The following is a 55,011-nucleotide window of genomic DNA, read 5'->3' as shown; positions in this document are numbered from 1 at the left end:
CAAATTCCATATCTTACGTAACGGAATTTTACATAAACTCAGTAGTTCAAAAAGATCGAATTAAAAAAAGCTAAAATATCACGATTTTTAGGTGTAAAGTGGTGTATAATAAGGTATAACTAGTCACTAGTCAGGTTTGCTTCATTTTACAACTAAAAATCATGATATTTCAACTATTTTTCATCCGATCTTTTTGAACTTTGTATCGTTTGATAGGGATTTCAAAATGCAAAATTAAAGTGTTTTTTTTTTTACATTATTTCATAAAATCAGCCATATTTTAGTCATTTAAGTTTAAAGATTTTAAATGGCCACCACTTTGTAAATTTAAAAGTAAATTTCATAATTATTTTTTGTAATTGCCTCTTGACTCAATAAATGTGTGTGCAAAGTTTGGTTTCCATAGCTTGAATAATTCTTGAGATATAAACTGTTTTGTGAAAAATACAAAATGGGGGCTAGCGGCTAAAAGATTTTTTTCTCGACCTATGTTTGTATAAAGTTAATTAGTACTATCAGCCCCTGAAGTTTGTGACACCCATTTATGAACACCCTGAGTACATAGCCTACATTGATAGACTGTATTATGATAATTAGTATAATTGATAATATTACTCTTTTCTTAAAGCTGTATTGTTTACAGAAAATATTATTTGGCGTTGGTGTTAATTTATTGATTCTATAAATTTGGTGCCTCGAGATTGATAAATGCATATAAAAATTTATTTGCATAATTTTTTTTTCCAAACACAACAACTAGACTTACACTTTGACAAACTGTACAAATAATTTTAAGTTACAACTGCCATATATTGATAGCGATATTTTATTGCCTATACGAGTCAACCTGAATATAATCCAGAAGCCCAAATCATCCAAACAACCAGACGTATCGGAGATATACACTCTCAATCTACGCTAACAACCTACGTGTGCTCTTCACACCCAAACAACCAACCAATCACAGATAAACCAGCAACTGAAACGACATGTAACGGTGAAAACCACTTCAATGATTGCTTGATGATCAGTCAGATATATCTAGCATCTACGCATCAACGCATATTGTAGCAGTTGTAAGATCTGGTCACCGATAACGCTAACGACTAACGAGTAGCTATCGTGATCAGCTGATCAACCACCTGTTCTGACCAATGGAAGATTTGGAGTGGATTTGATTGTGATTTGTGCTGATGTATATTATTTTGTGTTGTTGATAAGTTGTGGGATTTTCCATCTTGTGAGTAGGGTATTGTGATAAAGATGAGGATAATGGAAAATTTCGGCTAGAAGTACAGTGTTTAGAGTAAAGTGTTTTGGAAGTGGGTGGTAAATTTGGAATCCTACAAGGAAGAGTTTTTGGATCCTCAACATTACCGTTTGATGATTTACAAATAAACTATTTTAGTGGTTGTTTTTTTTTAACGAAAATTATTTTGCACTCAATTTGTACGGGTTAATTGTAAACAGTCCTATAATTGTAAAAAAGTACATACAAACTTGTCCAAAGTTGAGATTAACGAATTATGATCAAAAATATATTAACAGAGAGCATGTATTAAAAAAATTTCACAAACATTACCTGTGTATAAGTCAATAATAGTTTTCAGAATTGATTAAAGGATTAGCGTACTTTATAGTCCGAGGTTATATAGTACAGCTTTGTGTAATCATTACATATTTAGTCGAACATCGAATAGGAATTTACACACATTTTATGCATAGTAACTTATTGATATATTCAATTTACAATAATACAAACTAACCGGGTTACAGGATTTTATAAATTTCCAATAAACCAAAATAAACAAAAAACGTGGTAAAATCAGTTTTAACCACATCTTGATATATTTGAACTCATATCAGTTTTGCTATTGACGTTATTCGTTCTAAAACCGAATATTCCACTGCGTCACTTCACTGTCAATTCGTAAATTAACCGTTCAATCAGAAGTTGCGTAAGACAAACACCGATGCATAATTGTTGGAGACAGTTCGCCTTTGACACCGCCAGGGGCGCTGCTTCCCATCTTCTAAACAAACATGTCCTTCAGGATATCTCCGTTGATTAAACTTGAAAAGCCACTAATTGAGTCCTGCGAGCCTATCAGACTGAAGGGCCCTCACCGTCTTATGTTAATGTGTTTGTTCAATTAATACATCTCGAGTGGCGTATTGTTTCAGCGGATCTGCTACAGCTGACTTGTCAATCAGCTGTTCCCAGCCATTGTTGCCAACTGTTTACACAACACAACGACCCCTCGCGGATAATTTATCACAAACACTTGTCAATATTTTTGGCGGGATTGAGCGTGTTTATTTGGCATTCCGCTTTGCTCTGGACGATTTGTCATTAGGTATTTTCACAGTTGCGGATTTACACTTGTCCGAGGGGAATCATCTGTCAACGGTGACGCGGCTTAAATAACTCCCTTCTGGTCAGTGTGGCTTGAAGGGGTTCATTGTTGAACTGTTGTGTTTTGTTTTTGAGTTGTGTTTAGATTTTGGGAAATAAAAATAATTGATAAATAGATTTACTTATTTTTACTGAAGTTGGGTTTGCAAGTTGCCCGCCATGGCAGTAAAAATATTATTTCAAATTAAAACTATTGTGATGACTTTATGATAGAGATTGAGGAAAATAAAATACACAATATGGATTTTTTGGACCCCCAATAAACACGAAAAGATCGTTAATAAATTGATTCTCTCTGTTGAAAGTCATCCGTAGATTATTAACATTTGGTTTTAGGAAATAGTTACGATTTCTATCAACAACTTGCAGCTATGATTTTTTTCTAACGTATCCAAGTGAGGGTTTAACATTTTCTTACTGATATACCGTCATACAGTATAGAACTGTTGTGCTGATATTACAGTAATGTAAGAGAAAGGCTTTTTAAACATTTATTTTTAATGGCATACAATAACTCTGTTTGGTAATAAACATGCCATTATCTTCAAAAAGATTTTAAAGATGCAACTGATTACCAATTGTTCCATTAATAATAACAACAGTAAACATATCGCCATCTTAAACTTTATCTTTGAATTCACAGTTATAACACTAAATTATAATCGTTCAACTGAAAATTATTTTACGTTCAGTCAGATCTCCAAACGGTTAATATATTTCAGACAAACTACTAAGGAATATCAAATCGTGTTAATATTAATTCCATAGATTAAAATAAAAACTGCTCTCTGCTATTGCCGAATAAAAAGAGTAAAGAGATATAAACTCCGATTTTCTAAGCTACCAACACCAACGCCAATCCTTTTAGGTCACAACTTAGTTTTTAGGTTTATTTTTACTCTAAATGGAATTTAAATTGTTTTGGTTGCTTAAACTTATGCCATTACTCTGTTTATTTCATCGCGTAAACCTAGAACACACGGTCTTTTCACTCAAAGATCACTTAAAGATTAAAACGGTTGGCCGTTTTTATAAAATTTTTTTTGGCAAAATGCAATAGAATATAGCCATAGCCCAATATAGCAAGGACCAGCAATGACCATCGCCCCGGCAAATAGGCCAAGGTAAAGATCCAAGGCCTTCATGCGCCAAACTACAAGACTAGTCAACTCTGGTCACAAACAAACACGATGGAACGATTAGGAGGTTTTGTTTGTAGTTAGGGGTGTATATGCCTGTGACCATGTAGTAAAAATAGGTATCGTGTACGAGTACTTCCTGTTTTAGTGAATTAGGGTAGGCTAGTGTATTGCGGTGGTTGAAAGTGATGTTTACCTGGGAAAACTTTAAGGGAAATGCTCATAGTTTTTTTAGTATGTGAAAGAAGTGCAATCAAAAAATATTTTTTTTCTTTGAACCACATTAAAAATCCGATATTTTAACCCCTTAAGGTTTACAAAAAAATCGCCTTACTAAGGATATCAAGCTGTTCAAAGAGATATATCATTGACCAAACAATAAAAACTCTCTTACACTCAAAATGGTAATTATTTTGTGGTAAAAACACATTTAATCAAAAATGATTTAAATCTTAAAAAAATTAATTTTAAATTTCTTAAGTGTATCTTCAAAAGCTTTCTTAAACGAGCCAAGTAATAACAGCATATGGATAATTAGATGGATTTTTGTTTCATGTGCAGTTTTATATAATATATAATATCGAAGGTGTATAAAAATTATTTAAGTATTTTAAATAAATAAACGATGATTTGACAGTATGTTGTCACAACGTACTATCAGAACATATCACTGCAACGTAAAACGTGCAAGTTACGTTGTCTCGTAAGGTTCGTTTTCCACTACTGTATTAATCAGAAAAATCATGCAAATTTTAAAATAATTCACTGACAAACAATTCAAATTGTTTTTCGGTGTTTTAAAAAACTGTGTTTTTAAACGACGTTCAGTGTTTTGACGTCATCAGTATTAAAGATGATAACTTGATTTTCTGGACGTTTACCTCAACAATTAATTCTTCTTTGTTTATAGTTTGGTCCAAAACTGTGTTAACTATAGAATAATCAATAATTTGGTCAACAAAAATTAATAAAACCTTATTATTACTACATATAATAAGATATCAACAGATACAGATATCGAAAATTCTTTTAGTTTTTTTACATTTTTATTATTTCTTTGTAAATACAATTTAAGTTTTAAACTGTGTGGCGTATGTATCTCATAGAAAAATATTACGTTATCAGTACCGAAAGTGGCTTTTTCTGGCGCACCCAATAATTATTATGTGTGAGGTAAAGCCGAGGACGAGAATAAAATGCATCGAGTGCGAGAAAATCACTTGCGATACGACTTGAACAATGATTTCCATAAATTAGTTAATAATACAGATCTCAGTAATATTAAAACTATTAAATTTTTCAATTAACATTTTAAAATATCAAAATAAAATAAAATTGTTGTCCATAGCAATCCTACCTAACAAATTAGAAGTTCTAGGTTATATGTGCCGTTTTATGTTGGTGACATTCATTCTTTTTAAGTTGATTGTAAGTTTTTTATTATTATTATTTTTAAACAACCACATCTTCTTATCATTGAATATATACTTCACAACGTAGATGGTTTGCTGAATATAGATTTTTCATATATGTATATTTTATATTAATAAATTTTTGTCACTTTGTTTATTTGGCTCAACTTTTCTACTTTTTACCAATCTGGTGAAAGATTTTTAAAGCTTTTTTTAACAAAATCATCAGGAATTTTAGACTTTCAAACATTTCAAACACGCACTACGCTAAAAACACATCAAAACAAGCCAATAGCTGTTTCTGTATACATTTCGACTGTGCAACAATTAAAACAGCTGATTTAAAAACAATTACAAGTCACTAGCGTAGTGAATACACGAAGAACTAATCGAGAGCAAGGGAATGTAAATTTAGATCGAGGGAAAATCAGCTGATCGTTTATCCCTCGCTAAATTAGAGCTTGGTACACAACTACTTTCTTTTATATCAGCTGTTATCGAAAACAACTATTTTCGGTACCAAGTGAGAAAAAGGTTATTTCAAGTGAAAAAATACTGTATTTGTGCAGTGTTTGTGTATTGTTTGGTTTTATTACGCCAGATTTCTATCAAATATACAGTGTAAACACATCAACATATTACAACACAGTAACCTCTAGCACCCAGAATCGATTACGATGTCATCGTACGCTTTCTCTACTTGGCTACTTGACCTTTCTCAACCCCAAGCTTAAGTCTTATCACCTGTTTGACTTAAGCAGCTGTTGAAATAAAACTTGTGGAGAAAATTGATCATATTGTAAAATTACTATTGTACCACATTGCTACGAGATTTGGAAAAATAAATTAGTTTGAAATGTCGGTGAATGACTTAATGTGTAAAATTCTCACATAAAAAAGTAGTGTATTTTGAATGGTTGAGATTTGTTTAGTAAGACTGAATTTGCTACTGTAAAGGACAGTAGCATATATGTTTCACTTTTATGAGAAAAAAATAATCCAGGCTACTTGGGTTTTTGTATAGTTTTGTATGATATTAAAAAGGGTATTTTACATTGAAGGCACTTAGTTGGTGGAATTTGAAGTGAAGATGAAAAAACTGTAATCACATATATTGAAAAACATATTTTAGTAGTGTTATCGGATTATTTTTTTTAAATCCACAATTAGTTGCAATCACGGTTTTTATGATTTCCAATATTTTAATTTGACTGTAAATTTGGAATGCATAGTGTTGATTATTATTTTTAATAGATATTTGAAAGTTCGGTTAAAATCAATCTAATACTGTGGATTATCAGACGGGTTTTTTCCAAATTAATTTAATCAATTTGTAGACATTGATCTTTTGAACTGATGGACTTAGTTTTTATAATTTATTGGCACGTGTTTATAAGTGTGAATCATTTGGGTTAAAACCAATCTTTGCGACCTCTGATGTTTTTAGATTATTAATTCACTGCTTTATAAAAACAAGGTTGTCTGATTTGGGATAACTTAATAATATTTTTATATTTTGAGGTGGACCGACAACTAAAGATTTTTTACTGATATACAGAAAATTATAACCCTTCTGTAACATTTAAACACCGAATTGAATTGGAGAATTTAATTAAGGTTTGTAACATTGAACTGAAGTAAACCAATGGCGTGTATTTTTGTTTCTAGATTTTTAAATAAAGTACCTCCACGACACTTACACATTTTTTTTTACGTACTGTATTTACAAAAAAAAACTAAGTGCAGTATAATTTTAGAACCGAGAGCATAATAACTGGTGTATCTTTGTTACTGACTAAAGATAAGCTGTTTCTTATGCCTAATGGTTAAGCACTGTTTTATTTCGTTCAAATCGGTTGGGAATATCATTGACTACTCAACGGTAATATATAACACATGTATGGTGCTGTATATTTACCTAAGTACATAGTGTAACCTAATGTTAATTTGGAGAGTAGCTCTCTTATAATTCGTCAAACATGGAATCCTCAAAAACACTTTGAACAAATCATTTTCTGAATAACTCCGGATATATTATTTAGAAACGATTTTCAAACAACGACACATGGCTGATTCAAACTCTTACGATAACCACAATCTTCCCACAACCAAAATTACAATCTTTACTGCCCAAAGTGTCGTCAGGTCCAAAACAAAGACGGCGCCAGTTTTATTTATAGATTCAACATCTGCTGCAAACCGGGTCCAGCATTGTAGGCATTGGACAGTGTTGCTGTTGCACTTATGTATTCCAAGTTAGGCAGGGTACGTTGGTGCTGTTAGGTTGGTACCGCCGTGCCTTCAGTCAGCTGATATGAAAGCGAAAGTCCCGCCATTGTTGGTATAACCTCGCGCGTGAACAGCTGATGGTCGAAATATTACGCTTACGTTTGTTTTGTGTTGTGTCTAGTGCTGTGAGGGAGTGTTTTGTGAGTTAGGTAAGTGAATTGTTTTATTTGTTGTGTTTTTGTTTTTTGTGTGATTTGTTTTTTTGGGAATGGAGTGTTACTCTCAAGAAAGTGTTCCCAGATGGCAGAGTTGAAGTAATCTGTGCACAGTTGTGCGTGGTAAAGCGATATAAGTTATGATACAAGCATTATTAATAATTATTATTATGGCGTAATAGACAAAATTACATTAACAGTGTAATACAGAATTAATAAACAGTATCAGTAATCTGACACATTCTTTCTTCTACTGGCAACAACCCTTATCATGGGTAAGCGTTGGCAGTTACTAAAAATCACAAAAGCAATATATTTTGAACCGTAATTTTAACAGTAATGGGGCTGGTGCCATTTTGTTAAGGATTTAAAGAATTGTAACATACTAAATCGTAATCAAAATTGGTGAGCTGTCCCCAAAACTCCGATTTTCCGTTATTATGGGGGGTTTCATGGGAAAATTACATAACTTACAATAGATTTTGAACCGTAATTTTTACAGCGATAAGGATAACATACAAAAGTTGAATAAAAATCGTTCGGGACATTTTTAAGAAAACTTGGTTTTCTGTTATTTTAAAGGGTTTTATTAAAAAATTATGCATAAAAACATGAATTTTGAACAATTAAAAAAAACCTGGATGTATCTTGAAGTAGAACCCACATACCAAATTTTATCGAAATCGAACATGTGTAGTCTATAGATTATACAAGGGGATCATATTACTCTCTTACCCACAATCTATCAAGTAAGAACCTAAATAATGTACTCAGATATATTCAAGTGGTTTACTTCTGAAGATAATAATGTGGTTAGGTTTAATTGTACAAAACTCCAGCATAGAATCAATAAGGGAATGTTGATGAAATAAACACCATTTATTCTATGACTCCAGTTAACATTTTTGTCTCTAACTACAGAACTTCGTTTTGGTCAGATTCATTGTTTTCTAAACAATTCTCACCAATGTATTGTTTCTCAATACCTATATCATAGTATGCGGGTAAATGCAGAATATGCATAAAACCACCAGTAAATTATGCATCAACAGTAAAACGAAGTCAATGAACTCAGACTGAACGATTTTCCTTGCTATTGTTCCAGTGTAAAATCAGATGGAGGACTAATTAATTTGAATCTTTGAATGATTCTACAAACATTTCAATCAGTCTAGAAAAAGAACCCAAACTAAAACTTGGACATCGCCACTTCTTAGGATCAATATTGGTTTTGAAGCCAATTGTTTTTCTAGGTTTGTACCAAATCACATTCAGTATTTTTAGGAAACTCATATATCATCCATTAAAAAGAAATGTTAAAATTACATAATAAAAACTCGATAGACGATATTTATAGGTATATTCCAGATAAAAAGTAGTATTAAGTGGTACAATACTACGATAAATATAATTTTAAAACTTGTATTTTGGAGAAACATCCCGGCACGAATTATAACAATTATATTGAATATTTTTTAGTAATTTTCATTGAAACTTTGGTTTGCCAACGATTTTGAGAGGGTCAAGGTTGTTTTGAACACTTACAAGTAAGATCCAGGCCAAACTCCCCGCAGCTACAGGACATTTTCCCTCCTCTCATGTAGAAAACACATTACGCCATGTTATTTGCCGAATGGTCTAGTTTTTAAGCCAAAACAAAGGTAGTTCAGATTTAGTTGTTAAATGATGTTTTATGTGATCAATATATGATTTTTTATATTGATGATATTAAAAAATTGAAAAAATCTCCTCAAGAACTTTAGCCCAAACTATCTAATTTCAGAGCACGTGTTGGACAATATTTTCGAAGAAGGTAAAAAGTGGAAAATTTGGCGTCCCCTCAAATATTTCTAAAAATAGGTTATTTTGTTTTAAAATACTTGTCATTCATTCTATTAGGCTTTATGAGGATAGGATAGAATGAATGACAAGTATTTATTATGAGAATCTTAACTATAACCGTAATATTCTCAAGTCATCCTTAATCTGTAATCTCTTAAGCTAATCCTTTGTATTCCTCCTTCTGACGACCTCTGTTTGTCCGATACCAGGTGTTTACCTTGGCTCGCCCCGAGCCCGAGGGGCAGACGCCCGCCACTTTCTCCAGCAGCTACTGAGGCTGCTGAGGCTGCTGATACCATGGACTCCGGTCTGATCCGGCTGCTGATCGTCGCCGCGTTGTTTCTGCTGCTAGCAGGCGACTATGGGTATCTCCTGGATCAGCTGACAGGAGTGTTTGGTCCAGAAGAAGCCGATGGAGAGGTTGCCGCCAAGGTCGCTGAAGAGGATGCGACAGAATTGGCCTTCAAGGAGACCGGTGAGTGTTTTTGTTTCGATGAAAGTACTTCCTACTTGCTTGGGATGGATAACAACACAGAATGTTGTAACTGATACAAAATATGATCGGTTAGTATGACAAATAAGGCTTTAGGTATGTAGTTTAAAGTACAACCATAATTTGATGTTTTTACAAGTTAAACTCATCTTCAGGCTATCATCAAACTGGTTACAAACCTCTCATAGCTCGTTAGGATTTTAACATGATAAACAAGATACGATCACTAACACAAATATAACGAAACAATTAGTACCGTTACTGGTCGACCTAGTACAAAATAACGAAGTTAGGGGTAGAAACTAAGTCGGTTTTGACAAAATTGTTTTTATTTCCTACTCATTCTACTCGTTTGAAACGGCGAATAAAAATAATTTTCACAAAAATACAACCTATGTTTTACAAAAGCACAATATTAATATAACAGTAGAATAAAGTAAAAATGGAAGAGTTAATATGAATTTATTTTCATTCTTCTATTTATTCGCGTGCCAATAAGTCCAACTCGTTTAAATGGTTTTCAGCCCTGTCCTATGACCACAGGGTTGAATCTTTATTGAATGTCTTAAACTGAAAATAAGTTTGATTAACCAACACAAACACAAGTTAGTTTTCGTGCCATCGCCTCCCAAATCACGAGCGTATCTAATTTGTAAACAACACTGCCTCCTATATCCTTAAACAACATAGGTTAGGTTGGGATATTTCTTTGTTTCCACAAGGAGTATCCTCGTCTCAGTTGAGAGTCCTGTAAACGGTTTGTTGCGGACCTGTCGTCCTTGATGTCCACGCGTCTGTAGCCAGAAGTAGCAAGACAACAGTTCCACGGATCCTGTAGAGATAACCAGTCTTGTACAGTGTACAGTATGCGATAATTAGTCATTTAAAAGTCGTAGGGCGCGGTTGCTCTTGTGACAGTGCTCGAGCCTTGTGTGCTGAGGGACTGGGTTCAAATCTCACTAATCACAAATCCAATGGTTAGGAATCAGCAAATGATGGTCTAGGAACCCAAAAAAGGATATCTCTGTCTGAAGAGAACTTACTTGGTGTTAACAAACTTTATGTTAAAAGCTATATATCACAGTTTTTTAACCCTTAATACTAGTTCAATAAATGTAACAAATCCATCAAGAACTGACAATTAAATGTGACCTTGACTAAAATATTGATAAGGAAACGTACATCAGTTTATGCTGACCCTATAGAAAACATACAAGCAGAAAATTACGCTATTAAGATTAACGAAATCCTCAATTGCTGTTTTTATTTTAACCAATTTGTAGAATAAATATTTTTTCTACACTTATTAGTTAACGATTTACGAAAGATAGAACGCCGGACGCGCACTATAAAAGTATGATACAGTATATTGTTCCTTTTGGGACGAAACCTCATTTTACAAAATGTCATTAATCAACTGTAGGGGTTTAACAATCAGCCAATATATTTATGTTTCAATTTTATTTAAGTTGTATAAAGCTTAACCATACCCAAATATTAAGCTATCGGTATTCTAAGAATTCAAGGGTCAAAGAGTATACTTTTTGTTACTGAGAACATATTCAAAAGAAAGTAACTAGTGGTTTGCTTTATTTGCATTTCTATTAACATTTCACTAAGATTCTAAATAAAATGTTTGCACCAAAGTTAAAATAATACGTCTCTTAGACTTTTATACCTAATCATAGTAATACAAACGATAGGTTATTAAGAAGTTAACCTTAGTTACCAAAGTTTCCAAAGTTGTTGTGGCATGTTCCGGACTTGGTGGCCTTGGAATCAAATAACGCTTAGAATATCTACCCAATGTTGATACAATGATAAGAAATAGTTACAGTAACAATTGATTCATTAATAAATTCCATTGTTTTTAAACCTTCCAAGAATGATTAAGACACTCTACAAAGCTACGGAAAATTATTACTGCAATTCTTACATCAAATTATTACAATTCTTTAACAAAATTTGAATAAATATGTAAATATGTTTGCTATCGAGTCAAAAGATAACAGAAAGAGGAATACACATGATTTACGTTATTTTGGTTCTCGGGAATCTGGGTAGAGCATAAATCGGAGCTATTTCTTGTAGGAATCGTGCCAAACGGTGCGCCAAAACGATCGTAAACAAAACACGGTCACCAACCGAGGGACGATTCTTGTGACGTTTACAACTACGACTAAATTTCGTGTTCAAACTAATTGTTATTAGTATTAACACACAGAATAAATAGAGAGACTACAGTTAATGGTTGGAGCTCGCTTTAGATTTTTAGAATTACTTACTCGATCAAAGTAAGACTATGTTTGTTCATTCAAACTGTAAAGATTTCTGAAAATGTTTTGCGTTGGTTCTAAAACTTTTGACTGTCATTGTAAGTATTTTTTTACTTTTACCAACTTAATTCTAGTTCGAGTGTAGTTTTATCGTATTTTGTGTAATCTATTTGACCTACAAAATGAATTTGTCAGCAAATTACAATTATTGCAAAATAGCTACGAAATAATTTTGCTATTGCAAAAGTTTGTGTAAAAATAATTTTGATTACGCAGTAGTTTTGGCAACTAATAATCTCAATTTTGTAAACATGATTTACCTCACGGAATATTTTTTGCCAGCAAATCAATTAAAAAACAATGAATGATTCATAGGAAATAGTCTCGTAAGCAAATTAATCGCAACGTTGTAAACAAGCTACTAAACAGTTTTGATTTTTGTAAATATAATTCAGCCTCCAAATTGTTTTTCATTAAGTTTATCAAAATTTTTTTGTTGGAATCAGTAGTTGTTGAAGGTTTGTTTTAGGTACATAAAAAACTGTTATCACCAAATATACATGTAGGTATATTCTTTATTATTGTAACCAGGGGACAACAACAACCAAATCGTTAGGACGGTATTTTTTCACCCTACATTAGCCTATTTGTTTAATTAATTCTTTCGCTTCGTTGCAGACTCTCAAAATAAAATGTAACCATTAAATCTTTCTTTCAATATCCGTCTTGAACATATTTTCTTTACTGGCACTGTGCATTCATCGTTATTGCTAAAAATGACTGCATTACTAATTTCATTACTGCATCAATGTTATTCCTAATTTCATTTTTGACAAGGTTTGTATTTTATATTATTATGCAAAGACATTTATTTTTGTAATAATCCCATCTAGTAACAATACTATCTACTACATCCCAACTGTGAAATGCACAGACACGAATAGTGACCAAAACAGTAAATTAAAAAGAGATTACTCCAGTAAACAGTCGTATTATTGCAATAGCAATCAACTAGGAATTACTGTGCGTGGGACGACACAAGTGTGTTATAAGCTTGTCAATTAATGTTCAGCCTACGCATCCATCTGCATAATATGATGCACCATGTGCACTGTGACTGCATCAGGTCGATTTATGTGCAAAAAGAGTTATGGTCGGATATTTCATCTGTTTTGCATGAAACGCAGTGTTTTCATAAGTGATTGTTTTGAAAAGGTAATCCAGTGTTCTATTTGTAGATTGTGTATTGAAACATTGTTTTGGATTGATTGAATCTGTTTGCATTTTTGTGATTGATTAGGTGTGTTTTAATTAGTTTGGGTTTCAGAAGTTGGTATCAATTGATTAGATGTGAAATAATAATTTAAAATAATTACTGAATGGTACAAATAGCTGGGGTAGCAGATTGGATATAGTATCTCTAATCAATAGTTTGCCAGTTCAATCCTGTGAAAAGGCAAAATATTTTTATAGTTCGAAACAAGACCCAACTGTCTGGGCTTTTGCTATGGGCTTTTACATATGTAATGCATTTACAAAATAATCCCTGATTTAAGTCAGCTTGAAATATATCCATGGTGTATCGGTGTTAAAGTATTGCTTAAAATATTTATATACCAAATTTAAAGGAAGATTAATGATATAATTAATTATAAGCTACATCAATAACTTGGAAAAAGACTAGCACTTGAATTCAATTTTCACTTCACAGTTTCTACTCGCAAAGTTTACTTGGTTCTGTCGCGGATATCTCTCAGCTTTTCCTTATTAGCATCTAATGCATAACCTGTCATATTTGGCTGACTTAATACTGTCACATAACCGTCAATTAGTTGTGGACCAGGTCCAACAACCTCAAAACTGTTCCGGCCCGACTTCCGCTCTTTTTACGTACGGTTCCCAGTTCTGGGTTATGTTATCCAGAAAATATAGGATCATATAAATATGGGATATCCTGGTGTAAGAAAAGAGTTTAATGTCATATAACAATGTTATATTTTTAAAAGATGGGTCTCACTGTTGTGTTTAAATTGAACCGAATTTCAAATAATAAGGTGAAGGTCAAGGAAAATTTAGGCTGAAGTGAATTAGGTAAGCTAATGGAAGAAGAATACAGTGTGAGAGAAAGGGGGATATGTTTTTTTAAGTTAACTTGAGGTATTTAAATCAATTTTAATTAAGTCTATATTTTGATGATACACTGGGCTTTTGACTTTGAAACTGTTTGTAAGAGAATGTCTTAGTATCATTAATGATGATTCATAACCCCTATTTAAATCTTTCTGTTCTATTGATTATCTACGTCTTTATTCATAACAATACTTCCATTATCCTCTATATTTTCTTCACCCATTTTTTACACTGCATTCATTCATTTCTTCCACGTTCTTTTTTGGACTTTCTTTTATGCTTGCTTAATTACTTTTTCCATTGCACTCGCAACCTCTAATCGAGAAAAATCTCCTTCTTCCATAACAATCTTACATTCATAAATTAACTTAGCCGTGTTTAGTATGCGATCAATGAAATCACATATGAAAAAATGATCCAGTAAAAGGGTAAATTAAAGGAAATGAAAGAGGAGTCGTAAGTAGTGCGGGATATATTCGGATTTACTTCCGCAAACACGTGGGTAAGTGGATTTACCATGGCAATCCCGGTGGTAAATAGATATGTTTATTCGAAAGTGTGGTTCAATCTTCAGCAACACCTCTGAAGTCCTTGGACCGATAGGCACAGATCGTGGTTGTGCAACCAATATTTCGGCAAGGAGCAGGCGACGTCGAGGCCGACGACTATGAAAGGTCGGTTATCTCTTGGCTGTCATGGGAGAAGCCTTGTTAGGCAACATTGTAAAACTTGACATTTTTGTGTCCATTCAATACATCTGGACAAGTGGTTGCTGGAGAAAAGTTGACGCTTAGTGGGACTTGTTTTTTCGAATGATCTTTTGGGAACTGGTTTTTTACTTGGAACAGTACCGGTATCCAAATGTTTTGAATATGGTAGGCTACATATCCGTGTTTTAGGATGTTGTTCGTAGGTGGATAATTACTTTCAATTGGAGGACAGATCCATTTGCAATAGTTATTCCTTCCTGAAAGACGCATTCTTTTTGTTTCTTAAATATGTGCATTCACTTTAAAACAGTTTCTGAACCACGTACAAGCTATTGGTGATTGGCCAGATTGAACTCATGCCTCTAAAAAACATAGTTCACTCTATAACCAATAATAGTGTACGCCTAAAAATCAAAAGTTTGCCGGATCGGCGCTGAGAAAAAAATTAAATCCATCTATCCCTGATCAATGGTCTTTTAATTCATGCTCCTGATTTAGTCATAACATCTTAGTCAGTAACAAAGCTACGCATATCATCTCACACCACTCTACACTGACCATTTACTCATATTTGGTTTAAAATACACACCTAGGAGGCGTTCCCATCTCATTGATAATAATGATAACCCACACGCAATAATATTTTGAGTTTGCGCTCTAAAATCTTAGTTTCAACATGTGTGATGAATACTTTGCTAAACCGTTGCTAACAAGTGCTGAAAAAATCTTTCCAACCCTCAATCAAACTAAAATACCTAATTTGCGTCTAATATCTCCTCATTCCACTTCCATTTGATTTGAAATTTACTCATGAAGCATGTCTGCTTCGATCTAAGAATATTTGGTTCTTCATAATGCAGTCTACAAGCTATGCTACAAAAAGCAGCTTCTCTTAGATACGATGGACGGCAAATAGTCAGCTGATTCAGTAGCTACTGATAAGTGGGTCAAAGTAGTTAAGTTACGCGCAATGACCGTAACCTAACCTAACCTAAGCCAAGGTCAGCGTCACAACTACGTCATGTACGCACTGCTGCCAACATCGTGGATCAAAATATCTTCACTTCATTTATATGTATGTTGATGTCCTGTTTCGTTTTGAGTGTTTGCTGTTAATTTCTTGGTTTCAAAATGTAAAGCTATATCCATCAGATAAATCGGTGTATTATCAACTTAAGTTTGTTGTCTAGTACCTAATTTGAAGTACGCGTCAGGTAAACACTGTTAAATTGGCCCTTAATAATTAGCAGAGAAGTGTTTAGCTTACAAAATCACACGTAGACGTAATCGGACATCAAATAACATCTATTTTACAATTGAAGAAGTCGTCTTTGAGAAAACCAAAGTCAACGGTTAGACAAGGCAGGCTTGTGTTCCATGACCCATGAAGGACTAATTCACTGAGCCGTGCTAAGATGATTTTGAAACTAATTAATTAAGTAATTAAGATGATTTCTTAATGACATTGCGTTTGCATTAAGATTAAATTGTGCTGATAATCGATTACATCTTACTTGCGATTACTATACATACGTTACGCTGTGTTCCGTATAGCGTTAAAGTCGTCGTCGTCGCTCACGTTGGTAAAGTATAGTAGCAGATACTCTGTTTTGTTAGTATAGTATTACTTCGTAGCTGTGACTTATCTTATAAACACTGATATCAGACGGTCACTTTAAAATTGTTAGTTCGAATCAAGTACCTGTTACTTACATTGAAAATAGTTCCTACACTCTCACGGTTATCGTAGTTGCTTAACAACTGTTTCTTCCCCAATCACGTAAAAGTACTTTGAAACTATGGACCCATGTAGTGTTGATCATGATATACAACGACATCATACCATTACGGTCATCACGTCATCACTGTTACGTTTCAAACCAAGTAACAGTTATTTTGACTGACAATAGTTCCAACACATCACTGCTGCAGCTATGGGCCCATGTAGTGTTGATCAAGACATAGGCATCGACATCAGAACATCACAGTTATCATGATTACTTTATAACTGTTACTTTTCAAGCCAAGTTTTTTTTTACTGACAACCGTTTTGTAACTGTTGATCATGACATAGACACTGACATCAGGCCTTCACTCTGTTCCTTTTACTTTTCCAATTGAGTAACAGTTACTTGCATTGACAACAGCTCCGACACATCGTTGCAGTAGCCTTGGAACACGAACCCACGTAGTTGTTGATCATGACATAGACACCGACATAAGGTCATCAACGTTATCACAATTACTTCATATCTGTTACTTTTGAAACCAAGTAACAGTTATTTTCTTGATAACCGTTCCTGCCTCAATATTTCACAGCTATGGACCCTTGTAGTTTTTGATCATGGCATAGACACCGACATCAGACCACGGCTTCCCTTTCACTTAGTCACGGCCGCGGAAACGAAAGCGAGAGTCGTGAAAGTGAGTGTCATTGTCAGATGATGTCCGCAGGATGTTGCCCCGACATGCGTAACACCGAAAAACGGTGCAGTTGAAGAAAAATAGACAGCGAGCGTTCAAAGAACAATTGTAGTTTGGTAGAAATATCAACTAGAGGCCATAACGCGTATTCTGTTTCGAATAGCAGTGATGAAAACGTGTAGGCCTACTCATCTGAGATTGTCTTTGAAGACACAATGGCAAGGAAAACGTTGAGAAATGTATTGTTGTAAAGATTAGTACTGTAGTGGAATCTGAATGATATTTTCAAATATGGGTTTAAGTGTCAGGGTTTTTAAACCAGCCTTACTAAAACATGAGAGAACCTCTTATTCCTAGAACAAAACAATGTTTACTCTTTAAGGGGCCAATCTTCTTCTCTTTAGGTTTGGATTGCTGTAAACCTTACAAAGGTTGTAGGTATAAATTAACACATTAGCAGTTTACAGTATAAACTAAGTAGGACATTTTTATTTTTCCCATCAGTCATCGTTTGTATCAATTGTCTCTAAGGCCGACCCTACATTTTAAGTTTTAAGTTCTCTCTGATTTCCTTAGACTTTTCATGTTCCCTTCTCATATTATTGAAAGAAATTGATATTTCTTATGGAACCTGGGGAAAAAAGATATCCATTGCATGTGCTTCCACTTTTCCAAACTCCGAAGCACCACTTATCCCCCTTGGCTGACATTATCATCATGGACAATTCCTAACCCTTGCCAACTGTGGGAAATCCTTGTGATTGCCACTGATCACGGCAAGGAGTTTACAGAGGAGTTCCAACCGTCCAGAAGTCTCTGGTAAACTCCTGTGGGAGTTTGTTCACACAGTTTAAACTTTCAGTCTCATTACGTGCAGTTTGTTTGAGATTGAAGGTTGGACTGAGGCGCTTCTAATCAGTTTTTGTTAGGTAACGCTACTAGTTAGAAGTCGCTTTCATTTACTGTGGGAAGCGAGGATGGGTCTGAAATAATTAGTATTGTTGGAAACTTATTTTTCTGTCTAATTTGAGTAGTAAGTAGTACTGAGACGGTCGTTGAAAACATGTCATTGTGCATCCCATGATACAATTTGAAATTTAATACTCTTATGACGAAAGGTTTTGAGACTTATGATTTTGAACACTACACTTTGCTAATGATTAATTTCTTATGTGATAAATGTGAAACAAGATCCAAAAACAAGGCAAGTCTGGTTCCTTTATTTTGTTAGGAAGGACAGATCAATTAGTTAGGGATATCTTCCAACAGTTTTTATGTCTAGATGATATCTTTGACTATTAATACAACTTCAGTATCCAATAATGTGTCATTTGTCCAATCAACCAATTATGCTATCTACCGAAAGACTGACGTCACCAGGAACCGTTGGTCTTAACGGAAAATACCAGCGTAAACACACACAAATTTCACAATCAAATGTGTGTATCTTCAAAAATTCCAACATTTTCCAACTTGACAAAAATTATTTCACTTTAAAACTCCAACACATATTAAAACCTGCGAAATGACAATCAATCTGGCACGTGTGAAATTCGTTTAGGTGTTAAAATAGGTTTGAGATTGAATTAACGCTGCGTCACACACGGACGGTGTTGATTAAGAAAAAATATGGCACAAATAACCTCATCGACGGGTTGTCTGTATGCAAACTTCGTTGGGCTAATCGAATGTCCAGGGTAGGGGGAGTGTTGTATGAGTGATGGACCCATTGTGATTGACCGGCGGCGATGTCCGTGCACTGTTTTAAAATTGCAGACTCTATTGTTTTGTGGATGAAAAGTGGATTGGGTAAGTGTGAGTGTGTGGAGTTTTTGAATTGGGTGTAAAGTTTGGCTGAAATTGGGAAGTGTTGGTGCTAAAGTAGTGAGATAAGGATTTAAGTTTGTACCTATTTGTTGAGTGTTATAGATTTTGATAAGTTTTTGTTATTTCTTGGAGGGATGGGCTTTTTGTTTACGGTAACTGGACTTTTGGATATACAGTGTTGGGTTTGGATTTAGAAAAGTAGTAATCATTACTAGCTTTTATATTATAGACTGACTATGGGTATTGTGTTACTTTATGTTAACCTGGGGGAAGTGTATTTGAAAAAATACAAAATTTAGTTCTGTCTTAGTGAAAAAAATAATGTTCAAGTCTTTTTGAACGACCGGTTAGTCAAAGAGTTTGTGAGACAATTGCAATGTTTTGAACTTGAGAAGCTATTATGAATACTAAGTGACTATGAAGTATGAATGAATATAATTTTTCACCATGTATAAACGAGTCGTGACGAAAAACTAACTTTAAAGTCCACGGTCCATAAGTATAGCTGCAAATTATTTCGTCCTACCAAAATTACCGGAGTTTGATTAAAGACTTCTCATGGTCGTTATTAAAAGTCACACATCGGAACCAACAAGAAAAGTCATCTAATCATTTGGCATCAACATTAATTGATCGTGACAAAAAGTCAACTGATTAGATTTACATTTGCACTGTAGGTGGGATGAGTAAGCCAAACACTTGACACCTGAGCAAATAATGAGCCAAGTACTTTCTCGTTATACATGAGTAATAGGAAAATCTACACACTCAACGTATGATCAAATTATGAATTAAGCGTTTTCTGGGGTCTATTGATCAGTATGTAAATAATTATGGTCTAATGCAGAATACGTTTTCTCCTTTTCAACATCATATTATATCCACCCCTATAATAATGCTATAGTAGAATTTTCTACACCTTGCAGCTTAAGAATAAGCTAAGTACAACCACATAAGACATTGTGTATTGATCAGTTCAGTATTCAGATAGAACATAATCATGATCAAAAGTCGTCCAGAAAAGATTTGCTCATCTAAACTCTTCCATACCACTTCTAGAACCTTCGCACACAACACCTGATTAAACATTAAGTGTCTTTGACTGATCAGTAGGCTGTGCACAAGCACATGATGATCTAAAGTCACATAGTGTACACTAGGTCTTGTCAACTCCATACCTCTAGTGTCAACCCCCACAACAAACACCTGATCTAGACATGAACCCGATGTCACAACAGTCTGGAACCCTCCCAGGATAACCGAGGTTTCACATTACGCAATGCCTGGCCGATTATGTGGACCAGAACAAGTGGGCCTTCGCGACAGACACGTTTGGTCTCAAGGTGTTTTGGAGGAAAAGACACTTTTTATTAGGTCTGGTTAGGTCAATGGAATGTGACATTAACATAGTTTGGTAGTTGGTTTTAATTTTAGAGTTTTTTGTCTGTATGATTAATTTTATTTTTATAATATCTTGTCTTTTAGTAACTCTTCTCACGTACGTACCAGTAAAAATATATGATTATGTTTTCTCTCGGCATAAGCCTACTGCTTCCTGATTGGACAAAGTTTAGTGTTTTAGAACACAATGAGTGTAGTATGCTTGTTGGAAATGAGATCCTACTAACGGTCAAAATTGGTAATCAATTAATAAAGACATTATTTTGATAGTACATAAGTAAGTGGGATTTCAAATGGTTTATGATTTTGCGGGTTTATTCAAATTTTATTTCTATGGGTTATGCGTATGTTTTCACCAACTAACTAAAAGAGTTTTTGAGTTGAGCTTGGTTTCTAAGATTTGTTAAAGTATGTAATTTTTGTAACCAAACTCAAAATAAATTTTGGACGCTATACAATCTTGATCGATTTTGAGCATGCACACTTAATCAACGTCTGAATAGTTGAGTGCCTTTTAAGGCTCGCCTTCAAATCTGAAGGTTACAGGTACGATCGCTAGCTATGTCGACTATAACCCCAGATCATACTACAACCTAACAATATGTAGGAGTTAAATAATAACAGTATCAGGCTGCAGACCATCTCTTATGCAAAGTACTAATGCCCTTTAAACACACAGAAATTAAAAATATAAAAATTAAAATCGCATTTTATAACCAATCTTGTCCAAGCAAGATACACTTGATCATTTTCGAGCAGACCTCCTAACACCCTAATGAACGCGGAAGCTACCAGAGCCCACTCAACGCCCAGATCACCCTATCTAGGAAGTATGCAACCGATCATAATAGACAACCCATGCAAGACTAGCAGGTGTGCTCTGGTATCGCACCCTATTGTCGCTAACACTTGTGCAACCGTTGCACGACCTACATCTAGCAACCTTGAGATGGTCTGCAGGTTATTGTGCGTTTAGAACTCTTCTCGATTTCGAAACTCGGGTTTCCACACAAATTTGTATCGAGTAGGACCACTCGATGGACTAGTAGTAGCAGCGATGGAGGTCTTTAGTCATTGTTTTAGGTTACGCCAGGTTTTGAAAGAGTTTCAACATACTAAGTACTGCGTAAGTTGGGTTTTATGTGGTGAAGGGTACGTTGGGTTGCGTAGGTTGGGCGTTTTCTGATGTGAAATCACCGTTTCGTAAAGTTGTAGGATTTTGTGACTTAAGATTTTAAATTGATGGTAGTTTCGTTCGTTTTGACTTGTGCTTGTGGTGGGGAGGTTTTCAAAGCATTAAGTGTTAGTTGCAATTTGGAAGCTTTTTGTAAAGTTACACAGTCTTTTTAAATTCTGCATAACTGAAATTGTTTCACTGGCATCATTTTTCAACCTTTACCAGCCATTTGAATGACAACCTATTATTTAGTAAATTCCTCAATACAACAATGTGTATTTGATAGTTTATTTAAACGACGAGTTTTTCATAGAAATTTAAGTAATATAATAAGGACTAATTTTGACCACACTTTTTACGAAATCCATATATTTTTACATGGGATTTCATTTTACATAATCATAATACCGTAAATGAAAATATCATAAAAGTGTTTCAACATTATCGCCAAAAGTTAAAAACATAATTACTTTTCAATTCTAATTACTTATTTAAGAGTATTTAGGTATTGACTTAAGTATTTTTTACAGGTATTTTAAATAAATTGTATTATTCGTGTATAAAGCATAATTAAACTAATAATTTTCAAATCGTGGGGGATTTACGTAAAAATGTATTACTCTACTGTATGGTTATTGTATAATGAGATCGCCATTAAAATACCATATCTGCTTATACAGTATTGTACTAGTAAATAATCAGCACAGTTTGTTTACTTGTATAATCAGCTGTTTACGCAACTGTCTACGTAAGCATGGATCAGCTGAGATAATCCTAATCAGCTGTCTGTCTGACCTCGACTCACACCTACCTTAAACTTGACAGCAAACTTCCTTCAATGATACTTTTGTTTTCCTTAATTTATATAACCACAAAAGGTGTCGATGAATGATTATCTGTTCTTATTTGCATACAATGCGTCTGTTTCTATTTAGTTTACATACTAATATACACAAATAACGAGGTTAAAAAGTATTCTTCTAATAAAGAATGAATGTTAGAGAAATGCGTTTTTTTACGTGCATTTATATTGTCACAAAACACTATCGTTTAAGTTATTATTAACAATTCAATTTTATTTTAATCAATTCGTTATAGTTTCACTTATTCTCCAACCCAACTCATAGAGCATAAATCACATGAATTCTTGAAATGTGTAATCTCTAACGATTTGCATAGCCAAGCTCGGTCCCAAGCTATTGTTCGTTCTAATCACCTGATTTTAAACAGAAAATATCTAGCTATGGCCCAATTGATGTATGCTATAACAATTTACACAGACAAGCTATGCTTAAGAAAAATAAATATGCATATGATATGGTTTCACTTCAGCTAACGCCTGCTGATGTCTACACTTCCTAAAGACAAGCTCGCTCCCCGACTATTGCTAGCTAGGATGATTTGTTCTATCCACAGATTGTTCAACCAAAGTCCACCTGATGTCTACTATAACTATTAACTTAGACAAGCTATGCCTCAGAGCCTATCGTTGATGTCTATTACCAATACACCTCCCAAAGCCAAGCTCGGTCCCCAGCTATTGCTCGCTCTGATCACCTTGTTCTAACTAGAAAACATTCAGCCAAGGTCCAATTTATATATACTATAACTATTCACACAAGCTTTGTAATGATATATAGCTTCACTTCAGTCAAAGCCTATCGTTGATTATCATCACACTTCCCAAAGCCAAGCTTGGTCCCCAGCTTTTGCTCGCTCTGATCACCCTGTTCTGTCCACAGGTCGTTCTGCCAAAGCCCAGTTGATGTCCACTATGAAGAACTCCTGTCTACCCAAGTTGATCTGTGAGCTCAACGCAACGCCGCAGAAAGAGAAGCTCTCTGACTCCGAAAAAGCTCTTCTGTCGCTCATAAGGTATAATATTAGCCTTTAAGGCCAAAATGATAAAGCAGTAGTCGATAAAGGAAGCGATCTATTCTATATGATCGCATAAATATTCCGATTAGAAGATTTTCAAACTTAGTTACATAATTTGATTAAATCATTGTAGTGTTGATAGTGTCATAGTGTTGATACTATCATTAACTTTAGAATGCTAAAGTTGACAGACCAGTAATATTAACCAGCTTTAGATTTTTATCAAAAAAAGAACACGTCTGAATGAGCCTCTAAAACACCATTAGCCAACTACCTACTTACCTTACTCCTATTTACCTTACTTTTAAATTGTGCTTTCCCTTACTTTTGGACATTAAATTAGTTTATGTAACATATAAGGTTCACAGTATGATGTCTTTAAGTTTTAATTAATTGAAAACTTGGTGTATACGATGGAATTCAGAATTTTACAACGACAAATTCTGTTGTTAGCTCAACTAAACTATGTTTTCTTGGAGACAACTTTAACATGGGAATATAATGTCTAGTTCTGTTTGTAGGCAAAGGTTTAATCCACACCGACACCAAATAAAATATGTTGGCAAACAAAGTGTCTGTTATATTTATTAGAGTGGAAATGGCCTAAGGAGAAGTTCCCTAATCTCCAGACAGGTTGAATGGTCTTTGTTAAGATAAATATAATCTAAGCTATTAGTTTGCCATTTTGGTGTATCAAAATGGGATTCCAAGAAGAAATCTTTCCAATATTTTATAATTTTTTGTATAACGACAAACGCTTAATTATTGTGGTTCTAATGAGAAATTATAGTAAAATTCACATTTAAAATGTAATTGCTATATTGGTGTAGTTTTTCCTCCATAGTAATCAGAATCCCAATTAAAGGTGCCAGGCTGCTTTGGTGGTGAAGGGCTTGGGCTCAAATCCCAACAAAAACTCTTGGTTATGTGATGGTGTCTAAAACTTTTGTTCGGAAATCACCATAATAACAGGTTTTCTCGACATATTAAGGAGGGTTTTACATTACATTGCCTATTTTAGTAAAATCAAGGCAAGCTCAGTCCCAATATACACAGGTTGTATTATTTGACTCAGCAACTTAGTCATCACAAATTACTAACGACTTGTGTCGTAACCTTTATGATGATCTTGATGAAATGTGATGTCATCGTTACCGTTTCAAAAACATCCTGACCTCGAAATCACGAGAGTCATTTGTTCCAAACAGATCAGACCATTAGTGTCATTGTGTTTTTGATATTATAATATCCAGGTATTGAGAAATCCTAATGTTGTCAAATTTGGCAACACTTGTTTTATCGTGTGCACATTTTTGGTTATTAAGATGAATTAGTTGACAAGTTATATTCCGCACAATTGAAGAGTTTCCGTTCTGTTCTTTCTTTTGTTTTGTTGCGGTTAATGACTTATAACAAATTATTTTTAGAACGTGCTCCAATGTTGAAACATGTATCTACCACAAAAACATAGAAAGATAACCTGGGAAATATAAATGTCAAAATACAAATACCTTTTTTTTGTGAAGTTACATGAATCGTTATTTTTTGCTAAATTATAGTATTTTTTTTCTTTAATGACACAAATGTCATTTTAGGGTTATTTAATGAAGATTTGAAGTATTTTAAGACATGTTGTATTCTCTGATTGAATATTTTGTTACCATATTATTTTACCCTTTATAGTAACACTTATCGGGATTAAGAGTTTTTTTTAATAATATTTATAAGTATTTGACGACTTTTTGCGTATGTATTGTCTGTATTCTTATTCTGCTGGCTACAGTGTCAAAACTCGTATTCTAGAGGTACTTCATAAAGGTATATAAACAAGGGTGAGGGAGTGTGGGGAGGTACTAGGGAGGGAGCAGGAGGTAGGAGGAGGAGAAGGAGGAGGAGTTCTGTATAAGTAATTTTATATCAAATACTGTAGTAGTTGTCCTGCCTTTATTGCTTATTTTGTTATCCTACTTTTTTCTCCATTCAAAGCATTTTTTATCATTCCCGAGACCACTCAACGTATTGCTTGGTTTTATTTTATTTATTATTCAACTGTTTATTTTTGTCTCCAGTGACACGACCATCAGCACGACCGCCGAGGTGACGTCGAAGTACCACTTCGCCGCGCACATGGGACAGCTGATCGCAGGGGTTGATGGGGCGGGATGTCACAACTTTTACCCATCGTGTCCCTTTCCGGGGGTGCAAGTCCTCAACATGATCAAGGCCATCAGGCTGAAACCACCCTCCTAGGCTAGACACACCAGACAATTAGACACTAGCCATCCTCCTAGGCTAGACACACCAGACAATTGGACACTAGTCGCACCATCTACATAGATGGACCTTCTGACTGTGATTTGTATATAGATACTTGTACAGATGTAGAAGTTAGGTTAAAGTTTTTAGATTTTTAATTGTGTAAGTTGATTAATTAAGGATGATAAAGACTACACCCAGTTCTTAATGGAAGGAGAGTATTGGTTAATAACATTGAAATACTAGAAATGAAAGAGAGAAAAAGATGTGCCTTTGAATAATTCAATTACAAAATAACGTTACTGAAATGTTAAATGACAACTGTGTGTATTCGTATTTCAGCACGATATCTCAAAAGTAATCTTAAAAAAATGTAAAGGTAATAAGGTAAATAATGATTGATGTTCATCTCAGATTAGTGGGTAAACTCAACTTCCACAGAAAATAAATTTATATAGCTAGGCTCTATAATGATGCAAAGACCGAAATGGCATATAGGCCTACTAAACATTATAATTTAGACATAGTTTATGAACCTTGGATTATGTTACCACGAAATTTTTTTTTTTTTTTTGACAGAATAAGGCCTTACGTTATAGTAATACACTTTCACATGTGTGATATAAAACTGCAAAGTAGAATGTCAAGAAATAAAAGATTGTGAAAAATGCACTTAAGTCATGAAAAATGCACTTAAGTCAAAGTGCATTGATCTATCAGGTTGTACATTGTAGTTTTAAGGAAGCTTTAAGTGATATTTTAATGTTAGTTAGCGCTTTTTATAATTTACATGATTTTCGCAAACGGATATTTCTTATTATAACTGTTGAACACCTTCAAAACTCCACAGGGTGATACGTTATTTGATAATTAAGCTTGTTTTTATATTTTGCCGGATAGATAGTCTAAAAGAATAGATAATTGATAGTTTATACCATAATTTTATTTTTAACTTGTGTATATGAAGAAATTTACCCTATCATTGAAATTTGGAAAGTTCTGTATGAAATAGTTTCACGTGCAAAATGTGTATAATGACTTGTAAAGAAAATCGAAAAAGTCATAGTACAAATCATACAGTGCAGCAAAAACAATATGCCTACTTAAAGACTACAAGATAACTCAAATAATTGAACAATCGTAATACATTAGCCTTTAAGACACAACTTACCTCTGTATATTTGATGTAAATAGGTTTAATTATTAAGTTACTGTAAAATACTTTTGTAAATAAACAATACATGTTACCATTTTGAATCTCAAAACCGATTTTAACATGTCTAAGATATATTTTAATTTTCATAGAATGTAAAAAAGTGTATGCTTGAAAACTAACTCTAGTGTTATTTTATATTTTTTATGTTTAATGTTTTCGAATGCGTCCAAATCATTTTTACTGAATCATTTGCTTGTCTTGTTTGATTATGAGATTAAAATATTTTACAGAGCATGTACTTGACCTAATCCCGAAAAATTTATATTTGATTTTTTTCAGGTTTTCGCAATCTTCTTAGAAATAATACTCTCTGTTTTAAAATTATTTTATAAGCTATAAGCATTGTGTTTTTTGCCAAAAAAAACTTTGCAAGGTTGATATATTCAAGCCCATGTGTGAGACGACATGAGGTTATGAGATTTGAGCAAAAAACGTCAAAAGTCGGCAAGACCGCACCCAAGTTAGTTAGACTATCAATGAGTGCGCACATCTATGCACCCATTTTTGGACATTTGACTGTGTCTGGAGTTCCTTCAGTGCCTGTGTGGAGCTATGGTGGGTATTTTAACAAAGAGAACTTCTCAAAAAATGAATGGAACTTTGAATCGTTCGTGTTCATGGTTAGTGAAGCAAAAAGAATATAGTGGTCACAATAAAAATTTCGCTAATGACGTCTTATTAAATAAACACAATTAGGTCGACGATCTGGCTATGAGAGAATCTGTGAAAATTAAAATAAAACTCGATGAACCCTGTTTACAAGAAAGGACTCTAAAAATCATGAAGTTATTGCATTCAAGTTTCGGGGTTGAAGATGTGTTTATACTTACCTAGTGTTATTTTAATTTATTTGAGTTTTGGCCTAAACTTAGAGACGATATAGGTAATGGTAATAGCCTCGAGATGTTAAGGGTAGAACTGTGCTTTTCAACAGTCTCGGGTTGCAAAAATCGCTAGGCATAGAATGCTAATAAAATAATGATGAAACTAGGTACATTCCACTACTAACTTTCTCTTTTAATGAATCCAGTGGCTCCATCATTACAGCTATAACTGATTCTTCTTGATTGTGAATTAAGACCAGCACCTAAAAACATATATTACTTCACTTTAGTCATATTTTCTATGTTTCAAACTGTACAACGATGAAGTCAATTGACAACAGTAAACCTGTTTCGCTTCTACAAGACACTCATCTGTGGTAGAGTGCGGAAAGTTAAAACAATGGTTGGCTTCGAGCCATTACTTCATGCATTACCTAATGAGACAGCAATTATCTGACAACAATACGTTACCGCCAAATCTATTAGTTACGAGAACTGCCACCAGGTAGCATTAGTGGTCGGCACACTACCGCTGTACTTTCACTAGCGGACAAACCACTAACTAGCGACGCATTAAGTCTGCGCAGCTTATGACGTAACCTCTACGCATGCGCTGGTGACTTTGTTACAGAATGATTTGCAAATTTGTATGGCTTTCTTTTTCCTTTCGCCATACTTTTGGCTTGATTTTTAATGAAGGAGATTTCACCCTTGGGGGTAGAGACAAGATGAGGGTTGCCACTTATGAAATTTGCTCTATGCAAACAAAGGTAACGCAAATAAGTTAGGTGACGTTAGATTAGGTCAGGTTTGGTAAGGATAGGTTCGAAAAAGGAGAATATTGAAATGAGATAAAACTTTAAATGGGCTCTACTGATTTGGTATAAGATTTATTCTTTTTTTGAAAACTGGTAAAATTGAAATCGCCGAAAAATAAAAAACTCAAAAATACTTTACATGTCAACACTACACAGTGTTTGTTTCATTGATTGATCTAATATTTCCATAATTGAAGAATTAAAGGCATTTTAAATCTATAAAGTCAGATCTAAACATATTCGCAATATTTCAATGATTGTTATCATGTTAATTGAAAGACAATAATACATTGCATTTAAGAGATTTAAGACACCAGTCAAAAAATAACACAATGTTTTTTTTTATTAACATAATATTGAAGTAAATTTAATAGTCCTTAAATCATTCAACTCCCTTTTTGAACCATGAGTGGTATACAGCCAAGATACTGTTGTTGTGTCTTTACCAAATCTAAGAATATGAATCTATTTTTAGTATTTTTAGAAAGAAAAAACTTACATGCTTAAAGACTTAAATGGGCTCCCTCAAAAATGAGCGTACGATGGACGAAGAATGAAAACATGTAATTTAGACGACACAAACAGCATTATTACTTTTTTACCTTTCCACAATCACGGATTGTGGATATTTATAGGCATGCACTGTGGATGGGATACTCCCTGGTGTGGATTAACGTCCGCACTGGTTATAGTAGTACGTTTTCTGTGGCACTAGTGAGTATTACGACTATCCGCAGTACTATCCTGATAATTAGACCAATTCGTATATACCAAGGAAAAAATGTGGTTCGGATTCCACTATAAAAACTGTAGGTCCCTTAGTTGCCATTAGCTGTTTGGGCTATTAATTAACAGCTGTGTCTAAGGAATGTCGGCCTTAGTCACTGACAAGACTACAAGATCGCGCCACTCATCCTACACTCATCTCCATTCATACTTGGCTTAAAATACCTACATTGTATGGTCACCATTTCATAAGAAAGTATAAAAAAAAGTATAAAAAAGTATTTTTTTACTTACAATTAAACTCTTTCCTCTCATACGTACAAAAATGAAAAAAAAAACAGGACAAATACCACAAGTCCTTACTTTATCCATTACAGCATGCGTCAACTATTCGCAACTTGCATGCAAGGAATGCACTCTGAGCTGCACATGGTTGGCATTACAAACGGAATGTCATCCGGTCAGAAACTTGGGCAAAAAAGCAGATTTACAACCTGCAAGCTATATTCAGCGACCGACAAAGGAGAACACGTGAACCCTAGTGCAATAAACCGAGTGACGTCACTATCTAATTATATCGTTGACGCGCTGCAAAACCGATATATTGAGACCTTTGGTGTAGATTTGTTGTAACATGTGTTTAGCGTAAAGTTTATATTTGTGGTGCAACTGTGGGGTGGGGAATTTGTATGAACTTTCTAGCATTCAACTGATTCTAATATCGTCTTGGCGATTCGAGAAAGAATTATTAGAGTATACTTATTTCAGATCACATTGCGTTAAACATCAATCTATTCGAGCAACCTATTGTTATCAAAATAGTAGATAAACGATTAGTTTTCCGTTACGAATTGAGAGTAGATTTTAAGGAAGTTACACTTAACTATAATTCACCATCATTAATTTAACATTATAATCATTTATAAGTAATTTACAAATATGATACTGTAGCTGGGGAATTGAAAAACAAATCCGTCATTGAGAGAGCCAACCCATACCTCAGTAACTTTGTTAAAACATTATTTCTGTTTATACCCCTGTATAAATATTTAACATTATCTAGCTTTTTTAAGGTTAAAACAGAAAGAGGTATCAGTACAACCTAAATCCCTTACAGAAACATCTATTTAAATTATCGGGTTAAACAATTAATAAGCTTACCAAAATTAATTTAACTCTTAAATATGGATAACGTAGGAGTTATTTTAATTTTCAACTCCTCAAACATAAGTTAAAAATACTCTTTGCAGATCAATACAGTAAACAGATTTACCAAGTTTCGCCTTCAAATTCTCTAATGCATCTTACATAGCGTTTCTGTAAACGCTTGTAGGCATTCGCAGTGCTTTTACCAATACAGTATTTGATTGCTTTGTCAAACGGTACCATTATTTCACGTATTTTCCCTTATTTATTATTTCACTTCACACGTTCACGTTTCACTTCACTTCACATTTTGAATTGCTCAATCAAAAAATATAAATGTCATTAGTTCTCGGATATGGAATCTAATTTTAGTATTTACTCCATTCTAATTATATTATTCTATGTGTTTTGATCTTAGAACCTTCAGCGGAATACTATAATTTAGCTTTAATTTGAGTTATTGAATACAAAAAGCACGCTGCTGAATCACGAACAACCCAAATTGTTAAAAAAAATAGTTATTTGTCATCAATTTATAGTTCGATTTTGCCTCAAAACCTCAAAAGTAACCGTAAATTTTGACGGGTTTCACCTAGTTATTAGTTAAACCAATTTGGGATTTATTTGTGTGGGGTAGTCCTTCAAATCCAAGTGGGGATATGGGTCTTCAATCAGTTATGTTACTGTATGGCTATCAGAGCTTATATGTATTCTTATAAACAAATTCTTAAACAAATCTTATAATGAACGCTTGCCTTATAAGTTTTGGAGGGGTTAGTTAGACCATACAAAACCCAGACGAAGCAGCGATAAATTTGAATGAGAAAGCTGTGTCTTTTTTCGCAATAATAAACAGTTAATTCCACAAGCTTTTATTTAATAGACTTGAATCAAATGATAAATGTATGTTCTTCAATCGGTACAGTACCAGAAAACTCCTTATCCATATGGAAAGATTGAACTTTTCTAGTTTCGCCTTCAAAGCTAGCAACCGCAACACACAGAACGGAGCTGTGAACCATTCCGTACTAAAGTTGTTTGCAAAAGCTGCACGGATGAATGTCGGAATACAGTACGACCATTTCTTTTTCATCCGTATGTTTTAATTTTGCAAAATACATTCAAGGACTATGGTATCAACTTAACAGATTATTTAATTTTTCTAGGACTCTGTTGACGGTTTACATTAAATTGAAAGTTTTATGATTAGATGGGAAAGATCTATTGCTACGTAAATCAGACAAAGCATATTTATCAAGTAAGAAACTACCATTATGGAATAAAACATGTTTTATAAGGAGTTTTATAATACTAATAAGGTTCTAAACAATCGTATTCGTACCCAAATTGTACTACTAGAATTATTGTAACATTAACTCAGTAAAAGAATTACAATAGCCTAATATACTTTAGGCCTATTGCTTTGCAAAGTTTTTAAAAAGCATAGCAAACGTCTTTAGTGTAATACTTGCTATATATTTTCGAGAGTAGCATGTGTTCTCGTTTGCATAATTGCCAATACTGTTACGAAATTCTCATTGAAGTAGAAACTAACTATACTTACTTTAGAAAAAAAAGTATTTTCGACAAGTGAACCTACATCAAGTCTTATGGATCATATTTTTCACAATTTTTTTAGCTGGTAACATGTTTCAACAACCTTTACAATAAATTGTCCTACATTACCTCCGTGGTATAAATAACTCAAACCGTCAATTACATTTTACACATTAACATAAACACACTTCATTACCAACATTTACCCAATCACCTGAGTTTGATCGAATAAACCTAATGAAGTACACAAAACGGCTTTCAACCGTTCACAATCTGTTTACAACTGACCAGCTCACTGACCATATTACCTTTCCATTTACGAATTACAAGTGTAATTGACAGGTTGTAAGTTACCTTAATGTATGATACAATCTGCGGAGTGCGGCTAAATGTGTAAATGATGGGTTAAACAACATTCATGCGTAAAGTGATATCAAGTGATGGTTTAGCCAACACTCATGTGTAAAATGATAATCAAATGATGGGTTATATTAGGTGTAGCTAGAGTGGGCTTCACTTTGTTACTGAAGTGTCAGTTCATGTGTCACTGTTGAGTTTACTATTACACACAAAATCACACACAAAAATCACACAAAATCACAATTGTATGTAAATATATTTTTTTTGTGTGACGGTTGTATGTGTAAAACTAATATAGCTTTCATTTTGAGTTTTTACTCGTTAAAGTAGGTGCTAGGATAAAATGGCGTCTGTGTTTTGTTTTGATGGGAGAAGATGTTTTGGTAAATTGAGGATTATATAAGTTTAGACCAGCAGAAAGATTAGTCATAATTGTATCTTATAATTGTTACTATTTTTACCATCTTTATGAGTCATATAAAGACATTTAAGGATATTTATAAGTGAGTAATTTAACTTACCTGCGTTAGTTCCTTATTTGATAAATAACCAGTTATTTTATTTTATTTTTGAAATACGACCAAGTAGAAACTAATATTTTAAAACTTCGTATAACCAAATCTGTGATATTTAACCATAAATAAGAGAAAAATGGCCATGCAACAAACAACAAATACAATTTCAGATTCTACGTAAAAAAATATTTTAATTATCTTTAAAAACTAAAGCACAACTCAACTCAAAATATATTTCGCAATAAACTATTGTTTAAAATAATTTGGAGGAGGGAGGAGGGTACAAAAGAATTAAATATGGAGTTTCTTGGAATTTATATAGGTTTTCATATATTTGTAAATAACAAAACATAACCCAACAATTAAATTATTTCCGACAATATTGATCAAACAATTGCATGAAGATAGTACAAAAATATCACTCCAAACAAAATTTGGTACTGGTATACTACTACATAATATAATATAATATAATACTACACACAAACAAAATAATACTGGTGGTTTTTTTTTGTTTATACTGTATTTCTATTATTTTAACTACAAGTTACAGCCACTTAAGAGTGTACAAATTTTAAAACAAAACCCTAAACAAAGTACTAATATATTACTTACACCGGGAGCTCGATCTGTATAAAGTTTACTCTATTTAATATAAAAATACTCAAAATCAATGTCTTCACATCAAAATTTTGTGTAAACTGTTAGGGGATCGTATTAAAAATACAATATCACTATACAGAGTGTTCAAAAAGGTAGGGAAATAATTTACGTCATAAGTTACGCGACTCATTGGGTCAAAGGAAATAAACACGATTACATAAACACATGTGCTATCTCGTTTGGTTTAGCGTCTGCCTGAATTTTTTTTTTACAAAAATACAATCATAAGCTACAGCTATGATATTCTGTAAAAATGTTCATCCTGTTGACCGATATTTTTTTTTAATATTGAGAATAAAACTCTTCAACCGTCTCAAAATGGTGGCTATTTTAAATATTTTCTGCAAAATTTCTCGAAACCCGTTAGTTTCATTAAAATATTGACACATAAAATTTGGTAAATGTTTAAAGATTTTAACGATATCTTAAAATTCATAGTTTGGACAAAGAATAACTGGAGATTCTGTCCTGCTATATCTACAGCTTCCTCCATTGATTTTATATATTTTTTTAGAAATGTTTGGTATAACAGGAAGGAAATTAATCTCTCAGCTATGTGTGATCGTTAAAAATAGCACATTAAACGAAAACGAATATATATCTTTAAATTCAAAAAGGGTCAATAGTTATACCTGTTAATAAAAAAAAAACACTCCTTCTAAAAAATTAAATCCATCCCTACATGGCTAGTTTGATCTGTGGCAGGAGATTACAATAAAAAAAATCACTTATAAAATCAAAGATAAACTGTTTCTACTTATTGAGGTTCGGCTATATTTTAACTTGCTTTGCCAAAATGTAAAAGGGGAAAAAAGGAAAAAAGCCACAGCACATTAAACAAGTACAGATTTATTGCTCTTAGCTTGACATGTGTGTATGTATTTATACTTCACGTGTTGCGACAAGAGACAACTACCTCAAAAAACAATTTCAATCCAAATAAGTTGGTGAGAAAAAGTAAAACCCTTACATAGGCTTCATGTACTTGTAAATTGCTTCATCCTTAGAGTATTTGTCTCTACATTGTTGATCTTTTCACCAAATCAATGCACAATCCAAGTAACGAAAAATATTTTCTCAGTGATGTCTTTTAAAACTGTAGGGAAACTGCACAAAATTATAGCTGCACATAAAAAAAACACAGAAAAACTTATTCAAATTTTAAACCCATGTACATGCTTAATCTCCCCCAAGTCTCTACCCAACCAGAAATCAAATTCTTCTCAACGTTTACTCCTTCTCACATTTCGCCCGTCATGCCCCGTGGCTAACGACATCTCTAATTAGACCCTAAAATTACGTGAGAACCTCGACCCCACACTTGCAAGTGATGCATAGTCATGACTAGGGGGTGGGGGAGGGGGTGACTGAAAGTCAGAGTATCACTCAAGACTAGAACCTCAGTCGGTGTTCAACTTTCTCCAGGTGCGCCCATGTTGCTACGGACGGTACTGGTGTGTCTGGTACTGGGGTCGGCCCCCCTCGCCATGCCGGCCCCCAGTCCCCAAAGAGGGGGCTTTGAGCTCCCCGTACAACTTGTGGGGTTCCCCGTCATCATTATTGCCGTCAGGATCAGTCGATTCGTCAAACAGCTGAGCTACGCGCTGAATCCACGTGAGTTGATTTTTTTGTTTGGAAACAAGTACGAATTTGTTTTGAAAAGTAAATTATTTGTCCAGGTTGTTTTTTTTTTGTCAAAGCATGATTTTTTTCGAAAGTAAATTTTACTAGTACAACCATTGACTATTGCTATTGAAGCAGCATTGTTAAAGCTATACTGATCTTTGCAGGGCTATGACATAACTGTAACCGGTTATGTTGTAAGGGGAAAATCATACGTATCGCGTATAGACTTGCTAATATAACAGATGAAGCACTATAATAATACTATGAAACATTGCCAATTCTCCTTCAAATAGAAAATGGATTGAATGCTAAAGTATAAGCTATCCCTTTGTAACCATTTGATAATTATTCATATCGATGTTTATTTCAAACGATAGCATCAATTTGAATCTAGTGGCTTATTTCTTGTTAGTAGTGTAAAGTATTTAGAGTAACATATAACATGATTGTGAATCTACCAAACCACTTTAGAGAACACAAGCATTTTTACGGTGAAAATATGGTTGTAGTAGACATACAGTATGAATTGTACCGATGAGGGTTACGTAAATAATTTAAGAGTAAATTTGGGTTTCGTATATAGTTTTTTAGCAATGCTTACCATTGATTAGGCCAAACATTATATGTACCAATACAAAACTATATACCATCTAAAAGACTATTAGAGTAATCTTAATTCACATGTGTAAACTTCAACTCCATTCACATGCACAACTTGTAGGATCTTTAAACTTCACTTTTGATCACTTAAACTTCACGTTCATACCTTTCCATTATACATTTTACACCTTCAATTAGCTTTACTAACAAAACAAGCTGAATGCATTATTGTCTTTTTGTGAAACAATAGGCACGTTGTTCTGAAGCGTGTTAGTATGTCATGTGATGTAAGCCAATTATGACTCATTAGTAAATCTTTGAGTGTTTGTTTAACACTTTCCAACATGATATTGGCGTGAAAAGTCCATTGAAAAGGATTTCAGATAGATGACAATTCCATCACTCGTGATTTGTTAGTCAGCCTAAAGCTGTAAGAAGAAGAATCTCTAAACGAAAAAGAATACATATCGGAGACAACATTGACTGTCTTTGTATTGAAGAACTCTTTCCTCTAAAAACTGTTCAACAGTAATAAATGGATATTTTCTTTTGAAATCACACTTGATATTGTTTTAAAACTCTAAGTGAACCTATATAAAAACTTAACCCATAATATAATTTTATTTGTGACCGTCCTTAACCATTTAACTTAACATAACTTCCATTTACTTCATCCATTAGACAAACTAATTAAAAACCATTCTCTTTGATTTTTGAGTCGAAATTATAATTTCCAATGTAAAGTATTAGTTCTTAAATAATAATAGAGTTTCTCCGACCGGCGTTCTTTAACCAATAAGCATCCTAAACACATAAAATGGATCGCCCAATTTATAGTAAATGAATGTTTACAGCCTCCACACAGAACATGTTTTGAATTCCTTTATTTATTGGAAAAGTTTAAAATACACAAGTAGGGATATTTTTTATGGGTATTATTGCTTCAGATAAAGTTTCCCAAGTTTAATTTTTATTTTCATTCCTATTGTTCATAATTTCATAAGTACAATAATCAGTTCACTTCTTATTCACAATGTTCTGGTTAGGTTATTTTTATAATTATGATTACGATTATTCCTCTATCTAAGTATCAAAGTGTAATTACAATATTGGTCCTTATTGTTCTTTATAATCTGAGTCTCATTATGATTCCAATTCTTCTCGTTCGTTTGCTCTTACATTTTTACTTTGATCCCAATGCATGTGCATCTTATTAGCCAGACCACATCAAGATTCATCTTTCAAATTCTTCAAGATTCCGATTCTGACCATGAAGCCCCAAACCCTGAATCCACCTGTTTATTCTTTGTGTTCATGCACGGGTGAAATCCTTGTATCAAACAAAAACAAGAAGGGCTCGGATCTTTTGTGGGGTTAATGCGGTATCGTCTGGTGTTTTTTGTTCCCCGATCATCCACGGTCTAGCTCTAGAGGGGCAGCGACCTCCCCATATATCTCAGCTGACATTTTGGTTATCGCTTTTTGAAATACTACTTTCGAAGTGTTTAGATTTTTTCAACCACGAGGTCGATTTATAGTAGTGAGGTAGGCCTATTTATTCCTCAGGACTATTAAATCAGATAAGACCCAGAAGTCTAATGGAAAGGTCTACAGCTAACAGCTGATTGACATGGAGTTATAGTAAGATTGTTGGAGTTTATGTGGTATTGACCCCGTAGTGTCGACGAACTGTTAGTTACATGTTAAGTCGTAAGTTGTTGGGTGATAAGGCACGTTTACTGGATTATTTAGTTGCCATGGGATAAATTTGATAAGGTACCAATGGATAACATTTTCTTATACAAGCGGCTTGTGTTTGATGATTTGTTTTTTAATAAAACGGTATATTTATATGTTTAGGAGGTGTAAAGTTGCTCTAGATTCCACTGAATGTTAAATAATTAAAATCTGAGTAGTTGAGAGGTTATAGTTCTCACATATCAGTCGAAAGGAAGCCAGCCTAAGAAAAGTCAGTAGCTTTTTGATAGCTCGAAAATGCCCCTAGCTATCCTTGATATGTTGGCGTTTTGTAGCTGGTTTTTGACTGAAACCACAAGAAACTGCTGATCTTAGTTAATAGCCAAGATCTCCATTCCACTTAGAGGATCTCTCCATTCCACTTTAGTTCTTATTTTTAAAGGATAGTAGAGGACAGAAACTTGATTCCAAATCACTAAGATAATCGCTGTGGTAATACAGTAATATGATTATGTGAATTTTGTCTTTGTGCATTTTCAAAACTTACTTTTTCATTCAAAAACCAGTACTAACTGCATAGGATTAAATCTTCCATTAATGCTTGCGCATAACTTTTAACTTGTCCTTCTTCATTACCAAATCCCGACTCCACTGCATTACTGTTCCAAATACAGAACGGTTACACACTTGTTTGCCCGGGTTTCTCCACAGAGTATGAAATGTGACCACGTAGGCCACAGAGTAAGCACAGAATTATGTAACCGGCCTAGTTCACAAGGTCACTTTTACTTTCAGCGCGCCTCCCGACCAACCGTGCGTCCAGTTCTTCCGGAGTAACTGGTTACTGCAACTGTTACTTCTGGGTTACTTCCTGCGACTTAGGTATCTGCTTCCTTGTGGGATCCACCGGTTGTGTAATTATTTAAATAGGGTTACCTCACTGCATAATGGTATGGCTGAAGGACGCCTGTTGAATAATTGTGTGAAGGCTTATACTGATTTGTTCAGATGTTCTAGTGTAACAGTGGTTATGCGTAATCTGTACTGGTTATTTGGGAACTATTATTAATATTCACGGTTACGTGTTTTGCTTAGAATAAACATTTGTTCGAGGCGCATATCTTTTAAAACGAAGACAATAGTTATTTGTGCAACTAGTGAGAAAAGTAAGCAATTGACTCACTCGAGAGAAATCCTTACTCACGAGCCGTAGGCGAGTGAGGAATGGTTTCTCGAGTGAGGCAATTGTACTTTGAACTCGAGTTGCACATTATACTTTTCCTACAGTTACCATAAAACAAATAAATTGGTGAAGAAACATAACCTATTTTTACACAGAAGTGCTTTTTAATATAACATTTAATGTGAAGTGACAAATACAACAGTACAACAGCTGACCAGCTGATTTACAGCCAGTGCTGCCAACGTATTTCGCGCGCATACGACGTTGCCTGCATGTTACGCGCTCACTATTTCGTGCCTTCACGTTGCAAATCTGGAGTGAGACAAAGTAATTAGAGTGAGACAATGTTAACATTGTCTCACTGATGAGCGAATTGGACACTTTGCTTTCTCAAATCACTGAGAGAACATGTACATTGTTAGGTAACTGTAGGAAAATGAGTATTGTTAGTGCTACTGAACACTATCATTTTGTTTGTATAGTCTATAGCATGACTTCCTTAAAATAGGGGTTAATAGGGGCATACCATCGTAGTCTGACTACGGTTTATTCATGAAATGTTTTTAGTTTTTAATTAATTTAGTACTAAATCGGAAGTTCAAAACGCGGCCCTGTCAAGTATTAAATACTGTACATATCTTACAGCACCTCAACGACAACATATTCTTTTTGGATTTAACTTTCTAGTCTGGCCACTAGTCAATAAAGATTTGGTTAAAACCCATTTTTGTGAATACGTTTAATTTGGAGTCAAACTTGTAGTGTAATTTTATCAAAGATCAAATAACCATTTATGATCGCTATATTACTGACTAAGATTGGCAGTTATTTCTAGATAGGTCCATTGATTAAAATCCCAATGATCACGTATAATTGCTGGGTCAATTTTTGTTTAGTATACTGATTTCTCTCAGGAACTTCAGATTTTTATTTGGAAACAAAGTTCATCTAAACGTAACTCAATTTAGTCTGAACCAAATGGCAAGCGTTGTTTTATAACCTAGAACACCAACAAACGCAAGAGTCCGTGTCTAAAATCTCAAGTCACCACGTAATTAAACCATGACGTAAAAGCAATTATACCCAATCAGCATTCAGCAATGATTTGTAACTCAGTTTAAACTGCCAGCTAACTACAGACGATTAAATGCAAGATAATTAGACAAACATTACTTGGAGTTTAGGATAACATCCTTGAGACGCTAGAGTTTCCTCAGCAATAGCAATCCGTTTGTGTTTTCCTGGCGTAATGTGATTGGCCCCTAGACTTTGCCTCATATACAGATATGTTATTACAGAGGTTATCTCTTGGATTGCCCTGTAAGTGCAACGTCAAATTATTACGATTGCGACATGCGTATTGCACTAGGAGATCGTTTTGTGTTGCCATTAGATGTTTTTACAGTAGCAATTACGTAAGATAGTTTTTAGTAATGGTAGTGTCCATGACATTTCAACTGCATTTTAAATGCCGTGTGTACGCTGAGGATATTTCCCGACAGAACAACCTTTTTTATTCATACATTTGTAAGGATTTTTTCGTTTTGTTGGATTGTGAGATTTTTATAGGAAATAGAAAGTTTAAATTCGCTACAGTTTTAGTTACTTTGGTGGATTTAAATTAAAATAGAATCAGGGAGGTCAAACTAGTTACCCTCCAACCCAATGTAAGGCTTAGCTCTAAGTGTTTCTGAAGAACAACAAGCAAAAATTATTGCCATAATAACGCTAAATATAAAAACAACCTATAAAAGTACCCCTAAAGGTTTCCTCGAATATAGGCTGCTAATTATAATTGGCTGTTGGTAACCGCGTTACCCGCCACTGCTAAATGTAGATCACTGAGGATTTTAAATAAAAATACCAATGCATGCTGGACTCTTTCTTTTACGTACACAAGTATTATTGGCGGCGTAAGAATGAAGTGAAATAACCAGAGAAGCTGTTAGTAACTAATAATATTTATGTACTTAGCCAGGACCATTGATTAAAAACACCATGATAAAAAACCTCACAGTACAGAATTGAAACTAAAAAAAAGTAACTGACTTAACTCAGGGTTAAACCAGCGACGATCTGACTACTCAGCACTGCTCAGCCACCTAGCTAAATTTAGTATAATTTCCAAAAGTTGGACAAACATTTTCAAAGCTTTTCCCACTGACCAAAACATTTACCCAGTGTTCTACCACATGATCTATGATCGCTGTACCTCAGTACCCTGCACTATGATATCAGGTGTTGCTTAACCGGTTCGATGCATTTCGCACCCAAGTCCCAAGTGCTCGCTCCCCTATCTCCTGTCATCCAGCTGCTATCCTGTATCCTAGCATGGAGCGTATCCAGGTCAAGTGGTCTGGTATCCCTGTCGCAACACCTGGATACTGACCACTCCAGTACGACCTTCGGTGGAGGGTTATGTTACGCTCTCTTTGGCATTCTTCATATAGGTTCAAGGGGTTTTCATGGTTCTCTTTAAAAAAAAACATTTTGTAATTTAAAACTCGAAACTCTTCTTTTGTAAGCTATATCTACGAAATTCATTACATTATATAAGTTTTTAATTGAATTGTTATATTAAAGTCTATAATCTATTCTGTTTAAGTCTACATCAACGGATTAATTTTGCATAACTTCATTACGATACTTCCTTAAAAAAAACTCCAAAATAAACCACGAAAATAACTTATTGATACTATCTCATAACAATGTTAGAATTAGAAGAGAAATGTTGTTTCGGATTGTTTACAAGGCCAACAAGTAAAGCTATGTCTGAACAAATAAACAACATAGATAGCTCATGTACATATCTAGCAACGGATTGTACTGAGTATAAAATATCTTGATCTATGACCTTGATCCTTACAGCAGCCGAAAAAATGACTCAAGTGACGAAACTGGTTTTATTTGGTCTCGCTGTCTTTTCAGCTAGTCCACCCTAAATTTTTTACCATAAAGTTTCCATAGCTGAAGATTTCATACTGAAGTGTGCTATTAAAGTATGCGATAAGTTACATATTCCCATAAAAATTGGTGGATTTCATAGTTTAAAAAATTTGATGGCAGGAGTATGCCATTCCTAAGTTGATAATCTAGTAAAACTATGTTTCCATTACTCACATAATTAATTTCCAATACCAATTATACCTTCTGACAACTTTGCTTACTTTATTCTCATTACTCATTAAAATTTTAGACTTTCCATGTCAGAAATCATATTTTATCCAATAACTTCCATAACTCACGCGCTTGGCTAAATAAATTGTGAAGATGCCGAACCACTTCCCAGGGGTTATACATACTATCCTATGTTCTTCACCAACATTGAGGTTTTTAAATGAGCTCATATTAATTGTTTTAACAGTAACTCCAATATTACACCAAATTCCCATTTGAAGAAAATTCCTCGTTTCTTGTAACTTAAAAATCCCCTCGTTTAGAGATTTCCTCGGGAAAGTGCAGACACAGGAGACGATAGAATCCAGACCGGAAACAGCAACGCAATCATTGCACTTCCGGTGGGCAGTCACGTGCCACTCCTGCAGGACTTAACAGCTGAATAGCGTCACAGGACAATAACTCCCTGGAGCAACAGAATGGGAAAGTTATGGTGTGACGAGAACTGTCAACTCTCGTACAAAGACCTTGAAAATCATCGCGGAGGAAAAGTCACTGACATTCCAGCAACATCATTGTAGTGGGTCCTGGATGGATGAATGGTGTAAGTCCCATACTACCCTTAAGGACCGAGAGAGTGCGTAACAGCATTTGACATAAACAAGTAAAATTAACGAAGTCAAAGTTGCAGAGTTTAGAAAAAGTTGTATACCTAAAAATCATTGAAGATTAGAAGAAAAGGATTTATATTCCTTGAACATAATTGCAGAGTGGAAGGAACGAAATATATACCCTGAATATCATTGTAGAGCAGAGGAAAAGTGGTATTACTAGAATATCATTGCAGAGCAGAAAAATCAGTGAAAGAGAGAAAGATTGAAAAATTGATAGATTGAAAGAGTGAAAGAGTGAGTACTTAAAACAATATTGCAGAGTAGAGGCGAAGTGGTATTTCTAGAATATCATTGTAGAGCAGAAAAAAATATTGATCAGTGAAAGAGATAAAGATTAAAAAATTAAAAGATTGAAAGAGTGAAAGAGTGAGTACTTAAAACATCATTGCAGAGCGGAGGCGAAGTGGTATTTCTAGAATATCATTGTAGAGCAGAAAAAATATTGATCAGTGAAAGGGAGAAAGATTGAAAAATTGAAATATAGAAAGAGTGAAAGAGTGAGTACTTAAAACAACATTGCAGAACAGATGCGAAGTGGTATTTCTAGAATATCATTGTAGAGCAGAAAAATAGTGATCAATGAACGATTAAAAGAGTGAGTACTTAGAACAACATTGCAGAGAAGAGGGTTCAGTGAACCAAAAGCCACTAAATCTTCTCATATCAGCATCGAACCTGAAGCTTGACTCATTACAAAATGAGCACTATAACCAGATACCTATACTTAATATTAGGTATTTTTTTAGTAAGGTATCTCTACAACCCATGATGTATCTGTTGTTCTCATTTGTGCCCCAGTTGGTACATTTAATCCTCTATTTTTAAATACATGCCCTAGTTCCTCAGTGCCCTACTTTATATTTGAACCCTTATATGTACATTTTCGCCCTGGTTCGTACAACTACGTGCAGTAAGGCAGCATACCAAAGCCTGCGGAATGTAGTAACTCGTAACCTGTGAAAGTTGAGCCGACTATGTGTGTTTGTGTGTGTGAGTGAGGACTCGCCTTAAGTGACGTCACTGTGTTGACAAACCACTCACTGTCTTAAATAACTCATTCTGTCACATCTGTTCTAACTTACCACTCAGTTAGCTGTTTGTGGACAGTTTACGGTATGGAAATTTGTTGTTAGGTGTCCTGGTTTTCTGACGAATATTATGTAAACAATTTTAATCGATTGCATCACACAAATTAGTGGGTCCCTATTTTATATACAAGGAGTCTAAGGGCCGTATGATGGACTGTTTTGAATGTTATGCACTGTAATTAATTAACACATACCACTCAACGCAGGTATTTTAAGTAACATATTGCTGATAACCGATAACATACGCCTAACATATACAAAAATAATATAAGTTTGAAACGTGTAAAATGCTTAATTTAATAATTTAATCATTAATAATTTAAACGCGAAACCCTCGAGTACATCCACCACATGTCTTCCCTTAGTAAAATATTTTGACGAAACCCTTTGACATCCAAATTATACTTATGAATGTTCAATTACGAACTCAAAGTAAGGAAAACATACATCAATCGTTTGCGCCGTCGGGAAAACCGGGAATTGGCAAAGCCAACTCTTGTTGAGTTACTAAACAAACACTTCAAAAGGGAAACGTTAAACGTGAATATCATGATATGAATTAATAACCAAGATAAGATTCACAGCTCAAAGAGTCAAATTGAAAGTCAAATTCCGTGTGATCTTGATAGTATTATATGTGATGTAAATAATGTGACGGATGGACAGATGTAAAATCTTGATGTTGAGATCAAACACTGAAATGGTACATTGGTCTGCTTTGATGTGGACAGGTGGACGAGATCTGATGCAGAGATTCAGGTGTAACTTGGGAGTGTGTGGTTGTGAAGTGTGCATCGGTTTCGGTTTCGAGAGTTTGGAATAGATTTAAATTTAAGTAGCTTTTCGCTGGGGGGTAGGAGTGGAAATTAATTGCTGATCAAATGTATGATTTGTTTGCATTGTTTGCATGTTTGTGGTTGTTTGTATTTTTCAAGATTTCAGCATAAATGATTCATATTTCAATAACTAGCGTTTACGAGGAAATTTGGAAATACGATTGTAAATGATTGAGCATTGTACATTTTTTAAATTATTTACCATAGTACTGTATCAATACGGTGATAGTTACCAGATACTGATTTTAAAATAGAATGTCTAAAATTATCGTAACTTAAAAATATATACTAATGCATTAAATTGTATTTTTTAGGACTTTCAAATAAATATTTAAGTGCAGGAATTGAGGAATACAGTGAGCACATAACCACGAAAGCTTTGTATGATTTTCTTCAAACGTTCTTAAGGTAGTTTTATTTCGTACTTTTTTTGTAGCTATCAAATAGTTTGCGATCAAAATGGGTTTTCCTATTATTGCTGTTTTACCATCTCGTAAATACAGTATATGTGTCGATAAGTCCCCAAATTACTTTTGCAAATAGATTTTTGACATCTTAACTCATGACTCCATTCAATAAAGTAAACATTTTTCCAATTGTGAGGCACCACTTACAATTTTTAATGTCTATGGTTTTCATTCAGGATGTTTGGGTTATTTTGACTAGTATAAAGTTCTACTCTGTGTTTTTTACTTTTGAGATTTTTCCACCTTTAGCTGGATCTGCTCACTTATTTTGTTGTGTGTTTTACCAACTGTAACGTAAAATAATATCCTTAAACAACTTGCTTTCCACGTTCACTAATCCACCCTGATGTTCCAGAGACTTACCGGTCGGCCGCTGGGGCGAGTACCCGCCAGACCCGCGACATCCACTCCCTGGGCCTGGACGCACCTGGGCTGGACGTGGCAGAGGTAGAGAAGCGGCTCGTGGCTGAGATGGGCGAAGGAGTCTGTGTGTACGAGAGGGTATGCGCTCACTACGCGCAACTGGCTCATAGGAGGAAGACTGATAATCATGCTTTGGACTGGGAACACATCTTCAGGTAAATGTTTAGGACATTTACTCGAAAGTGGATCAAAATTTAAAGATTGTGTCTTGAACTGGAAACACATTTTCATGTACACAACTTCAGCCTGGGGTGTTGAAATCTTGCGATGAAATCATTACACTGAAAGGCTCCTGAACTCCTGAAGTAGTACATAATCTAAAATATATTTTCAAAGTGCCTTTCGAACCTTTTTTTATTCAATGTACTTTTTGAACATTGTTTGACTGTGCATATTCTTTAGTAGAAGTACCTCAGAGTCTCAGTATTTCCGCTGCAGTACCTTAGAGTCGTAGTATCTTCGTTAGATCACAGACTAGGGAAACAAAAGTTTCGATAGTCTGTGGTTAGGTGTACCTCAGAGTCGCAGGGTCTTCGTTAGATGTACATTAGAGTCGCAGGGTCTTCGTTAGTGTACTTTAGAGTCCCAGTATCTTCTTTAGATGTACTTTAGAGTCGCAGTATCTTCGTTAGATGTACCTTAGAGTCGCAGTATCTTCGTTAGATCATAGACTAGGAAAACAAAAGTTTCCCCAGTCTGTGGTTAGATGTATTTAAGAAATCAGAAATCAGAAAATCTTTATTGTTTCATATTTATTTACAAGCTTATACACAGAGTAACATAAGAATAACTTAGATCAACTAACTCGCACACTTATTTAACTATGAAACAATTCATCCCTAGGTCACCCTATCTTCATTAGATGTACTTTAGAGTCGCACTATCTTCGTTAGATGTACTTTAGAGTCGCAGTATTTTCGTTAGATGTACTTTAGATTCGCAGTATCTTCGTTAGATGTACCTTAGAGTCGTAGTATCTTCTTTTGATCATAGACTAGGAATACAAAAGTTTCCATTGTCTGTGGTTAGATTTATTTAAGGGTCACAGGGTCTTCGTTAGATGTACCTTAGAGTCGAAGAATCTTCGTTAGATGTGCCCTAGAGTCGCTGTATCTTCGTTAGATGTACCTTAGAGTCGCAGTATCTTCGTTAGATGTACCTTAGAATCGTAGTATCTTCGTTAGATGTACCTTAGAGTCCCAGTACCTTCATACCAGTCCATTAGAGTCACATTATATTCAGAACAGTGCCTTTCGTTGTAGTGGGTTTCAAAGAAATACCGTCCTCTGAAAATGAGCTAGAGGTTTTTCAAACAGTTGTATGTCTTGAACGTAATCCTAGAGCCGTAGGAGGTATATGGAAACCATAACTTTGCCTCAGAACATCGCTTTTGGCTTGAAATTTGAAACTGGACAGATAATCTAAAAACAGAAACTCTTTTCAAACGGAAATTTGAAGATTACAATGTGTCAATTGAGATCACAAAACTATGCAATGGATTAGGAGAATGTATTAAGTGATGCTTATCATAACTTGTGTACTTACTATGAAATCTTCTTGTAAGGTTCTGCTGGTATGAATATTAACTACTAGTTCAGTGTAGTCAGATAAGACTTTGCCTATGCATCTTTACAACAGATATCTTCTTACCCATCCAGCTCATTATAAGTTTATCTCTTCTACCTTAACACATTACAGTTATCTACTTCAAATTCGTCTACTAGAATGTGAGAAACTAACAACCTTCTATGATGAAACTACCCTTCCAGGTAGAAAGTTAAATGTTTTTGCTGCATATCGTTTTAATTATAGAAAGTGTTCTGATTCCACAATGGTGATAAAGTTCTTTCAGCTCATCCTGTTTATCATCATTCGAGTGTGATGTCCATTGTATCACCAACGTTGCGAAACACTTCCTAATTGCAGGAGAGATTCTAGCGAGAAATTGCAGCTATCTGGAGTACGGTAATAAGCAAAGAATGCTACTTTGAATATGCAGGGAAGAAAAGGTTGTGGTAATGGTTACGTTGTGGGAATTGGAAAATGTTCACCAGTATTACAGTGTACAGACTGTAATTTGAATTTAGTTGATTTACCAGCTTAATTGCAGTATACCATGAATAAACATTAAGTGCATACTAAAAGTAATTTAGAAACATGTAGTGATAGATTGAATATTTTATGAAATAACTGTTTCAATGAGATTGTAAACAAAATATTGTAATAATCCACTCGGAAATAAACACACCTGTCACTGTTTAAACGCGGAACTGCCAAAACTGAAATACATAATTTTGTAACTGTTTGCTTAGAGTTACAAATCACAAACAAAAATAACCTTCTGAAACTTCACTTGTAACAATAATACAGTGTGTAACAGAGGCAACAATATACATACATACATACTTGAAAAATTTTATTCATTTTTTAACATTGCAGTTATATCTATTGAGTATACACGTTTCTTTACTGATTGTAAATCGATTCAAAGTAGTGTGCCTCCTGTGTATTACAAATTTGCATTAACAAATTTATTTTCATTAGATCATCTGGGGTCCACCATTTAGATTTTTTTCCATGTAGATGTGTGGAGTTTTAATTTTTAAACATTTTTCTTCTAAGTATTTAGGATATTTATACTGACTCAATAATATTTCTTGAGCACTTACGCATGTCCTATTTTTGGATATAACTCAATTGATGAGTTAGCATGTAATTGATCTATTTTCGTGAAATTTAACATTTGTTACCAATCCTTATTTTTACAGTCGATACAAGACTTCTCCAGACAGCAAGAAGCAGTTCTACATCCTCAGTGTGTTCCTGGGTGACATCATAGCTTCTCCAGGGCTCTGCCACCAGCTGGCCAAGCGAGGAAGAAGTTGTAGTGGAGACCTGGAGGCAGAAGATTAGGACTTCGCCCCGAGTTACCTCTGGAACCTTCACAAAACTCCAAGGAAATTCTAGATCCTTGTAAGACCTGATAGGACTTCCTTGGATATCTTATAGTCTTCAGATCAATCTTTTAAAACATCCTTGAGTGTCCAAGAACCTTCTAAGGCTTTGTAGGACTTCCAATGAGGTCTTAAACGAAGAAACGTGGGACTTTATGGACTCTGTAAATTAAACTAACGGTCATAGAATGTCATAAAACATCAAACATTCCTACAAAAACCAATAAACTTCTGCATGTCCCTTTGGTTCCTCGAATATAATTAACTGGTTAAACTACGTTATGCAAAGCATGTCAAGAGTTTAAATCCTGTAGGTAATGAAATATGTGAAAAAATATGTTTAAAAACTCCCTATTGGATTAAAGAAAGTTAGGTAATTTTCGTTACGATCAAAATATTTTTTTTACTTTAAAATCATCACACTCATTAAATTTTACAAAATAACATGTCCAAAACTACGTACTAAGACTTTAAATTTGCTCCACAATTAATTGATGGCTTAAAAAATTTTCCAAGTGAAATAGTTACCACTTTTTGAGAGGAGACTGAAACACAAAAGAATACTACTAAGATTTAATAAGTATTTTACCATGAGTAAATGTTTGTGTATTGTTAAACTAAGTAACGATTGAGATTAACAAGTAGGCCTAATATTTCCTATCCTTATTAGATGATTATTTTTGTTACCTTACGACAACAATTTTGAAAAACCTTTAATCTTTTTCTTCCCTAAACAGATATTATAATCTTTAAATCTACTAGTGTACTTGTTTTTTTTCTAAATGTGTTTTTTCTAAATGCCCAATGATCATTGTTTCTATTTTTTACAACTTACAATGCTTTATTTGTTTCACATTTTAACTTAAAATCCTCTTGAAGTCCACTTTTTACCTCATAAGTACAACAAATTATGTGTTATAATTATAGTTGTGTAAGAAGAGTGATTGTATGTATGTTTGTAGATTGTAAATATGTACATTTTTAATGTAAGTCTACCAGAGACTGCAAGGCCGTGTGCAATGTCAATATGTAAAATGTACAATATTTGAATAAAATGTTCGTTACATTTTCATAGAGACCTGTATATAGTAGGTTGTAAGAGTAAATCAAATTGTCTTTATTTCATTACAAACCTGAGCACTACTTTACCATAGCCATTCTTTTAGGTAACTATGTACAACCAAACAACCTGTATACTTTGTAACTATGTACAATTTTACAAACCTGTATTGTAACTGTACAATTTTACAAACCTGAGCACTACTGTACCATAGCCATTCTTTTAGGTATATATGGAAATAATCATCAAATTGGTTAGACACCCCCAAAAAAACTAGCAGACAATCCAATACACAAGAGCCTGTTTGTTTTGAAATAATGTTTACAGTACATTCAGATAAATCTTTAAAAGTTGTAAGCTTTTTAAACAGATCACAGCATCACTCAGTTGAATGAATTTTACGTTGCCAAACGAAGATGTATAGTTATATTGCATCAATTTTTACTTTTTATTTGTAAAAATATGTATTGTAATAAATAAAGACTTCTTCTGTTGTCTTCGTTATTTATTAAACCTCTGAATAAGTCTCATTGAACGTACCATGTAAACATCATTAGTTCATCTTTATTCTTCGTGGGATAATAGAATAAAGATTATACTACTCTGTAATCTGTGGTAAGATTTATTTTTCCAATACAACCTTAAACAATGACCTTAAAATGTCCATGTTTATGTGTAATACATTACACCTAAATTTACATAAAGACTCTCAATTGCTTGCATAACTTCTTGATTAGCCTTTGACGTTTTTGTGACGCTCGACGGATTTTAATACTTCATAATGTAGTTGTTTTTCTAAACCACGTTAGCTAATCAATAAAAGGTTACATTACCTGCAGACTGCCTTGTGGGTTTTGTTAATCCAGTAGGATTACGTACGTTTCGGCAAATATATTGCCATCATCAGATCCCAGAACTTGAAGGTTAAAATCTTGATTTTTCGACACACATGGTCACGTCAAAGTTTAAAATAGAACACATACACAAAACGAACATTAAATACATGTAGGCCTACTATTAAAAAACCGAACAGGATGTAATATGATGCACGCATCTCTCTTGCCGAGTCTCGACTCAATATTTTAATAGAATAATTAGTTTTTCAACACAAAAATCTGTTAAAAATCTAATTGTTAGGTAGTTTAAGTATATTCATAAAAATTTATAAGTCCATCCGCGGCCCTTTATATTTCGTACTATGTATCCTAAAAGGTTTCCACCACTTACCTGAATATAAAGTCATCAACTTTTATCAAAGGTTGAATTTTCATTCTAAAACTGTTGGCTGGAGTGTAACTGTATTTATACAACAGAAAGAACAATTATTTTCCTTTTCTCTTCCTCTTCTTGTTGCAAAGCACTGGTACAGCAGCTAGTATTATTTTAAAAACGCATCTTTAATAACTGTAAATGCACACACAAATTATAAATCAATCGAATTCAACCAACCACACAGGTCATAAGTCCCCATCAGAGACTATCTCGAACAGTGAAGGAAGGCGTTAATTTTTATATCCGTCTTTTTTATTAGTTTATTTTTATCTAAGTATAAAGAAAAGGACATAGTTTTGAATTGTCTAGGAGACTTTCTTGTCAAATTATTTGAACATATAATGAGTACTGTATTGGTAATATTTGTATCAGCTAAATATTTCTAAGAAAACTATGACTTTTCCAATGTTTTTGTAAATTCCCCTCTAACATACTTTTTCAAAATCCGAAAAAACAAGGGCATTAAATCATTGATGTCTCATACATTTTAATGAAGTTTGAAATGTTACTTGGAAACAAACTTGTTTAAAATCTAAAAAATACATGATTTACGACTGTAAACAAGCAAGTAGGGATGAAACTATTTAACATACACACAAATCACACATGCTTAGTGCACTAATTATCATACTGCGCGGGACTGGAGTCTGGTTTGGGGTGATTTATTTCTGATGGGAAATCCAACTTCCTTCAGTGTACGCATTTAAGAATAACATCTCCTAAATCCTTAGATTTACACAAGTCCTGATTCTATTATTCATGCGGATTGTTTCAGAAAAATGTTCGTCTATGCTTTTGTGTATTTTATATTTAAGGTTTACTATTTATGCGTGTCAGGGTAGCTAATTAAAATTCCCTTACATAATAGACAATATTTTTTTATCAATAAACAAAAGGAAATTCGACCCATATTCTAGTTTGCTACAACAATGGTATTTTGTTTGCTACACAGAATTTGACCGATTAAAAACTAAGATTTGTTTCGATTGCTAGCAATTATTTAGTTTGAGATTTCATCACTAAAAAAAATTTATAATTTATTTTATAGTCTTGCCCCCAAAAAATTACTTAAACTAACACAAATTCAATTCCTCTTCAACTTGCCCCAAATATGTTAAAGTAAAATGTCTCATGAAGCCAAACCCTATAGTTACTATTTATTATTCTAAATAAATAAAATATTCCTATTTCAACTTGCATCAGTGTATAATTCCTTATAATTTTGACTTTGCACACTTAACTGTGTTGTATTTCATTATTTTTGGAGTGATAATGAAATTAAGAACAAAAAACTCATTTTAGTTGAGCCTAATACTGTAAAGGAAGTGCTTCTTTTAAGCACTGTTTTTATATGCAATTAGTTTAAGAACAACCCAAACTGATAGGTTATTGTCAACTATACCTTCTTTTTATCCCCTAGCCAACTATCAATGGATGAAAAAACAAACAAAAAATAACTTCCATATCACCATGTTTTCTGAAAAACTTATTTAACTATTTAATTTTATAACAAATTAACAACTGCTGGTCAATATAATATGTATGTAAAAACTACAAAATAATCCATTCCACTACGCCATTTATATGTTTTAAATCTACTTCAATATCTGAAGTCAATTTCCATAACGCAACCTCTACACATAAACAAACAACCATGATTTCATGAACGATATACCTTAAAATCCTAATCCCTCGCTAAATCACCACCCTACTTGCTCCTTAACATAATGTCTTGAACTGTTACACCCTCTGCCTCCACGACTTCCTGAACCCTGCTAGACAATGGTCGTCCGTGTGTCTCGGTTAATGGTGTAGTCTGACACCTCATCCATCATGGCGCCTGGATTGTTTGGAGTCAGCGATGGAGGAAATGGTGTAGAAATGGTTTAAGACAGTCCCTGGATTAGTGCTGGGTGTTAATTTCATTGTTGGTGATTAATCTGTTCAAGATGTCGGGAGGAAGATCTTGGATTATAATTATTAAGTGAAGTTGAAGTTATTTTGGCCTTTTGGCTGAGTAAGTTCTTAAAAGAGAAAGTTCGTCTTGTCTTTGATACCTTTACTTCTCATTGATATGACCTATGGTTTAAGTTAAGTTAGGCTCTGAACTTGTCATTTAGTTACATCAATACACAATGAAAAGTATTTCCAAAGAGTTGTTTAGCCTCCGAATTAATGTATTATACTTATTTTTAGTTTTATTTGTTGAACTCTGTTAACTACCATCAAATGAAGTGATTACCTGACACTTTGAACCCTGATGATCGTTCAAAAGAACCGAAACTAGTTGCTAAAACAGCAACAAAGTATTGCTATAGGCAGGTATCATAAACCATTTTAAGAGATAAGTAATTGGTAACTGGCAGAATTTGAACCCATGTCCCTGGGATAGAATACTTACCCCCTAAACAGTAAACGCAGGCTAGCCACAACACAAAAAAAGTAATATTACTGACAATTATTTAAATGCACACTGAGTCTACGAACCTTCTGTATTAACCTTTTAAGGTATCATTTTTGGACCAAATGTGAACTAAAATATAACGTTAGAAGTTTACAAGATTCTTAATTTGCCTGTATATCCTCCATTTTGTTTTCTTTAATAATAATTTTTAGGGAATTAAAACTTTGCGTATAGACTTGGGAAAAATGGTATTGCATAGTGTTTAGTTTCAAAATGGGGGAAACAAAACATAAAAAATATTTTTTTTATTTGAAATAGGTATTTACGTTTTAATTTCAATTCAATATAAAAATATGTTTTTTATTGAAAAATAGTTTGGTGATCAACAAAATGGTAACTGTAAATTGGAAATATTTAACATGAAATTTTAGTTTCCATAAATTATAGCCTACATTAAAAGATCGGTAGAGAGTTCGAGGACATCCTGTTTAGCTAGATGATAACGAAGATAATAACTTCCATTCTTTTAAATAATTTGAGAATTTCCCAAATAGGGAATATTCAGTATTCATTAAATGCATGCCATCTGATCAATGTGACAGAGTGAGAGAGAGAGTATATTTATGGACAAAAATTATTTCTTTTTGCCTATGGTATATGGCCGCAACAATTCAACAATTAAAATGATTAAAATGCAAGCATTCCTGGTTCTAAGTTCCATTGCCTCCTTGTAATATCTTCATTTGTGTAGCATCATCCATTTCTCTCTCCTCTTATTTTGTCTTATTTTATCGACGCTTTCCTATTGTGCATGTCCATTTAACCCTTTAAATTTGTTTGTAAATTGTCTATACTAAAATGTGAGAACATTTGGACATTGAACATCTTCTCGACGGGACTACATGAAAGCAGTGAAACGTATGGCCGTACAACATCCGACCAGTTCTTCCTCCAAGATTTCTAGAACGCCATTGTGGTAACATTCAGACTTAAAATTAACAGTCCATTATATTACCAAAATTAAATTCAATATTCCCCTCATACAGTCCATTATATTACATTGATGAAATAGTTTACCCATTGTGGAGTATTTGTGAGTATTAATGAAATATTAAGAGAGAAAAAAAATAGTAGACCATGTTTACAAGAAGAACAGAAAGGAATAATTATTTTTAAAACATTATGAATTGATTAACAATGATCAGCTGTTGTTTTTAATTTTACATGTGAAGCCTAGTAGAAAAAGTAATAAAAAAACTGAACATACTCCCGGCCATGGTGGAAGTAAATATCCCGGCCTCGAAGTGTCCTCACTTCAACAGTTAGTTTATAACAAAAAACACATTAACACAAAAGTTTGTTGGTGGCCATAAGTTGATGGTTGAAAGTAATTCCAAATCGCTTAAGTAATACCTTGGATCGAAGGACCATTAAATAATGTGGAGTGTTTGTGAGTATTAATGAAATATTAAGAGAGAAAAAGTAGTAAACCATGTTTACAAAAAGAACAGAAAGGAATTATTATTTATAAAACATTATGAATTGATTAACAATGATCAGCTGTTGTTTTTAATTTTAAATGTGAAGCCTAGTAGAAAAAGTAATCGAAAGAACTGAACACCCACTATTCCGTTACTAGTGTTGTAAAGTAAAAAAAACAACAATGTTGTAAAGTGAATCTTTTCAATTCTAAGAACTGGACTGTAAAGGCTAGTTAAAAAAAACGGTCGTAGACAAAATAATGCACTATATACATAATTCGTTCAATCAAATGCTTCATGTGTTTACAAAAAAAATCATACCAAGCTCGACTTGAAAAGGCATGAGGGGGAAAGTTGACGGAGTTGACATTTCATTTAGTTCATAGCTTCTCCGCCAGGCAGAAACAGGGCACATTGGTATATGCAATTAATTAATATACTATAGAATATTGTATTGTAATACTGTTATTATACAGCT

The 55,011-nt window shown here is 33.9% G+C and overlaps 2 protein-coding genes across 2 annotated transcripts; both read left to right on the top strand.

Moving 5' to 3' along the window:
• The first annotated feature begins 7,212 nt into the window (after positions 1–7,212).
• On the top strand, positions 7,213–27,273 carry LOC128992468 (uncharacterized). The gene is made up of 4 exons (XM_054416054.1): positions 7,213–7,405; positions 9,463–9,728; positions 23,434–23,566; positions 25,639–27,273. Exons 2-4 carry the CDS (start codon positions 9,551–9,553, stop codon positions 25,817–25,819), a joined length of 492 nt encoding a protein of 163 aa, XP_054272029.1. The 5' UTR covers positions 7,213–7,405; positions 9,463–9,550; the 3' UTR covers positions 25,820–27,273.
• A 7,716-nt stretch (positions 27,274–34,989) lies between these two features.
• Positions 34,990–48,621, top strand: LOC128993429 (uncharacterized). The gene is made up of 3 exons (XM_054417318.1): positions 34,990–35,264; positions 45,295–45,517; positions 48,131–48,621. The coding sequence occupies exons 1-3, from the start codon at positions 35,084–35,086 to the stop codon at positions 48,273–48,275; spliced, it is 549 nt and encodes a 182-aa protein (XP_054273293.1). The 5' UTR covers positions 34,990–35,083; the 3' UTR covers positions 48,276–48,621.
• The last annotated feature ends 6,390 nt before the right edge of the window (positions 48,622–55,011 follow it).

The sequence above is a fragment of the Macrosteles quadrilineatus genome, unplaced genomic scaffold (assembly GCF_028750875.1).
Source record: "Macrosteles quadrilineatus isolate MER2022 unplaced genomic scaffold, UCM_ALF_1.0 Scaffold_4__1_contigs__length_99947679, whole genome shotgun sequence".
NCBI classification, from domain to species: Eukaryota; Metazoa; Arthropoda; class Insecta; order Hemiptera; family Cicadellidae; genus Macrosteles; species Macrosteles quadrilineatus.
This window is presented reverse-complemented; position numbering and strand designations above follow the sequence as displayed.

Excerpts from the sequence above, each read along its gene's own strand:
- LOC128993429 (XM_054417318.1), top strand. The coding sequence starts at position 35,084 with ATGTTGCTACGGACGGTACTGGTGTGTCTGGTACTGGGGTCGGCCCCC. Across the intron at positions 35,265-45,294 it reads GAGCTACGCGCTGAATCCAC|AGACTTACCGGTCGGCCGCT; the intron begins GTGAGTTGATTT and ends CTGATGTTCCAG. Across the intron at positions 45,518-48,130 it reads GACTGGGAACACATCTTCAG|TCGATACAAGACTTCTCCAG; the intron begins GTAAATGTTTAG and ends TTATTTTTACAG.
- LOC128992468 (XM_054416054.1), top strand. The coding sequence starts at position 9,551 with ATGGACTCCGGTCTGATCCGGCTGCTGATCGTCGCCGCGTTGTTTCTG. Across the intron at positions 9,729-23,433 it reads ATTGGCCTTCAAGGAGACCG|GTCGTTCTGCCAAAGCCCAG; the intron begins GTGAGTGTTTTT and ends TTCTGTCCACAG. Across the intron at positions 23,567-25,638 it reads GCTCTTCTGTCGCTCATAAG|TGACACGACCATCAGCACGA; the intron begins GTATAATATTAG and ends TTTTGTCTCCAG.